This window comes from Oryctolagus cuniculus, chromosome 16, assembly GCF_051225735.1.
Source record: "Oryctolagus cuniculus isolate XC-2025 breed Fujian yellow rabbit chromosome 16, ASM5122573v1, whole genome shotgun sequence".
NCBI lineage: Eukaryota > Metazoa > Chordata > Mammalia > Lagomorpha > Leporidae > Oryctolagus > Oryctolagus cuniculus.
Genome location: NC_142882.1, coordinates 4,433,529 through 4,505,617, shown reverse-complemented (window position 1 = coordinate 4,505,617; position 72,089 = coordinate 4,433,529). Strand labels below are relative to the sequence as shown.

At 40.6% G+C, this 72,089-nt stretch overlaps 1 protein-coding gene and 1 pseudogene across 1 annotated transcript; both read right to left on the bottom strand.

Annotated features, from left to right (window-relative positions):
* Positions 1–34,521: 34,521 nt before the first annotated feature.
* Positions 34,522–58,285, bottom strand: LOC127489433 (vomeronasal type-2 receptor 116-like; annotated as a pseudogene).
* A 185-nt stretch (positions 58,286–58,470) lies between these two features.
* LOC100359190 (vomeronasal type-2 receptor 116-like) lies at positions 58,471–69,541 on the bottom strand. Its single transcript, XM_017340029.4, has 6 exons — positions 69,438–69,541; positions 65,692–65,977; positions 64,518–65,324; positions 63,603–63,830; positions 63,129–63,252; positions 58,471–59,405 (listed from the first exon to the last, which is right to left on the bottom strand). Exons 1-6 carry the CDS (start codon positions 69,539–69,541, stop codon positions 58,471–58,473), a joined length of 2,484 nt encoding a protein of 827 aa, XP_017195518.4.
* Between the last annotated feature and the right edge of the window lie 2,548 nt (positions 69,542–72,089).

The following is a 72,089-nucleotide window of genomic DNA, read 5'->3' as shown; positions in this document are numbered from 1 at the left end:
GCAATGCCAGAGACTGTGTCATGCTTATTCAACAACATGTATATTCAAGATTATTAGAAAACCGTCTATGGACCCTGTACTTTGTTATAAAACAATTGGGAATTAAAAGGAACAACAAAGTTTGAGCACAACCAGATCAAGTCAACTACAACTACTACCACCCTCCAACTCCAACACCCCCCACCAAACCAACAACAAACAAAAACCACACAGGTCCCCATCTACCTACAGTGGAATCTTCATGCCCTGTAGGTGAGTTCTCAGGGTCCGCATTTCTTTCACTGACTTTACCACAGGGCAACTCAACAGAACTTACCCTCCTGGGGAACAGAGGGGATGAATCTCCCTCAGTCTTCTCTCCATTGTGCTCCTGCAATTTGATCTGCTCTAGCCACGTTGTAAGGTAAAGGCTAATGGAAGCACATTGATCAGGTGGTAGAGGATCTAACTGACTGTTCAGGGAATAGGAAATAGTTAAAGGTACTCTAGTCTATTAAGAGGAACCAAGTGGGGTGAAGGCAAAGTACTTTAGTCACATAACCAGGATTTGATCATGGAAAAAGGGGCCTGTAATGAACCAAATAGTATTTCAAGCTGAGGGGTGATGTGCCATTGTGCCACACCCTATACCCACCATCCAGTTTCTGGGAGTCCAGTCTTCACAACTGTGAGCTTCACCAAAACCATCACAGTGGGAAGCAAACTTCCTTCCAGGATTATATTTGTGAACCAGTAGGTTTGGATAGGGTGACTGGATCACAAGTGGGTGGGGCTCTGTTGGGGTAGAGAAGACTAGTAAGTAGATTTGTTAGGAGGAGTTGGGGATAACATAGAGGCCTAAAAGGTAGGATAACACAGGGCAATTAGCAGGTTAGGTATTATAGGAACAGAGTCTTGAAGAGCTGGGCATGGAGTAAATGAGGTCAGGTACTGGGAAGGAGTATCATTTGTCAGGGAAGGAAAAGGGTGACAAAATAAGGAGATCTTGGAGGAGGGTAGATTAGAGGATTATAATTTGATGGGCCTGAGGCATGGCAAGACTGAGGTGAGAGATCATACGAAGCTAAGGACAGTGCGGAAGATCAGGCTGGTGTGGGAAGCAAGTGGGCAGACAGGATGTAGTCACAGAAGGTTGAAGTTGCTATGTAGAAATGAGAGGAAGGAGGTGGGGGAAGAGGGAGCTAGAGGAGGAGGAGGAGGAGGCTAGGGAGAAGGGCGAGAAGAACAGTGAGGAGGGAAGGAAGGATGAGAAGCAAGGCCAGGCTGGGATGGACAAGCAGAAGACAGGTGAGGCAAGCATCGAGGTACAGAGCAAAGGCGAGGATGGCCAGGAGGGTGAGAAGCAGGAGCAGCATAAGGCTGAGATGGAGGATAAGGAGGAGGGTGAGGCTGGAATGACATACCGGAAGGAAGGTCAGGCTAGGGTGCAGGGACAGAAGGAACTTGAGGCTGGAGTTGAACATAAAGAGGAGGGGGCTGATAAAGAGAAAGAAAAGGAGGGTGATGCTTGGAAGGAGGACCAGGAGGAGGGTGAGGCTGGAGCAGAGGATCAGAAAGAGGCTGCAGTGGAGAGGGAAGACCAGAACGAGGGTGAAGCTGGTGTAGAGGAAAAGGACAGTGGACAGGATGGCAGGGAGAAGGAAAAGGAGGGTGAAGAGGAGGATCAGAAGGAGGGTGGTGCTGAGTCTGGGAGAGAGGATCAGGAGGAGGGCGAGCCTTGGGGACAGGATGAGAAGACAGGCGAGGATGGCACAGAAAAGCAGGAGGACACTGAGAGCAGGGTGGGGGACCAGGAGGAGGGCAAGGTTGGTGTACAGGTGCAATGAACAGCTGGCACCATGTTGACTGCACGGAAGGATGGTTGCACTGTGGAGAAAGACTGGAGGAAAGGCCAGGCTTGTGGAGAGCAGTGACAGGAAGGTGGTGTCTTCATAAAAGGCTAGGAGACTGGTGAGGCTTTTGTTCAAAAAGTGTTAGAAAGCATTTCTGGAGATCATGGCCACAAGGAAAAGGAAGGCTGAGAGGAACATCTGGAGGAGGCTGGGACTTGTGTTTAGATGCAGAAGAGCGAGGCGTGCACTTGGGAGCAGGGGGTGTGTGGGGCTTCTGTTCAGAGACAGAAGAAGGGCAAGGTTGGTGTTTAGGATGAGAAGGGGGATGAGGTTTGAGTGAGGAATTAGTAGTAGGATGAGCCTTTTGTGGAAGCCCAGGAGTGTGAGCAGGAGGTGCAGGAACAGGTGCAGGACCTGGCTGGGGTGCAGGATGATCAGAGGGAGAGTAGGGCCAGTATGAAGGAGCAGGAGGAGGAAAAGGCTCAAATACTGAACCCAGAGGAGGGTCCAGGGGGAGAAAAGGAAAGTCAGATATGGGGGGGGGGCTCTAGGAGGAGGGTGAGTCCAAGATGCAGGATCTGGGGTTTTTGCCTGGTATGAAGGGACAGAAGGGATGTAACAATGGTATGGCTGACTTGGATAGTTGGGCTGGAGTGGAGGGCCTGGAGGAGGATGAGGCCAGTATGGAAATGCAGGATGGTAAGGCTCAAACACAGAGCTAGTAGGGTCAGGCTGGGGTGGAGGACCAGACACATGGGCTGGGCTATAGGATCAGGAGGGTCAGGCTGGAGGGAAGATAAGGAATAAGGGGGAAGATGGCATTGGGAGGCAAGAATTATTTGAGGCTTACCTGTCATGTTCTTAGGAGAGGCTCCTAGCAATCAGAACCAGTGACTGGTAAGGGTCCAGGACTACAGCTGCTTTTATAGGCCAGCCTGTGTCACAGTGCCCCTTATGACATAAGCATGCCCCTCCCACCTGGGCAGTGAGTACAACTTTGGATTGTAGCAAATGGTTTTTCCACACATACCCACACTCCCACCTCCAAAACCATTGCACCTCCACTCCCTCTCCCATCACATGCTAGATTCATTTTTAATTATTGTTATATACAGATCAACTTAGTACATACTAAGTAAAGATTTCGAAAGTTTGCACCCACACAGACATACAAAGTATAATGTATTGTTTGAAGACTAGTTCCACAGTTAATTCTCATAGTACAACTCATTGAGGACAGAGGTGCTTCATGGGGAGCAAGTGCACAGTGAATCCTGTTGCTGATTTAACAATTGACACTCTTGTTTATGAGGTCAGTGATCACCTGAGGCTCTTGGTATGAACTGCCAAGGCTATGGAAGCCTCTTGAGTCCACAAATGCTGACGTTATTTAGACCAGGCCATAATCAAAGTGGAAGTTCCCTCTTCCCTTCAGGGAAAGGTACCTCCTTCTTTGATGGTCCCTTCTTTCCATTAGGATCTCCCTCACAGAGATCTTTCATGTATCTCATTTTTTGCCACAGTGTCTTGGCTTTCCATGCCTAAAATGCTCAGAGCACAACTTTTCTGCAGTGTAGTTTTCAGCCCTTGTGACTCTGTATTTCCTCTTCCTGGGGCCCAGAAACCTAGGGCCATAACTGGTAGGAAGGCACACATTACTTACTATGCATACTAGGTACACACATCTGAGTGTGTGCACTATTGAGTCCACTACCTGAGATGGGTAACCCCATGTTGGTTGACCTTTGGTGTGTTTTTTTTTGTCAGTGGCTTCCTTACTCTTTGAAGTCCCCTCTTCCACGCAGAATATTTACAAACTAGGATGGGTGCAGCAACTTTGCCACTAAACTAGAGGCCAGGGAGTGCAATGCTGCTTAGATGAAGATCAGCACAGGGAGGGGTTCCTGGGGAAGGCCCAGGGCTGGTGGGGCCTAGGCAGGTCCATGGCTGCTTGGTGTCCAGGAGCAGGAGGATGTCTGCGCTCTCTGATTAAGCCTGCAGCCTCTGATGGTTGTGCCTCTGTCTCTGCACCTTCTCCTCCAGGGCATCCCTGTCAGTTTCTTCTGTATGTTCTCCTGTAGCTTCCTGAGCATTGTCTCCAGGTGCAACATCTTCTCTTACAGGCTCCCAGGCTCTTGCTCAGCAAGGTTCCCTCAAGGTCTCTGCTCTCTGGGATGGACTGTCCCTCTGAGACAGTGAGTCCACAATGGAGTAGCAAGTAGAGGTGATCTTGTGAGACACACTTACACTCATCCCCTATGGTCTTGCTGCCTGTTTCCAACATGATCTTGCTGATGGAGTTCCTCAGGGACAAGGTTTGTGGTATGAAGGAGGACCTCACCTCAGGGGCTGGATCACCCTTGTCCTCCTCGCCACCAAAGCCAAGCTGTCAGGTGCCAACAAGGAGACATCCCCTATCCAAGATGAGCCAGGCAGCTTTGGTGGCCAGGAAGACAAAGGTATACACAGGTATACACACTTCATGCATTTCATATAAATATAAATTCCTACCTCCAAAACCATTGCACCTCCACTCCCTCTCCCATCACATGCTAGATTCATTTTTAACAAATTTAGAAACATAGTGATTCTTCCCCACTGTACTCTCACCCTTCTTCCTCCAACCTCTGCTATTCCCATTCTTATTGTGTTTTTGTTATAATCATTCCAAGTGGAACAGCATGATCTCTCATTGTGGTTTTCTAAAAAAGTATTTAAATATTTGAGATTCTTATGATGGTGGAATAGGGAAAGGACATACCGCTTTGTGCTAGGAAGAAACAGTAGCAAAAAGTGGAGGAAGGGCATTTACACAATAAGAGTTAGAGAGAAACCTGCAGGGGAAATTCTATAGCAGGAAGAAAGATGTCATGGATCCACATGGAAGGTGCAGATGCATCAAGGACATGACCCCTGCAGCTAAGAGCTGGAGGAAGCAATAGCTTTAGAGAGCAAGGTGAGAACACACTGTGGGTACCCATGCCATAGGTGATACAGCTGGAGTGACAGCTTTGTGTGAATGCGGCTTGGAGTTCAAACAAGGGCAGTGTACCCCCCCTTAACACAGCAAAAATGGGCACATTTATCTCTCCCCATTCCCCCAACAATGGCACCTGGCAACCAGCTGGGAGAAAGCACCATATTGACCGAAGTAGTGGCTGTATAAGCTTGGGTACACTCATGTGGCAATGGATGGGGAAAAGCCACTATTCTGAAATCAGTAGCAGCTATGGTAGCTATTGTGTGTGCTAAGCAACACGCAGGGAAAGTTGCTATTTTCAAATGAGTAATGGCTGTATTGTCTCTTGTGCATACGTGTGATCCAGGGATTTTAGTAGAGGGAAAAATCCACATTTCCCATTGATTTTCAGTCTAGCTGGGAGGACTAGGAGGGGTTGGGTACTCAGGTGGGACTGTGAGGTGTTCCCAGACTCTACCTACCAGAGGTTCAGGGCTCAAAGTGCCAAGGTGCAGCACTCACAGGCAGCTGGCTCTGGGAACATCTCTTCCACTCCTTGGATGGGACAGGCTAAAAGCGTGCAGCAGATCCTTTGCACCCATGACCATGGGAGCCTTGTGTGCAGAGACTGTGGGAATCCTGTGACTACATGTTAGGGCACAGACTGTAACTGGATATCTAAGCAATCACTGAGTGTGGTTTCAAAGGCTCAGAACTCCATGACTGCTGGGGTGGGTCATGATAGTGGGGATCATGTTCACATGAGGACTGCACAGATCCTTTATGCAGTTCCTGTGGCAGTGCAGGTGAGTGCTGCACCCACTGTGGGCTAACCCAGGGCATTTTCCACCTTGGAAGAGAGGAAGTGAGGTTTTGATTATGCCAACAGGGGTGATCAAACCCTCCTTCCTGCTTAAAAGAGATCCACTGCACTCCACTGAGCTCTTGCCACATTTTTTGCACTGACAGAGCTCTGTGACACCACCCAATATATGCCAGTGGGTATTGACTGAAGGAACAGACACTCAACTAAAACACAGAAGCATAGTTCAAACACAAAATCCGTCAGAGGAGAAAACTGAATAATTTTGACCATCGGCGGTTCCAAGCTGGCAGAATAGGGAGGGAACTTACTGATCTAGTCCAGGAGAAGATAGTTTAATAAAAGTGGAGATAATGTAGTCTCAGGGAAGAATTAGGGGGAAAACAGCAGAGGAAGCTCTTCTGAAATTAGAGAGACATGGTAGACCTATGTGGAGGGCATGTGTGCACATAGCTCAGGACACCAGCAGCTGAGAGCCTCCACACTGGCACTGCAAAGTGAGGTGAGATGAGTCCACAGTAGCCTGAGACACTGCCAGAAATGTGGTAGGAAGAGACTAGAGGGAACGATGCTGGAAGCCCTGTGAGAAAAAGAACACCAGCCTTACTAGAGGAGAGAAAAAATAAAAGGGCACAGACATGTTTCTCTCTCCAATCACATAAGGTATATGAGCCAATAGAATGGGAACCATTTTGGACATACATAACAGCTGCACCAGTTAGTATCTGCACCCAGAAATCAGCTGAGCAGAAATATGGGGAGTAATAACAGGAGACTAAGACCTACTGAATGTGTGGAGCTTCTGAGCAGAGACTGCGAAAAACAAACAAACAAAAAACTGTGATTATGTGGGAGAACTCATGCTGTGGTTGAGACTTGGAGCAGTCTCAGTGGGAGGCACCACAAGCTTGAGTGGCCCTGGCTACCTGGTGAGAGACATTGCAGAGGAATCTGAACTTACACTGAGGACTGCACAGATCATTTGTATGGTCCTTAGGACAGAGCAGAAAAATATTATACCAACTGTGGATAGTGCTCAGGCACTGATCGCCATCAAGGATAACAATTCAGCTGAGGAGAATTACTTCCCTTCTGATTAAAAAAAAAGATTAACCATGCAACATTAGAGTGTGTCATCTTAGGCACACCATAACCATGAAGAACTGAACAAAGCTCTCTGGCAACACTCACCACAAGCCTCTAGAGATTCAGTGAAAGCAGATAGTCCATTTCTCTCCAGAGTCATAGTACAATGAGAAAAGCCACCACAGTGAAAATCACAAAAGAAGAAAAAACCAATGAATATCTCCACAAATGCTGAACAAAAGCAATGATCCAAAAAAAAAAAAGAAAAAAGAAGACAACATGATTCTCCCGAAACACATGACACTTAAGAACAAGATTATGAAGATGATGAGAGAGAAGAAATAATACAAAATATGGATTTCAAAAAATTTATGATAAGAATACTTAGAAGTAATCAAATGCCAACACACAAACTACTGAAATCCATGTAGGACATGAAAGAAAATCTCTCTCATTAAAACAAAATGTTAAGGAATAAATAAAAAGAAGTGAAGAATTCAACAGAACATGAAATTGAGAACATGAAGAGAGATCAAAATGAAATAACGAGTTCAATAGGACAAATAAAAAACATAGTTGAGAGCCTTAAAAATAGAATAAGTAAGGTGGAAAAGAGAATATTGGACTTAGAAGACAGAGCACAGGAAAGTATACAGTCAAACCAAACACAAGAAGAGGAAATTAGAAATATAAAAAATATTGTTAGGAATATACAGGATACTATTAAAAAACCCAACATTTAAGTTCTTGGAGTTCCTGAAGGCATGGAGATAAAGAATTAGAAGGCCTTTTTAGTGAGATACTAGCAGAAAATTTCCCATGTTTGGAGAAGGACAGAGACATCCTAGTATAGGAAGCTCATAGAACCCTCAATAAACATGACCAAAAGAGATCCTCACCACAACACATTGTAATCAAACTCACCACAGTGAAACATAGAGAAAAGATTCTAAAACGTGCATGAGAGAAACACCAGATTACTGTCAGAGGATCTCCAATTAGACTCACAGCAGACTTCCTATCAGAAACCCTACAGGCTAGGAGGGAATGGTGAGATATAGTCCAAGTACTAAGAGAAAAAACCTGCCATCCCAGAATATTATATCCTGCAAAGCTCTCATGTGTGAATGAAGGTGAAATACAGACCTTTCATAGCAAACAGAAATTGAAAGAATTTCTCACCACTCATTCAGCCTGCAAAATATGCTTACAGATATGTTACACACAGAAACACGGTCATCAGTATGAAGAAGAAAAAGGAAGAAAAACTCTAATAAAATATGACAGGAAGTTCAAAGTATATATTAGAAGTATCTTTGCAAAATGGCAAGGCAAAGTCACTATTTATCAATAAGCACACTGAATGAAAATGGCCTCAACTCTCCAGTTAAAAGACACAGACTGGCTGAATGGATTAAAAAAAAAAAAACAAAATCTATCTATTTGCTGCTTAGAAGAAACACATCTTTCCAACTTAGGAGGATGCAGACTGAACGGGAAAGGTCGGAAAAAGATATTCCATTCCAACAGAAACCAAAAATACCTCATGTAGCCATCTTAATATCAGACAAAATCGACCTTAACAGAAAAACTGTTACAAGAGACAAAGAGGAGCACTATATAATTATATATAATGATTAGGGGGTCAATTCAACAAGAAGATGTAACTATTATAAATGTATATGCACCTAATTACAGGGAACTGGGCTATTTCAAAGATATATTAGGGATTTGGCCGGCGCCGCGGCTCACTAGGCTAATCCTCCGCCTAGCGGCGCCGGCACACCGGGTTCTAGTCCCGGTCAGGGCGCCGGATTCTGTCCCGGTTGCCCCTCTTCCAGGCCAGCTCTCTGCTGTGGCCAGGGAGTGCAGGTGAGGATGGCCCAGGTGCTTGGGCCCTGCACCCCATGGGAGACCAGGAAATGCACCTGGCTCCTGGCTCCTGCCATCGGATCAGCACAGTGTGCCGGCCGCAGCGCGCCGGCCACGGCGGCCATTGGAGGGTGAACCAACGGCAAAGGAAGACCTTTCTCTCTGTCTCTCTCTCTCACTGTCCACTCTGCCTGTCAAAAAAAAAAAAAAGAAAAAAAGATATATTAAGGGATTTAAAGGGAGACTTATACTCCAATACAATAGTATTGGCAGACTTCAATACTCCACTTTCAGCAATTGACAGATCAACCAGACAGAAAATCAACAAGAAAGCAGCATACTTAATCGACACGTTACACCAAATGGATCCAATAGATATCTACATAACTTGTCATCCTACACTTGAAGAATACACATTCTTCGGCAGTGCATGGAAGTTTTTCTAGGATTGAGCACATACTAGGCCATAAAGCAAGTCTCAGCAAATTCAAAAGAATTGAAATCATACCATGCACCTTATCAGAGCACAATGGAATTAAGCTGGAAATTCACAACTCAGGAATTACTAGAGCATATGCAAACACATGGAGACTAAACAAAATGCTCAAGAATCAATGAACAGTGGGTCATAGAAGAAATCAAAAGAGAAATAAAAAACTTTCTGGAAGCAAACACAACATTTCAGAAGTTATGGGATACAGCTAAAGCAGTTTTAAGAGGAAAGTTTATAGCAATAGGTGCCTACACCAAGAAATTGGAAAGGCACCCAATAAAAGAGCTATTAATGTAAATCAAGGACTAGAAAAACTACAGCAAACCAAACCCCAAACTAGTAGGAAAACAGAAATAATTGAAAGTATAGAGAAATCAACAGAATTGAATAAAAAAAATTACAAAAGATTAGCTAAATGAAGAGCTGGTTTTTTGAAAAAAATAAACAAAATTGACACACCATTGGCTCAACTAAGCAAAAAAAGGAGAGAGAAGAGCCAAATCAATACAATCAGAGATGAAAAAGGGAATATAACAACAGACTCCACAGAAATAAAAAGAGTCATCAGAAAATCTACAAAGAGTTGTATGCCAGCACACTGGGAAATCTATAAAAAATGGATAGCTTTCTGGACACATCCAACCTACCTAAATTGAACCATTAAGTCACAGAAAACCTAAAAAGACCCACAACCAAGTCAGAAATTGAATTAATAGTAAAGTCCCTCCCAACAAGGAAAAGCCTAGGAACAGATGTATTCACTGTTGAATTCTACCAGACATTTAAAGAACTATCTCCAAATCTTCCAAAACTATTCAAAACATTAAAGAGAGGAATCCTCCTAATTGTTTCTATAAATCAAGCATCACCTTAATTTCTAAACCTGAAAACTATGCAGCAGAGAAAGAGAATTACAGACCAATTTCCTTGACGAACATACACACAAAATTCCTCAATAAAATTCTGGCCAATAGAATGCAACAACGGATCAGAAAGATCATCCAACCAGACCAAGTGGGTTTTATCCTTGGTATGCAGGGGTGGTTCAATGTGTGCAAAACAATAAATGTGATACACCACATTAACGGACTGCAGAAGAAAAAAACATGATTATCTCAATAGATGCAGAGAAAGCATTTGATAAAATACAACACCCTTTCATGAAAAAAACTCTAAGCAAACTGGGTATGGAAGAAACATTCCTGAATACAGTCAAACCAATGGATGAAAAACCCATGACCAGCATCCTATTGAATGGAGAAAAGTTGGAAGCATTTCCACTGAGATCTGGTAGCAGACAGGGATGTCCACTCTCACCACTGCTATTCAATATACTTCTGGAACATTTAGCCAGAGCTAGCAGGCAAGAAAAAGTAATTAAAGGGATACAAATTGGGAAGGAAGAACTCAAACTATCCCTCTTTGCAGATGATATGATTCTTTATTTAGGGGATCCAAAGAACTCTACTAAGAAACTATTGAAACTCACAGAAGAGTTTGTCAAAGTAGCAGGTTATAAAATCAATGCAGAAAAATCAACAGCCTTTGTATATACAGGCAATGCCATGGCTGAGAAAGAACTTCTTTTTTTTTTTTTTTTTGACAGGCAGAGTGGACAGTGAGAGAGAGAGACAGAGAGAGAAAGGTCTTCCTTTGCCGTTGGTTCACCCTCCAATGGCCGCCGCTGCAGCCGGCGCAGCGCGCTGATCCGATGGCAGGAGCCAGGATCCAGGTGCTTTTCCTGGTCTCCCATGGGGTACAGGGCCCAAGCACCTGGGTCATCCTCCACTGCACTCCCTGGCCATAGCAGAGAGCTGGCCTGGAAGAGGGGCAACCGGGACAGAATCCGGCGCCCCAACCGGGACTAGAACCCGGTGTGCCGGCGCCGCAAGGTGGAGGATTAGCCTATTGAGCCACGGCGCCGGCCTGAGAAAGAACTTCTAAGATCAATCCCATTCACAATAGCTACAAAAACAACCAAATACCTTGGAATAAACTTAACCAAGAATGTCAAAGACCTCTATGATGAAAATTACAATATCTTAAAGAAAGAAATAGAAGAAGATACCAAAAATGGAAAAACCTTCCATGCTCATGGATTGGAAGAATCAATATCATCAAAATCTCCATTCTCCCAAAAGCAATTTATAGATTCAATGTGATACCAATCGAAATACCAAAGACATTCTTCTCAGATCTGGAAAATATGATGCTGAAATTCCTATGGGGCACAGGAGACCTCGAATAGCTAAAGCAATCTTGCACAACCAAAACAAAGCTGGAGGCATCACAATAGCAGATTTCAGGACATACTACAGGGCAGTTGTTATCAAAAAGGCATGGTATTGGTACAGAAACAGATGGATGGAACAATGGAACCGAATTGAAACACCAGAAATCAACCCAAACATCTACAGCCAACTTATATTTGATCAAAGATCCAAAACCAATCCCTGGAGTAAGGAGAGTCTATTCAATAAATGGTGCTGGGAAAATTGGATTTCCATGTGCAGAAGCATGAAGCAAGAACCCTACCTTGCACCTTACGCAAAAATGTACTCAACATGGATCAAAGACTTAAGTCTATGACCGAACACCATCAAATTATTAGAGAACATTGGAGAAACCCTGCACGATATAGGTACTGACAAAGTATTCTTGGAAAAGACCCCAGAAGCACAGGGAGTCAAAGCAAAAATTACCATTTGAAATTGCATCAAATTGAGAAGTTTCTGTACTGCAAAAGAAATATTCAGGAAAGTGAAGAAGCAACCGACAGAATGGGAAAAAATATTTGCAAACTATTCCACAGATAAAGGGTTAATAACCAGAATCTACAAAAGAGATAAAAAAAAACCTCCATAACATCAAAACAAACAACCCACTTAAGAGATGGGTCAAGGAACTCAATAGACATTTTTCAAAACAGGAAATCCAAATGGCCAACAGACACATGAAAAAATATTCAAGATCACTAGCAATCAGGGAAATGCAAATCAAAACCAAATGAGGTAGGCCGGCGCCGTGGCTCAATAGGCTAATCCTCCACCTTGCGGCGCCGGCACACCGGGTTCTAGTCCCGGTCGGGGCGCCGGATTCTGTCCCGGTTGCCCCTCTTCCAGGCCAGCTCTCTGCTATGGCCAGGGAGTGCAGTGGAGGATGGCCCAGGTGCTTGGGCCCTGCACCCCATGGGAGACCAGGAAAAGCACCTGGATCCTGGCTCCTGCCATCGGATCAGCACGGTGCGCCGGCTGCAGCGGCGGCCATTGGAGGGTGAACCAACGGCAAAGGAAGACCTTTCTCTCTGTCTCTCTTCTCTCACTGTCCACTCTGCCTGTCCAAAAAAAAAAAAAAAATAAAACCAAATGAGGTTCCACCTCACCCCAGTTAGAATGGCTCACATACAGAAATCTACCAACAACAGATGCTGGTAGGGATGTGGGGAAATAGGTGACACTAACCCACTGTTGGTGGGAAAGCAAACTGGTCAAGCCACTATGGAATTCAGTCTGGAGATTCCTCACAAACCTGAATTTAACTCTACCATACATCCCAGCCATCCCACTCCTTGGAATTTATCCAAAGGAAATTAAAATGGCAAACAAACAAGCTGTCTGCACCTTAATGTTTATTGCAGCTCAATTCACAATAGCTAAGACCTGGAATCAAACTAATTGCCCACCAACAGTAGATTGGATAAAGAAATTATGGGACATATACTCTATAGAATACTATATAGCAGTAAAAAACAAACAAACAATGGAATTCCTTCATTTGCAACAAAATGAAGGAATCTGGAAAACATCATGCTGAGAGAAATAAGCCAGTCCCAAAGGGACAAATATCATATGTTCTCCCTGATCTGTGATAACAAACCAAGCACCAAAAAGGAAACCTGTTGAAGTAAAATGGACACTATGAGAAACAGTGACTTGATCAGCCCTTGTCCTGACTGTTGATGTAAATGTAATACTTTATTCCTTTTAGTATATTTTTTGTCCTAGTACTATTGGTTGAACTCTGTAATTAGCACACAATTATTGTTAGGTGTTTAAATTTTAACTGAAAAGTGACCCCTGTTAAATTTAAGAGTGGGAATAAAAGAGGGAAGAGATGTACAATTCGGGACATGCTCAATTGGACTTGCCTCAAATGGTGGATTTAGAAACGTGCCAGGGGATTCCAATACAATCCCATCAAGGTGGCATGTACCAATGCCATTACCCTAGTCCACATAATCAATTTCAATTCACAATTGATCACACTGATAGGTCTAAGAGTCAAAGGGATCACGCAAACAAGACTAGTGTCTGCGAATAGTAACTAATATTATACAAAAGGGAGAGAACGATCCAACATGGGAAGCAGGATACACAGCAGACTCATAGAATGGCAGATGTCCTAAACCGCACTCTGGCCTCAGAATCAGCCCTTAAGGCATTCGGATATGGCTGAAGAGCCCATGAGAGTATTTTAGGCATGGAAAACCAAGACACTCCAGGAAAAAAAGAAGATGACCTAAATGAAAGATCTCTGTGAGTGAGATCCCAGTGGAAAGAATGAGGCCATCAAAGGAGGAGGTACCTTTCTCTGAAGGGAGGAGAGAATTTCCACTTTGACTATGACCCTGTTGGAATAAGATTGAAGTCAGTGAATTCAGAAGGCTTCCATAGCCTTGGCAACTTATGACTAGAGCCTAGGGAGATTACTGACGCCATAAACAAGAGTGTCAAATTGTTAAGTCAACAACAGGTGTCACTGTGTACTTACTTCTCATGTGGGATCTGCCCTTAATGTGTTGTCCAATGTGAAGTAATGCTATAACTAGCACTGAAACAGTATTTTACACTTTGTGTTTCTGTGTGGGTTAAAAGTGTTGAAATCTTTACTTAATATATACTAAATCAATCTTCTGTATATAAAGATAGTTGAAAATGAATCTTGATGTGAATGGAATGGGAGAGGAAGTGGGAGATGGGAGGGGTGCGAGTGGGAGCGAAATTATGGGTGGGGAAGCTATTGTAATCCATAAACTGTACTTTGAAAGTTTATATTTACTAAATAACAGTTAAAAAAAAAGAAGTGGAGAGAGAAAACCCACATTCATTTGGATGACATTCTCAATGCACAGAGATGAAAAATGGAGATTTTCTTAGTCTAAAAATACAATCTAAAGAGGAAGTACTCAGAGATTTAGTGGCCATATTTTCATTGTTCTAAGTAGAGAGGAGGAAATGGAAAAGGAAAAAGGGAGCTTCCTGGACATCTGTGTCAGAAGAATTATGATCTACAAGCTCTCAAACTGTGGCAGATTATTAGGAAAATGGAATATTCTAGTCTTCCACCACTTTCAAGCCTGGTTAATAACTTTCAAGTTTGAGATTATACATTATGGCTGTTGTCTTATGTTGCATGCCATTTTCTCTCCCCTTGTAGCTGACCTTTGGGCATTTTGTGTCTGTCCTCTGTGACCATTCAGTTTTCATTCTCTCATTCAGATGACATTGAAGAACACACCTCTGACACTTGCAAGGTATCTTAGATGCTTCATTTCAGCCCAGTTGATCACCTGAGAGGTATTTGATTTATTTCAGATTTCAAAGTTAGAGATATACAAGAATGGCATTCGTATAGCCATTGTGGAATTGATCCCAGTGACCAAGAAGACAAATTATGCAACAGACTGGCCATGTCCTGTACTGATCAGGACATCATCATCAAATGTGGTTAATCTTTGCTTTGAAAGCAAATGTCTGACAGTCATGAGCTTTCTTTTTTATTTTTTATTTTTTTTTAAACTTTTATTTAATGAATATAAATATCCAAAGTACAGAATATTGATTACAATGACTTCCCCCCAATAACGTCCCCCACCCACAACCCTCCCCTTTCCCACTCCCTCTCCCCTTCCATTCACATCAAGATTCATTTTCATTTCTCTTTATATACAGAAGATAGTTTAGCATACATTAAGTAAAAGTTTCAACAGTTTGCTCCCACACAGAAACATACAGTGAAAAATACTGTTTGAGTACTAGTTATAGCATTAAATCTCAGTGTACAGCACACTAAGGACAAAGATCCTACATGAGGAGTAAGTGCACAGTGAATCCTGTTGTTGACTGAACAAATTGACACTCTTGTTTATGGCATCATAATCACCCTAGGCTCTTGTCATGAGCTGCCAAGGCTATGGAAGCCCCCTGAGTTCACTGACTCTGATAATTTTTAGACAAGGCCATGGTCAAAGTGGAAGTTCTTTCCTCCCTTCAGAGAAAAGTACTTCCTTCTTTGATGACCCATTCTTTCCACTGGGATCTCACTTGCGGAGATCTTTCATTTAGTTTTTTTTGTTTGTTTGTTTGTTTGTTTTTTTGTTTTTTTTTTTTAGAGTGTCTTGGCTTTCCATGCCTGAAATACTCTCATGGGCTTTTCAGCTGGATCTGCATGTCTTAAGGGCTTATTCTGAGGCCAGAGTGCTGTTTGGGACATCTGCCATTCTATGGGTCTGCTGTGTAACCCACTTCCCATGTTGGATCATTCTCTCCCTTTTTGATTCTATCAGCTAGTATTTGCAGACACTATTCTTGTTTATGTGATCCCTTTGGTTCTTAGTCCTATCATTATGATCAATTGTGAACGGAAATTGATCACTGGGACTAGTGAGATGGCATTGGTACATGCCACCTTGATGGGATTGAATTGGAATCCCCTGGTATGTTTCTAACTCTACTGTTTGAGGTAAGTCAGCTTGAGCATGTCCCGAATTGCACATCTCTTCCCTCTCTTATTCCCACTCATATTTGACAGTGATCACTTTTCAGTTAAGTTTCAGCACTTAAGAAGAATTGTGTATTGATTACAGTATTCAACCAAAAGTATTAAGTAGAACACTCTGTAATTAACACACAATTATTCTTAGGTGTTTAAATTTTAACTGAAAAGTGATCCCTGTTAGGAATTTGGTAAACATTATGCTGTGTGTAATAAGACAATCCCAAAGGGACAAATACCACTTGTTCTCCTTGATAGGTGACAACCAAATGAGCAGCAAAAAGGAAACCTGTTAAAGTGAAATGAACACTATGAGAAATGGTGACTTGATCAGCCCTCATCCTGACTGTTGGTGAGCATCTTGATATGTTATCCCTCTTAGTATTTTTTTGTTTGTTCTACTTAATACTTTTGGTTGAATACAGTCATGAGTTTTCAAACATAAGAACATTTAATGGCATGGAAAATCTGGGTCCCCATCTCCCAGTGGGATTTTGACAACAGTGAAACACATTTCCTGCTCCACTCATTCCATTTCCTGCCCATGCCATTCCATTTCCTGTTCCACTCATTTGCTGGTTTTGAAACTTTATAGAAAGCTAACCCCTCCACATATCCAGAATACATTTACCTCATTAGATTCTGGTTGACGTTTCTCATTGCTCAGTTTCTGGGGGTATCCTGCAACACCTTAAATTTTTTTTTACTTTTTTCACTTTCTGTTATTTATCTTTTTGCTTAAGGTATACAGACTTCATGTAAAAACTATTATTGGGCTGGTGTTGTGGCTTAACAGGTAAAGCCTCTGCCTCTAGTGCCAGCCTCCCATATGGACACTGGTTCCAGTTCTGGCTGTTCCATTTCCAATCCAGGTCTGCTATTGTCTTGGTAAGCAGTAGAAGATGGCCCAAAAACTTGGGAACCTGCACCTCATTGGAGAGCTGGAAGAATCTCCTGGCTCCTGCATTTGATTGGCTCAACTCTGGCCATTGTGGCCATTTGGAGAGTGATCCAGGGGATGGAAGACACTTTCTCTCTCTCTCTCTCTCTCTCTCTCTCTCTCTCTCTCTCTCTCTCTCTTTCTCTCACTCACTCTGTTACCCTGCCTTTCAAATGTGATCTTTCAAACAAAAACCATTGTAGCCAATGAAGCAGATTGAGGTGCTATCTCTGTGTGGCTTTGAATACTATTGTAAGTTCATTGATGACTAGCATCCTTGGTAAGGCCTTTTCATCATCTATTTGTATAGGAATGTCTGTTTAATTCCTCAACCCATTCTTGATGATATTTTTATTGTTCCTTGTGCTTTTTAAAATGTAAGTTGTAAAATGTTTCTGGAAGGATATGTAGCCATATTTTCCCATTTTTATCAGGTGTTTGATTCTTGAGAGCTCTCCTTCCAGTTATGCATGTAGTAGCTCAGGGCACTGTACTCTAATCTCCCCTCCCTTCCTAAGCTGATGCTTTCTCCGGCTCTTGGCTTCTGGGATTCTGTGTTGTGTCCTTGATCATAATGCACATCTGCACCTTCCACACTGATTCACAGCATTCTTCTTCCTTCCATAGAATTTCCACTGCAATTTTCACTCTAACTCTCCCCTGAGAATGTATTCCTTCCACTTTTACTTTTACTGTTTACACCTAGCCTAGAACAGTAAGCCCTTCTGTATTCAACCATCTTGGACTCTTCCCAGTAATCAGCAATATTAGTCCTAGGTTAGATGGATAATGGTAGAAACAGATTCTTGGTAGATTTCCATACGTGGCAAAACTAGCAAAGTTCATGTTCTGTTATATTCAGACAAGCTACATAAGATTCTGTATGGCTGGAAGATGGATGATGTGGAGCTTCTTGGTTGGGACAAAATACAGAAAGGATAACAAAAATGCACTATTGTAGGCTTTTCATACCAGCGTATTTAATTTGGAGCTACTGAGAATTGATATGGTCAGTGCTGACATGCTAGATCACCTCTGTGCTGTGGATTTCCTTAACTTTTTTCTACTTGCTATGACATTAATCCTACAACATGATTATATTTATTTCTACATTTGATTTGAAGTGTGTTAAGCCTGAGAAGACAGTGTAGGACAGAATCCATTGGGGGCAATGTTCGTGATGCAGACTGAGTGTAAGCTTTGTGTGTGTTCCCTGTACACACAGAGAACTCTGTACCTACCAATTCAAATATCCACATTTTTATTTTTCAAAATTGCTTTACAGTAAGCTAGATGTTTTTGGACTTTAATAGCAATTATAAAAAGTCTCAAATAGAAAAATATCCACTTCTAAGGGTGTGTTGGTAAAATTCAATTAAGACAGAAATGTATAATCTCAGATTCTATATACTTTTTTGCAAATATAATATATACTTTCCTATAAAAAACTGAAGTTCTACATTTGGAGAATTCACAACAAACTATAAAAAACCCATCAAATTGAGCATTAAGAATGTAGAAGATCAAGTGGTAAATATGAGAGAAATATTTAAGCAAAAAAATGATGAATCTGTGTGGGTGCTATTTTTTTAACTTTTATTTAACAATTTTATTTAATGAATAAAAATTCCAAAGTACAGAATATTGATTACAATGACTTCTCCCCCATAACGTCCCTCCAACCCGCAATCCTCCCCTTATCCACTCCCTCTCCCCTTCCATTCATGTCAAGATTCATTTTCGATTCTCTTTATATACAGAAGATCAGTTTAGCATACATTAAGTAAAGATTTCAACAGTTTGCTCCCACACAGAAACATAAAGTGAAAAATACTGTTTGAGTACTAGCTATAGCATTAAATCTCAATATACAGCACACTAAGGACAGAAATCCTACATGAGGAGTAAGAGCACAGTGACTCCTGTTGTTGACTTAACAAATTGACATTCTTGTTTATGGCATCAGTAATCACCCTAGGCTCTTGTCATGAGCTGCAAAGGCTATGGAAGCCCCCTGGGCTCACTGACTCTGATCATTTTTAGACAAGGCCATGGTCAAAGTCGAAGTTCTCTCCTCCCTTCAGAGAAAGGTACCTCCTTCTTTCATGACCCATTCTTTCCACTGGGATCTCCCTCCCATAATTTCTTTATCCAATCTACCGTTGATGGGCAATTAGTTTGATTCCAGGTCTTAGCTATTGTGAATTGAGCTGCAATAAACATTGAGGTGCAGACAGCTCTTTTATTTGCCAATTTAATTTCCTTTGGGTAAATTCCAAGGAGTGGGATGGCGGGGTTGTATGGTAGGGTTATATTCAGGTTTGTGAGGAATCTCCAGACTGACTTCCATAGTGGCTTGACCAGTTTACATTCCCACCAACAGTGGGTTAATGTCCCTTTTTCTCCACATCCTCGCCAGCATTTGTTGTTGGTAGATTTCTGAATGTGAGCCATTTTACCTGGGGTGAGGTGAAACCTCATTGTGGTTTTGATTTGCAATTCCCTGATGGCTAATGATCCTGAACATTTTTTTCATGTGTCTGTTGGCCATTTGGATTTCCTGTTTTGAAAAATGTCTATTGAGGTCCTTGGCCCATCTTGCAGGGTTTCTCCAATGTTCTCTAATAATTTGATGGTGTTCGGTCATAGACTTAAGTCTTTGATCCATGTTGAGTACATTTTTGCGTAAGGTGCAAGGTAGGGTTCTTGCTTCATGCTTCTGCACATGGAAATCCAATTTTCCCAGCACCATTTATTGAATAGACTCTCCTTACTCCAGGGATTGGTTTTGGATCTTTGATCAAATATAAGTTGGATGTAGATGTTTGGGTTGATTTCTGGTGTTTCAATTCGGTTCCATTGTTCCATCCATCTGTTTCTGTACCAATACCATGCCTTTTTGATAACAACTGCCCTGTAGTATGTCCTGAAATCTGCTATTGTGATGCCTCCAGCTTTGTTTTGGTTGTGCAAGATTGCTTTAGCTATTCGAGGTCTCCTGTGCCCCATAGGAATTTCAGCATCATATTTTCCAGATCTGAGAAGAATGTCTTTGGTATTTCGATTGGTATCACATTGAATCTATAAATTGCTTTTGGGAGAATGGAGATTTTGATGATATTGATTCTTCCAATCCATGAGCATGGAAGGTTTTTCCATTTTTGGTATCTTCTTCTATTTCTTTCTTTAAGATATTGTAATTTTCATCATAGAGGTCTTTGACATTCTTGGTTAAGTTTATTCCAAGGTATTTGGTTGTTTTTGTAGCTATTGTGAATGGGATTGATCTTAGAAGTTCTTTCTCAGCCATGGCATTGCCTGTATATACAAAGGCTGTTGATTTTTCTGTATTGATTTTATAACCTGCTACTTTGACAAACTCTTCTGTGAGTTCCAATAGTCTCTCAGCAGAGTTCTTTGGATCCCCTAAAGAATCATATCATCTGCAAAGAGGGATAGTTTGAGTACTTCCTTCCCGATTTGAATCCCTTTAATTGCTTTTTCTTGCCTAATGGCTCTTGCTAAAACTTCCAGAACTATATTGAATAGCAGTGGTGAGAGTGGACATCCCTGTCTGCTGCCAGATCTCAGTGGAAATGCTTCCAGCTTTTCCCCATTTAATAGGATGATGCTCACGGGTTTTTCATAAATCACTTTGATTATATTGAGGAATGTTCCTTCTATACCCAGTTTGCTTAGAGTTTTCTTCATGAAAGGGTGTTGTATTTTATCAAATGCTTTCTCTGCATCAATTGAGATAATCATATGGTTTTTCTTCTGCAGTCTGTTAATGTGATGTATCACATTGATTGTTTTGCGCACATTAAACCATCCCTGCATACCAGGGATAAATCCCACTTGGTCTGGGTGGATGATCTTTCTGATCTGTTGTTGCATTCTATTGGCCATAATTTTATTGAGGATTTTTGTGTCTATGTTCATCAAGGAAATTAGTCTGTAATTTTCTTCAATGCTGCATCTTTTTCCGGCTTAGGAATTAAGGTCATGCTGGCTTCATAGAAAGAATTTGGGAGTATTCCCTCTTTTTCAATTTTCTGAATAGTTTCAGAAGAATTGGAGTTAGTTCTTCTTTAAATGTCTGGTAGAATTCAGCAGTGAATCCATCTGGTCCTGGGCTTTTCTTTGTTGGGAGGGCCTTTATTACTGTTTCAATTTCTGTCTCAGTTATGGGTCTGTTTACGTTTTCTATGTCTTCCTGTTCAATTTAGGTAGGTTGGATGTGTCCAGGAATCTTTCCATTTCTAATAGTTTTCCCTGTTTGCTGGCATACAAGTCCTTGTAGTAATTTCTGATGATTCTTTTTATTTCTGTGATGTCTGTTGTAACGTTTCCTTTTTCATCTCTGATTTTATTGATTTGGGTCTGTTCTTCTCTTTAGTTAGTTGGGCCAATGGGGTGTCAATTTTGTTTATTTTTTCAAAAAATAGCTCCTCATTAGGCTAATTTTTTGTAATTTTTTTGGATTCAATCCTATTGATTTCTTCTCTGATTTTCATTATTTCTCTTCTCCTACTAGATTTGGTTCTGGTTTGCTGCAGTTTTTCTAGATCCTTGAGATGCATTGAAAGCTCATTTATTTGGTGCCTTTCCAATTTCTTGATGTAGGCACCTATTGCTATAAATTTTCCTCTTAGCACTGCTTTTGCTGTATCCTATAAGATTTGGTATGTTGTGTTGTTATCCTCATTTACTTCCAGAAAGTTTTTGATTTCTCTTTTGATTACTTTAATGACTCAGTGTTCATTCAGGAGCATGTTGTTCAGTCTTCATGTGTTTGCATATGCTCTAGGGATTCCTGAGTTGATAATTTCTGACTTCATTCCCCTATGGTCTGAGAAGCTGCATCATATGATTCTAATTCTATTGAATTTGCTGCATCTTGCTTTATGGCCTAGTGTGTGGTCAGTCCTAGAGTAGGTTCCATGATCTGCTGAGAAGAATGTACATTCTTTATGTGTAGGATGAAAAGTTCTGTAGATATCTGTTAGATCCATTTAGGCTATAGTGTCATTTAAATCTACAGTCTCCTTGTTGATCTTCTGTCCTGTTGATCTGTCTATTTCTGCGAGTGGAGTATTGAAGTCCCCCAGTACTATTGTATTGGAGTCTAAGTCTCCCTTTAAGTCCCTTAACGAATCCTTTAAATAAACCAGTGCCCTGTAATTAGGTGCATATACATTGATAATCATTATATCTTCCTGTTGAATTGATCTCTTAGTCATTATATAGTGCCCCTCTTTGTCTCTCTTAACAGTTTTTGTGTTAAAGTTTATTTTGTCTGATATTAAGATGGATACACCCTCTCTTTTTCATTTCTGTTGGCATGGTATATCTTTTTCCAGCCTTTCACTTTCACTCTGTATACATCTTTGTTGGAAAGATGTGTTTTTTGTAAGCAGCGAATAGATGGGTATTGTTCCTTAACCATATCAGCCAATCTGTGTCTTTTAACTGGACAGTTCAGGCCATTAACGTTCAATGTGACTATTAATAAGTAGTCACTTTGCCCTGCCATTTTCCCAAAGATATTCACCATAAAACATTCAGAAGTCCTATTATTTCCATTCAGGAAATCTTGCAGTTTATTGTTTTATTTAACAGTATTAAGTGACTTTGTATATTTGATTTTAATGTTATTTGTGAATATTGAATGTTTTGGGTGTTATTTTAATTTTTCATGATACTGAAGTTTCAACAAAAAATGTTCTGGAAGAAAGAGATTCATGCTGTAATGATGAATAGGCCCATTATAGCTTTTCATATGTGTAAGTCGGTTTTATGTTAAAACTGGTAGCCTAACAAACTGCTGCTATTTCCTACCAATATGCATGTATTAATATTGTAGTTTGAAGGTTATAAATATTATGCAAAATTTAAAAAAAACTCTTTATTCTTGATCAATCTTCTAGGGTTTAAGCAATTTTGCTTCTTTACTAGAATCAATATTAGCTTTGATATTTACCATTTTTATCTTCTAGTTTCTTTGTATTTAATGTACTATTATTTGTACCTTGTAATGATTCAAATGTAGAATTTCAGTTTTTTCTCAGTGAAATCTATAGACAAAATTGTATATGGGTTTATAGAATCTGGGATTGTACATCTGTCTGAGGGAATTTTAGCAACATCTCCACAAAATTTGATGATGTTTTTCTATTTGAGACATCAAAAATTCCTATTGAAGACCAGTTTTTTTTAACATTTGGGTTATTGTAAAGAACATTTCTTTACAATGTGATACCAATCGAAATACCAAAGACTGAAGTTGGTAAGTGCAGCATTGTCTATCTGTCCACATGGAAGGCACACATGAACTTAACTTATACCCAGTGTGCATGGACAGCACTGACTCCAACTGTCTCTACACTGGACAATCTTGTTGAGCTCAATACATTTCAAGACAAAAGAATACAGCACTGTAAGTACATTGTAAAATTAATGTCTTCTCAAATATAAAAAGAAAAAAAAAAAGAAAATCCACAACACAAAGGTGGCTCTAGCATGTCACCATTTACCATTACCAATCTCAGAATTTCCAATGGGTTATGCTGGTATGCAAAGTCTACAATACTGGTTTTCTGTTAACTGTCTGCATCATGTCTCACCCCAACAGCAGTACATTTTCCATGTTCCAGTCACGCTGAATCTTATTTACTCTGAATAAAATACAACTTGGTAGTTTGCTACTTTTGCCATTTATAAATATTCTAACAAGAATTTGTTCTATGATTCTGCATCTAACCTAAGGATATTACAGAAAAAATACATTAACACCCTCTAAAAATGTAGACCTGGCTCATTTAATATGAACTCTAAAAATGTAGAGCTGGTTTATTTGACACAAACACTTTTTTTTTGACAGGCAGAGGTAGACAGTGAGAGAGACAGAGAGAAAGGTCTTCCTTCCATTGGTTCACCCTCCAAATGGCCACTATGGCCGGAGCACTGCACTGATCCAAAGCCAGGAGCCAGGGGCTTCCTCCTGGTCTCTCATGTGGGTGCAGGGCCCAAGGACTTGGGCCATCCTCCACTGCCTTCCCAGGCCACAGCAGAGAGCTGGACTGGAATAGGAGCAACCAGGACACAATCTGGTGCCCCAACTGGGAGTAGAACCAAGGGTACCAGTGCTGCAGACAGAGGATTAGCCTAGTGAGCCATGGCAACAGCCCTTGACACAAACTCTCAAAACAATGAGATTTACCCTACCTCATGCCTTACCCAAAATTTAACTCATGTTGATTCAACAGCCTGAATGAAAATTCAAACATTTTTAATAATTCTTAGAAGAAAAAAAGTGTAGTTCCTCATGGCTCTGGATAAAATAATCTATCCTTGATACAATAGGAAAAGCACAAGAAACCACAGAAGAAAAGGTGAATAGGGTTTGACCAAAATTAAAAAGATTTATACAAGAAAGGACAGAATCAAGAAAGAGCAAAGACTCGATAGAAAATGGAAGAATACGGCTGAAATCCTCCAGGTAAGTGTCTAGTATCAAACATATTCTTAAAAGCAGAAAGGAACAACAAAAATACAAACATAATCAACATAATGGGGATACAAATTGAATAGACATTTTTGCACAAATAAAAATGAGACCAAAAAGCATTACAAAGAATGCTCATCAGAGCCTGTGCTGTATCGCAGTGGGTTAAAGCCCTGGTCAACAGCATCAGCAGCCCATATGGGCAGTAGTTCAAATCCTGGCTGCTCTACTTATGATCCAGCTGTCTTCTGTGGCCTGGGAAAGTAGTGCAAGATGGCCCAAGTCCTTGGTCCCCTAGACAAGCATGGAAGACCAGGAGAAGACTCCTGGATCCTGGTTTTGCATCAGCCCAGCTCCAGCTGTTGCAGCCATGTGGGGAGTGAACCAGCAGATGGAAGAACTCTCCCTCCCCCTCCCCCTCCCCCTCCCTCTCCTTCTTCTCTCTGTAACTCTTTCAAATAAATAAAGCTTTTTTACAAAAGAATTCATACATAATCAAACCATTCCACTCCTAGGAGTAAAATCAACATAACTGAAAATACACAAACAACTCCTTGTACATCAGTGTTTACAGTTGTCTATTCCAAACAGTCAAAGTTCATAACAAATCATGTTCTATCTCTGAAATAAAATTCAGTGAATTAGGGGCCAGTGCTGTGGTGTAGCAGGTAAAGCTGCCACTTGCAGCACCAGCATTTCATATGGGTACCAGTTCAGTTCCCAGATGCTCCACTTCCAATGTAGCTCCCTGCAAAGGTGCTTGGGGAAGCATCACAGGACTGACGAAGTCCTTGGGCCCCTGAACCCACTTGAGAGACCTGGAAGAGGCTCCTGGCTTCAGATTGGGCCAACTCCAGCCACTGTAGCCATTTGGAGTGAACCAATGAATATAAGCTCTCTCTCTGTATTGCTCCAACTCTGCCTTTCAAATAAAAAACTAAATCTTTTAAAAATTCAATGAATCAATTCAAAGAAATAATAGTTTGTCATGAACAGAATGAATACCTACTATAATTTGGATGATGCTTGGAAACACTATGCTAAGTGAAAAAAGGCCACCAAACCAGTCTGCACAGTGCAGGATTTCATTTGTATGGAATGCTCAGCATTGTCAAATCCAGAAACACGAAGCAGAGGGTGGTTGTCTGATTGTGAGGAGCAGGAATTGAGTGACCACTGAATAAAGAAGTTGATTTTGCGTGATGACAGTATTTTAGAACTTGACAAAAATGATGGTTGCACAAAACAGTGAATGCCACGCATGCCATTAGTTCACTCTAAAATGGTTACTCTTTTGTTGTATTAATTTCACCTCAAAAGTAAAAACCAATTTTTAAAGTCTGGAATTCGGCCAGCGCCGTGGCTCAATAGGCTAATCCTCCACCTTGCGGCGCCGGCACACCGGGTTCTAGTCCCGGTTGGGGCGCCGGATTCTGTCCCGGTTGCCCCTCTTCCAGGCCAGCTTTCTGCGCTCTCTGCTGTGGCCAGGGAGTGCAGTGGACGATGGCCCAGGTGCTTGGGCCCTGCACCCCATGGGTGACCAGGAAAAGCACCTGGATCCTGGCTCCTGCCATCGGATCAGCGCGGTGCACCGGCTGCAGCAGCGGCCATTGGAGGGTGAACCAACGGCAAAGGAAGACCTTTCTCTCTCTGTCTCTCTCTCTCACTGTCCACTCTGCCTGTCAAAAAATAAATAAGAATTCCTGGATAGGCGGAGCCAAGATGGCGGAATAGTGAGGGTGCGCACCGATAGTCCGGGAAAATTTAGTTTAATAAAAGGGGAGTTACGGTAGCCGCAGAAAATAGAACCAAACAAAAATTGCAGGGGAAACCCTTCTGAATGGAGCAGGCGTGAATCGGACGACCTACTGGGAGAACAAGGTCGCCCACCACACGGAAGCAAAGTCCCGGGACCCAGCCGCAGAAGCCCCAGGGTCTGCGCGACAGTGCTCCAAGGAGAGTGCACGCCACACAGAAAACAGCGGGGAGACTTGAGACGCTCAGGGCTCCGAGTCCACACATCGGCGCTGGAAGGGGAGGTGAGCTCAATAACCCGAGACATTGGTGGGGAAACGGGGGTCAGAATCTAGAGGGGGGCCGGAAAGTGCAGCAAACTCACTACCGGAAAGAAGGAAAAAAAAAAGCTTCGGGGTCTCTCTTCCCCCTAAGCTTGCAAAGGTTACAAGCCTGCAAGACTTGAAGAATTCCCAAGAGACAAAGAGCAGGCCTCCTCTTTGGATTTACATATCAGTGGGGGAGAGTTAAGGAACTGAGTCACTACAATTCAGTAGCCTAGGCAACCCAGTGGGAGTCCAGAGGAGCCAAAGACTGGAAGCTAAATACCATCAATTCTGCACAGCCCTGCCCTGCAGTGTTACTTACCCCCTGAATAAATAAAATAAATAAATAAATAAAAAGAGAGAGATTTACCACCCATAACCTGAGGGTGTCACCTTTGCACACCCTTAACCTGGAAGAACCAGGCAGAGCTCTCAGGCCCCACCCATCTCAAGCCTCCAAGGCTCCTCCAACAGCAGGCAGTCCACTTAACACGGACACAGTATAAAAAAAAAAAAAAAGAAAAAAAAAAGCGCACAGTGACGCAAGAAGAATTAACTATGCCGAGTAACAAACACAGAAATAGAGGGAGCAAGATCAACGATGACACTATGATGCCTCCAAATAAGCAAAACACCCCAAGCCAAGAGTATGAAGATGATGAGATAGAAGAAATGCAAGATACGGATTTCAAAAAATTTATGATAAGAACATTTAGAAGTTTTCAAAAGCAAATCCTTGAACTACAGAAATCCTTAATGGACAAGATTGAAAATCTTTCTCGTGAAAATGAAATTTTAAGGAAGAGTCAAAATGAAACTCAGAAACTAGTAGAACAGGAAAGTGTAATAGTCAAGAGAAATCAAAATGAAATGAAGAGCTCAATAGATCAAATGACAAACACATTAGAAAGCCTTAAAAACAGAATGGGTGAAGCAGAAGAGAGAATATCGGACTTAGAAGATAGAGCACAGGAAAACATACAGTCAAACCAAAGAAAAGAAGAGGAAATTAGAAACCTGAAAAATATTGTTGGGAATCTACAGGATACTATTAAAAAAACCAACATTCGAGTTCTAGGAGTTCCTGAAGGCATGGAGAGAGAGAAAGGATTGGAAGGCCTTTTTAGTGAGATACTAGCAGAGAACTTTCCAGGTTTGGAGAAGGACAGAGACATCCTAGTACAGGAAGCTCATAGAACCCCCAATAAACATGACCAAAAGAGATCCTCACCACGACACGTGGTAATTAAACTTACCACAGTGAAACATAAAGAAAAGATCCTAAAATGTGCAAGAGAGAAACGTCAGATTACTCTCAGAGGATCTCCAATCAGACTCACAGCTGACTTCTCATCAGAAACCCTACAAGCTAGGAGGGAATGGCGAGACATAGCACAGGTGCTAAGAGAGAAAAATTGCCAGCCCAGAATATTATATCCTGCCAAGCTCTCATTTGTGAATGAAGGTGAAATAAAGACCTTTCATAGCAAACAGAAATTGAAAGACTTTGTGGCCACTCGTCCGGCCCTGCAAAAGATACTTAAAGATGTGCTACACTCAGAAACACAGAAACACGGCCATCAATATGAAAGAAGGGAAAGGAAGAACACCTACCAGTAAAAGAGCATGGGAAGCTCAAAGCATATACTAGAAAATATTTCCGGGAAAATGGCAGGGCAAAGTCACGACGTATCAATAGTCACATTGAACATTAATGGTCTGAATTCTTCAGTTAAAAGACACCGTTTAGCTGACTGGCTCACAGAACACAACCCAACTATTTGTTGCCTACAAGAAACACATCTCTCTAACAAAGAGGCATGCAGACTGAAAGTGAAAGGTTGGAAAAAGATATTCCATGCCAACAGAAACCAAAAAAAAGCAGGTGTAGCCATATTAATATCAGACAAAATAAACTTTAATACAAAAACTGTTAAGAGAGACAAAGAGGGACACTATATAATGATTAAGGGTTCAATTCAACAGGAAGATGTAACTATTATAAATGTATATGCACCTAATTACAGGGCACCGGTCTATTTAAAAGATATGTTAAGGGACTTAAAGGGAGATTTAGATTCCAATACAATAGTACTGGGGGACTTCAATACTCCACTCTCAGAAATAGACAGATCATCCGGACAGAAGATCAACAAGGAAACAGCAGATTTAAATGACACTATAGCCCAAATGGATCTAACAGATATATACAGAACTTTCAACCCTACATCCACAGACTTCACATTCTTCTCAGCAGCGCATGGAACCTTCTCTAGGATTGACCACATACTAGGCCATAAAGCAAGTCTCAGCAAATTTAAAAGAATTAGAATCATACCATGCAGCTTCTCAGACCACAGCGGGATGAAGCTGGAAATTAGCAACTCAGGAAACCCCAGAAAGTATGCAAACACATGGAGACTGAACAACATGCTCCTGAATGAACACTGGGTCATTCAAGAAATCAAAAGAGAAATCAAAAACTTTCTGGAAGTAAATGAAGACAACAACACAACATATCAAAACTTATGGGATACAGCAAAAGCAGTATTGAGAGGCAAATTTATAGCAATAGGTGCCTATACCAAGAAATTGGAAAGGTACCAAATAAATGAGCTTTCAGCGCATCTCAAGGACCTAGAAAAACTGCAGCAAACCAAACCCAAATCTAGTAGGAGAAGAGAAATAATTAAAACCAGAGAAGAAATTAACAGGATTGAATCCAAAAAAAATTACAAAAAATCAGCCAAGCGAGAAGCTGGTTTTTTGAAAAAATAAACAAAATTGACACCCCATTGGCCCAACTAACTAAAAAAAGAAGAGAAAAGACCCAAATCAATAAAATCAGAGATGAAAAAGGAAACGTAACAACAGACACCACAGAAATAAAAAGAATCATGAGAAATTACTACAAGGACCTGTATGCCAGCAAACAGGAAAACCTATCAGAAATGGATAGATTCCTGGACACATGCAATCTACCAAAATTGAACCATGAAGACATCGAAAACCTAAATAGACCCATAACTGAAACAGAAATTGAAACAGTAATAAAGGCCCTCCCAACAAAGAAAAGCCCAGGACCAGATGGATTCACTGCTGAATTCTACCAGACATTTAAAGAAGAACTGACTCCAATTCTTCTGAAACTATTCAGAAAATTGAAAAAGAGGGAATACTCCCAAATTCTTTCTATGAAGCCAGCATCACCTTAATCCCTAAGCCAGAGAAAGATGCAGCACTGAAAGAAAATTACAGACCAATATCCCTGATGAACATAGATGCAAAAATCCTCAATAAAATTCTGGCCAACAGAATACAACAACACATCAGGAAAATCATCCACCCAGACCAAGTGGGATTCATCCCTGGTATGCACGGATGGTTCAACATTCGCAAATCAATCAATATGATTCACCACATTAACAGACTGCAGAAGAAAAACCATATGATTATCTCAATTGATGCAGAGAAAGCATTTGATAAAATTCAACACCCTTTCATGATGAAAACTCTAAGCAAATTGGGTATAGAAGGAACATTCCTCAATATAATCAAAGCAATTTATAAAAAACCCACAGCCAGCATCCTATTGAATGGGGAAAAGTTGGAAGCATTTCCACTGAGATCTGGCACCAGGCAGGGATGCCCACTCTCACCACTGCTATTTAACATAGTTCTGGAAGTTTTAGCCAGAGCCATCAGACAAGAAAAAGAAATCAAAGGAATACAAATCAAGAAGGAAGAAGTCAAACTATCCCTCTTTGCAGACGATATGATTCTGTACTTAGAGGATCCAAAGAACTCTACTAAGAGACTATTGGGACTCATAGAGGAGTTTGGCAAAGTGGCAGGATATAAAATCAATGCACAAAAATCAACAGCCTTTGTATACACAAGTAATGCCATGACTGAGAAAGAACTGCTAAGATCAATCCCATTCACAATAGCTACAAAAACAATCAAATACCTTGGAATAAACTTAACCAAGGACGTTAAAGATCTCTACGATGAAAATTACAAACCCTTAAAGAAAGAAATAGAAGAGGATACCAAAAAATGGAAAAATCTTCCATGCTCATGGATTGGAAGAATCAACATCATCAAAATGTCCATTCTCCCAAAAGCAATTTATAGATTCAATGCAATCCCAATCAAGATACCAAAGACATTCTTCGCAGATCTAGAAAAAATGATGCTGAAATTCATATGGAGGCACAAGAGACCTCGAATAGCTAAAGCAATCTTGTACAACAAAAACAAAGCCGGAGGCATCACAATACCAGACTTCAGGACATACTACAGGGCAGTTGTAATCAAAACAGCATGGTACTGGTACAGAAACAGATGGATAGACCAATGGAACAGAATGGAAACACCAGAAATCAACCCAAACATCTACAGCCAACTTATATTTGATCAAGGATCTAAAACTAATTCCTGGAGCAAGGACAGTCTATTCAATAAATGGTGCTGGGAAAACTGGATTTCCACGTGCAGAAGCATGAAGCAAGACCCCTACCTTACACCTTACACAAAAATCCACTCAACGTGAATTAAAGACCTAAATCTACGTCCTGACACCATTAAGTTATTAGAGAACATTGGAGAAACCCTTCAAGATATTGGCACAGGCAAAGAATTTCTGGAAAAAACCCGGGAGGCACAGACAGTCAAAGCCAAAATCAACTATTGGGATTGCATCAAATTGAGAAGTTTCTTTACTGCAAAAGAAACAGTCAGGAGAGTGAAGAGACAACCGACAGAATGGGAAAAAATATTTGCAAACTATGCAACAGATAAAGGGTTAATAACCAGAATCTACAAAGAGATCAAGAAACTCCACAAAAACAAAACCAACAACCCACTTAAGAGATGGGCCAAGGACTTCAATAGACATTTTTCAAAAGAGGAAATCCAAATGGCCAACAGGGACATGAAAAAATGTTCAAGGTCACTAGCAATCAGGGAAATGCAAATCAAAAGCACAATGAGGTTTCACCTCACCCCGGTTAGAATAGCTCACATTCAGAAATCTACCAACAACAGATGCTGGCGAGGATGTGGGGAAAAAGGGACACTAACCCACTGTTGGTGGGAATGCAAACTGGTTAAGCCACTATGGAAATCAGTCTGGAGATTCCTCAGAAACCTGAATATAACCCTACCGTCAACCCAGCCATCCCACTCCTTGGAATTTACCCAAAGGAGTTTAAATTGATAAAGAAAAAAGCGGTCTGCACCCTAATGTTTATTGCAGCACAATTCACAATAGCCAAGACCTGGAACCAACCTAAATGCCCATCAATGGTAGACTGGATAAAGAAATTATGGGATATGTATTCTTTAGAATACTATACCGCAGTAAGAAACAACGAAATCCAGTCATTTGCAACAAAATGGAGGAATCTGGAACACATCATGCTGAGTGAAGTAAGCCAGTCCCAAAGGGACAAATACCATATGTTCTCCCTGATCGGTGACAACTGACTGAACACCAAAAAGGAAACCTCCTGAAGTGAAATGGACACTATGAGAAATGGTGACTTGATCAGCATAGCCCTGACTGCTAATGGACAACTTAATACATTATCCCTCATAGTATTTTTTTTTTGTCTGTTCTACTTAATATGACTGGTTTAATTCTGTAATTATCACACAGTTATTCTTAAGTGTTGAAAATTAACTGAAATGTGATCCCTGTTAAACATAAAAGTGGGAATAAGAGAGGGAAGAGATGTATAATTTGGGGCATGCTCGGGCTGACTTGCCCCAATTGGTAGAGTTGGAAACATACTAGGGGATTCCAATTCAATCCCATCAAGGTGGCATGTGCCAATGCCATCTCACTATTCCAAGTGATCAATTTCAGTTCACAATTGATCATAATGAAAGGACTAAGAGTCAAAGGGAGCACATAAACAAGTCTAGTATCTGCTAACACTAACCGATAGAATAAATAAAGGGGAGAGTGATCCAACATGGGAAGGGAGATACTCAGCAGACTCATAGAATGGCAGATGTCCTAAATAGCACTCTGGCCTCAGAATCAGCCCTAAAGCCACTCGGATCTGGCTGAAAAGCCCATGAGAGTATTTCAGGCATGGAAAGCCAAGACACTCTGGCAAAAAGATCTCTGTGAGTGAGATCCCAGTGGAAAGAACAGGTCTTCAAAGAGGGAGGTGCCTTTCTCTGAAGGGAGGCGAGAACCTCCACTTTGACTATGACCTTGTCTAAACAAGATAAGAGTCGGAGAACTCAAGGGGCTTCCATAGCCTTGGAAACTCATGACTGGTGCATAGGGAGATTACTGATGCCATAAACAGGAGTGTCAATTTGTAAAGTCAACAACAGGAGTCACTGTGCACTTACTCCTCATGTAGGATCTCTGTCCTTAATGTGCTGTACATTGAGATTTAATGCTATAACGAGTACTCAAACAGTATATTTCACTTTGTGTTTCTATGGGGGTGCAAACTGTTGAAATCTTTACTTAATGTACACTAAACTGATCTTCTGTTAAAAAAAAAAAAAAAGAAAAGAAACTATCAATTCCCAACTTGACTCTCACTGGGATTAAACATGACAATAGGTCTGATCTGATTTCATCATCATTTAAAAAAAATCATCTATTATTTTTCACTTTATGTTTCTGTGTGGGAACAAACTGTTGAAATCCTTACTTAAGGTATACTAAGCTGATCTTCTGTATACTAAGATAATCGAAAATGAATCTTGATGTGAATGGAAGGGGAGAGGGAGTGGGAAAGGGGAGGGTGGTGGGTGGGAGGGACGGTATGGGGGGGAAAGCCATTGTAACCCATGAGACGTACTTTGGAAATTTATATTCATTAAATAAAAGATAAAAAAAATAAATAAATAAAATTAAAAAAATTAAAATAAAGTCTGGAATTGACAACAGAAAACCTAAAGCCAAAATACATAAAAAACAATAAACAAATGGAATACAATTTTGTATATTCTGCTACATCTAAAAAATTGATGTGCAATTATTACAGCATTTCAAATCTGAAAGTGATACATAATTAAGGGGTTTGTGACAATGTTGTAAACACATGAAACATGATTTAACATGACCAATTACAGTACTGAAAAAATTCCAACTTTTTTTTTGACAGGCAGAGTGGACAGTGAGAGAGAGAGAAAGAGAGAAAAGTCTTCCTTTTCCATTGGTTCACCCCCCAATGGACACTATGGCCAGTGCACTGCGGCCGGTACACCACACTGATCTGAAGCCAGGAGCCAGGTGCTTCTCCTGGTCTCCCATGTGGGTGCAGGGCCCAACCACTTGTGCCATTCTTCACTGTACTCCTGGGCCACAGCAGAGAGCTGGACTGAAAGAAGAGTGACTGGGACAGAATCTGGTGCCCCAACTGGGACTAGAACCCAGTGTGCCAGCACTGCAGGTGGAGGATTATCCTATTGAGCTGCGGTGCTGGCCAGTCCCAACTAGATTATAAATCTTTTTATTATAAACTCTAAAGGAGGAAAAATAAAACAGGAAACAATCTTGTAAATTCATTTTATTAAAATATGAATATTTAAGTGTCTACCAGTTGACAAGGAAAATATAGAAACTAGTAAAAATGAAGTTTCAAGAGTCTTTACCTGAGATGGAGTTTGTGTTTGTGAGCATAAAGTCTGACTGAGAACATTATACACAGCATTATTTTTAAAAAAGAGAGATAAATTGGGGTAAGTGTTCTGGAATGGTGGGAAAATGCCACCTACAATGCCAGCATCCCAAATAGGCACCAGTTAATGGCCCTGTTGCTTCACTTCTGATCCAACTCCCAGCCAAAGACATGGGGAAAGCAGCAATAGTTGGCTTAAGATGTTTGGGCCCCTGAAACCCATAGGGCAGACTCAGATGAAGCTCCTGGCTTTGGCCTGAGTCACTGCAGTCATATGGGGAGTGAAGCACTGGAGGGAAGGTCTCTCTATCTCTCTGCCTTCTCTAACTCTGCCTTTCAGTATGTGTGTCTGTGTGTGTGTGTGTGTGTGTGTGTGTATAAAATAAGCAAACCTTCTTTAACAGAGAAGTGGATGCTGTCCATAAGGAGGTTAAGCCAAATCAATTACTTTATAACATAGAATGCAAATTCAGAGTTTTATCAATTTTGGTCTGAAATCCTAAATATGTGAACTAATGAACTAATGAACTAATGAACTAATCTTTAAACAGCTATTTCCCTTGGAATCTACTGTATCCTTTAATCCTTTTAAAGAGTTCTTCTCAGGTCTGAAGAGAATAATGTAGCACTTGGGGACAAAGATGCAGCCCAGGAGCCCTGCACTGGAGGCCAAGATGGAGAAGACTTCCATGGCCACCATGATCTTCCCTTTAGGGCTGTGGTAGACAGGCAGGAAGGTCACTCAGACACTGATGAACACCAGCATGCTGAACGTCAGGAACTTGGCTTCATTGAACATGTCAGGTAGATTCCTAGCTAGGAAAGCCACAGTGAAGCTCGCCAGGGCCAAGGAACCCAGGTAACCCAGGACACAGTAGAAGGCAATGACTGAGCCCTTGTTGCACACCAGGATGATGTGGCCATGCTCAGAGTGTGCATCTGTGTCAATAAATGGAGGAGAGGTCCCCAACCAGATTGCACAGAGTGCCAGTTGGATCAGGGAGCAGATGGGAATAATGGAGTTAGGTACTCCTGATAGCAGCCACTGTCTCATCCTTCTCCCAGGGGCAGTGACCTTGAAGGCCAGAACCACAGTGATAGTTTTGACCAGGATGGTGGAAACAGCCACGGTGAACACCACTCCAAATGTGATCTGCTGGAGGACACAGGTGGCTGTACTGGGACGACCAATGAACAATAAGGAACAGAGGAAGCAAAAGATGAGGCCAATGAGCAGGATGTAGCTGAGACAACGATTGTTGGCCTTGACTATGGGAGTGTCTCGGTGCTTCACAAAGACCCCAAGAACCACAGCGGTGAGGACAGAGAAGCACAGAGCTGTGCAGACCAGGGTCATTCCTAAGGGGTCATCATAAGCCAGGAAGGCCACAGCTTTGTGCAGGCAGCGGTCTCGCTCTGTGTTGGCATACTGCTGCTCTGGACACTTCACGCACTGATCCATATCTGCTAAGACAGGAAAAATGCACCAGCCCAGCTTCAGCAGTGCTTAGTGTTATGTTCCCCAACTTCCACAAAACCACACCGAATAAGCTGTGGGAAGCATGTATCAGAATAATGTATAGGGAATGATTCCTGATTAATATCACTGATCTAAATTATGGCTAAGACACAACACTATTATTTCTTCTTTATATTCATGAGATCTTATTTTTTCCCACAACAACAACAAAAGACCTACTGTCTCAGGACACTTTGTTGTAATCATCAAATGCCCTCTATTTTTATTTATATTTTGGACAGAATTTGTGAAAGAGAGACAGAGACAGAGAGAAAGTCATCCTTCTGTTGGTTCACTCCCCAAATGGCCACTATGGCCAGCACACTGCACCGATCCAAAGACAGGGGCCAGGGGCTTCCTCCTGGTTTCCCATGCAGGTGCAGGGCCCAAGCACTTGGGCCATCCTCCACTTGCTTCCCAGGCCACAGCAGAGAGCTGGACTGGAAGAGGAGCAACCACGACAGAATCCGGCACCACAACTGGGACTAGAACCCAGGGTACTGGAGCCACAGGTGGAGGATTAGCCTAGTGAGCTATGGCACTGGCCCCAAATGCCCTATCTTATGCTGGTTTATTTATGACAGCATAAATCACTTCTCATGTTTCTGGAGACTCAATCATTCAAGACCAAGGATCCTGCTGCAGTGTCCAGTGTAGGGTATCTTACAGATGGCACCTTCTTGCTGTGTCCTCACAGCATACCACATCCTTGCATATAAATGCACTAAATCCTTCAATGAGGCTGGAACCTGTGACTTAGGACACCACTGAAGAAGACCCTGCAATGTACCATCTACTTCAAGGCAAAGTTTCAAAACTTGAAACACCTACCTATCTCATTTACTTATGTCTCTAAAAGCAATCTCTTGGATTCATTTTTGCAATACTGAAGCCCCTGATTGAGAAACCATCAGGAATATGACAATTTACAGAATATCAAGGACAGCCAGTGCTGTGGTGCAGCGGGTTAATGCCCTGGCCTGAAGTGCTGACATTCCATAGGGGCACCAGTTCAAAACCCAGCTGCTCCACTTCCAATCCAGCTCTCTGCTATAGCCTGAGTAAGCAGAAGATGGCCCAAGTCCTTGGGCCCTTGCCCCCATGTGGGAGACCCAGAAGAAGCTCCTGGCTCTTGGCTTTGGATCAGCACAGCTCTAGCCATTGTGGCCAATTGGGGAGTGAACCATCAGATGGCAGACCTCTCTCTCTCTCTCTGCCTCTCCTCTCTCTGTGTAACTCTGACTTGCAAATAAATAAATCTTTAAAAAGTAAATAAAAACAGAGTATCAAGGACAGAGATGACTTATAGTAGCTGATACCAGGTGGAGTATGTCCTTGCATCCTGGAATGAGTTATAATGAGAATATCTTGCAATGTAGATTGCAAATCATTGAATCAGGAGCTCATCTTTGGTAGTTCCAAGTATTGAGCCTCTCTAACTATGAGCATACTGTGTCCGCCTGTGTTAGTCTTTTATTTTTCTCAATTATGTTCTGTAAATTTATGGTCAAGACTCTTTACTTCTAGCTATTTTTACTTGTAAGATGTTATAAATGCCCAAATTTTTCAATTTCAAATGCTTTATGGCTGGTATATAAAAATAAAGTAAGTTTTGGGATGTTATCCTTATATCCAGTCACTAAATTAGTCAATTACTAAGCTTATTTATGTAGATTTTGTATTCGTACAAAATATAATCTGAACATGATTTTTATTTCTTCTTTTCCAATTTTTTTCTCTTTTGAAAATATTCACTAGACAGGATATGCAGCATAATACGTAATCAGATGTGGTTAGGTTGAATGTTCTTATTTTATTGTTTCAACACTGCCTCAAAACTATGGTGTGATTATGCAAATACTCTTTATGAAGAAAATTCTGGCCTACTCAAAATTGGGAAGAATTGCTTTCTGTTATTTCTATAACATGCATGGATGTTGATTTTATTATTTTTTGCCATCATTGGGATTTTTATTTCTTCCTTTGAGGTACTAGTGTATTGTTTTACATTGTGCAAAGCAACCAGCACTGTGATGCAGCAGGTAAAGCCACTACCTGCATTGCTCGCATCCCATTTTGGTGCCAGTTCTAGTCCTGGTTTATCCACTTCCAGTGCAGCTCTCTGCTGTGGCCTGGGAAAGCAGTATAAGATGGCCAAGTCATTGGGCCCCTGTATCCATGTGGGAGACCCAGAAGAAGCTCCTGGCTCTTGCCTTTGGATCAGCAGAGCTCCAGCCATTGTGGCCAACTGGGGAGTGAACTGCAGATGGAATACCTCTCACTTTCCTTCTCCCCTCCCCCCTCCCCCCTCTACCTCCCCTCCTCTCCCCTCCTCTTACCCTCTCTCCTCTCTTCCCTCTCCCTCTCCCCTCTTCCATCCCCCCTCTCCCTCTCCTTCTCTCTCTGTGTAACTCTGACTTCCAAATAAATAAATAAATCTTTATAAAAAAAAAGAAGCAAAATGGCTATAAATTTCCTCTTTTGGGGGTGGCACCATGGTGCAGTAGGTTAATCGTCCACCTGTGGTGCCTGCATCCCATATGGGTGCCAGTTCTAGTCTCAGCTGTTCCTCTTCCAATCCAGCTCTCTGCTATGGCCTGGGAAAGCAGTAGAAGATGGCCCGACTCCTTGGTTCCCCCTGCACCCATGTGAGAGATTAGGAAGAAGCACCTGGCTCCTGGCTCAAGATCAGTGCAGCTTCGGCTGTTGCAGCCATTTGGGGAGTGAATTAATGGAAGGAAGACCTTTCTCTCTGTCTCTCTCTTGCACTGTCTCTAACTCTACCTCTCAAATAAGTAAATAAAATCTTTAAAAAAAACTCCTCTCTTGAAATGACTTTATAATACTGGGGAGCCAAAGTTAGGCCATTTTCAAAGAATTCACTAAATTTTCCTTTTCTCTAAACAGAGCTTAGTAAATAATTGTGCCTTCTTTTATGAAGGTTTGATAAATCCCCCTCAAAAGAAGCTTTTGGAGATAATAAAAATGTATGGGGACTTTTTAAAAATTTTTCACTTAATGTTATTTATGCTTTGAGGATGGCTCTGACAAATCCTACTGACATGAGAATTTGTGAACTACACCTGAGGTTTCCAAAGTATTAACAAGAATCATTTATAATATATTTTCACTATGTTAACTTTTTTGGGAGATCGATATAGATGACCTACTTTCAGTCTTAGTATCTCTTATTTCCTGCATTGTTTCTTCTTCTTCTTCTTCTTCTTCTTCTTCTTCTTCTTCTTCTTCTTCTTCCACTTCTTCTTTTTCTTTTTTTTGACAGGCAGACTGGACAGTGAGAGAGAGAGAGAGAGAGAGACAGAGAGAAAGGTCTTCCTTTGCCGTTGGTTCACCCTCCAATGGCCACCGCGGCCGCCGCACTGCAGACAGTTCACCGTGCTGATCCAAAGGCAGGAGCCAGGTACTTATCCTGGTCTCCCATGGGGTGCAGGACCCAAGGACTTGGGCCATCCTCCACTGCACTCCTGGGCCACAACAGAGAGCTGGCCTGGAAGAGGGGCAACCGGGGCAGAAACAGGCGCCCCGACCGGGACTAGAACCAGGTTCCCCAGCACAGCAAAGTGGAGGATTAGCCTATTGAGTTACGGCACTGGCCCCTGCTTCTTCTTAATCAACTTTATTTGTTTTATACAAGAATCAATTTGCTTATCCTGTTTATGTTTGGATTTTATTTTTCTATATTTATCATTTCTTATGTTCTCTTTTGTGTTTAATTTAGTGTTCTTTTTCTGGCACTCGATAAGTTCTTAGAAATGATAAGTTCAGCTTTTAATATACATTATACATAAATATATAAAATCTAGAATTATAAATTTCTTTGGAATTATAAATTTCACTCTAACTGGACACCAGATTTAATAAACAGTGTTTCTAAATGGAAATATACAGCTATCTTGTTCATTCTATAACCCATGAGTAGTTTAGTGGTGTATTTATAATTTCCAAGGCTATCGGAATTCAAGCTGGTGGATGATGCACTCTCCATCATTGCACATGGAACACATATGAACTTATGCCCAATGTGTACACATAAAGTGCCTTTACCCAAGTCAGTGATATGCAGACCATAACAGCAATCTCCTACATTTCTAATAAGCTGAGTTAATGCTACATCATTGTAATATTAAACAACACACAATCACAAAATCAATCTTAGAAAATCCCCACTCTATATAAGTGACTTCATGTTCCAAGCATGTGTAAGGAAGGGTAGGCTAAGCTATGATGTTTTGGTTGGGTGTAACAGATGGATTTTCAACTTTAAAAAAGAAATGATTTCAGTATAACACCATTAAATACCATAAGTCTGAAGCATTCCAAAGTGATAATTATGGAAAATCCAATATATAAATATTCAGTCCATTTCCCGTATCATCTCCCAACCTCATCCACATATTCTCTGTGTTTTACCAATTAAGCCTTTTTCTTAGGTTCTCTGCATGTTGTGTGAACTGGCAACTCTCCAAATTCAGCCACTTCTAATATTTCTACCAAGAATTTACTCCCCATTTAATTCATAATATTAATACTAACATCTATGGGATGAGATCCACAACATCACCTCAAAAAATGCAGATACCACCACGTAATACACCCTATAGACAAATCTGTTGTGCATACTTTCATTGCAGTCAATACTACTACTATGAATGCATATCTCTATTTTTTTTCTTACCTGTGAACTAAAGAAGAGCATGAAATACAATCTCCTCACTTGGAATATGGTATATCATAAGCATGTTTTACAGAGAAGTAATACATACCAGTAAATCAAGCACAACCTTTATAAGTACCTGCTCGCTCCACTGAAAAACAGTGCCAGGTCCTGGGAAAATAAGGACTTGTAGTATCTATGTCTTCAATGTGATCTAAACGTCGTTTCACAGAAAATGAAAAGTAAATACATATGATACCTGTGTTCACTCCATGATGAAGATGGAATTAGGAGACTGAGCGGTGGTCAAGAGGAGTTTTATAAAGACACTAATGTCTGCTGTGAGTGTAAAATAATGCCTGAAAACACGTATGTCACTGAGTGAATGTTTAGACTACTGGTGAAGGCACACATGTCCCACATTTAAGTAATCTGGTTTGATTACCAGATATGGCTCCTGTTCCAGTTTCTATCATTGAGGACCCTAGAAGGCAGGGGTGAAGACTGAAGTGGCAGGGTTCCTAACATACACATGAGAGCTCTGGATTCAGTTCTCAGCTCCTGATTCCAGGAATGGTCCAGCCCTGGCTTCTGTAGACATTTTGGAACTGGACCAGAAGATAGGAGATTTGTTTATATCTGCCTGTCTTGTTCAAGGCCGATGCAGACTAACATAATAGGGTAAATATTTATAATAATAATTTCATTATTAACTTAAAAGTAGAGATCCTTGTCTCTGCAGTTCTCCTCTAGGCCCTTTCCACTTCCTTGGATGAATGGGGGAGAATAAAGGAGAAATGAGGAATTTCTCCAAATAGGTACACTTACCTGTCTGATTGGAAATCTCATTCTCTTGGCATGAGTACAATCAAAACAACAGGCAGCCTTTCCCTCCCGATGGGTCTTCCTGAATCCAGGGCTACAACTCGCACTGCATATGGACTGGGGAGGCTGAGGACAATCAGATATGTGTTGGTCACTACTGAGAGTACCACCCATTCTTCTACCAACTAGGGTTTTTACAATACTGAAATCAAAATAAACTTAACTTGCACACACATCTACATCCAATTTTATGGACTGAATGCCATGTTTATTGTATGCTGTGAAATGTATGAGAACTGAGAAATATTATTGAACAGCTGTGTTCCCTTCATATCCAACAGAAATACAGCACGAAAAATCTCTTAGTTGGGAAGGTGAGTTGTTAAATGGCATAATAGCCATTTACTGTGCTATGAGTAAACAGAAACCTCCACAACATGATTAATCATTTGGGGCTAGTGATGTAGCATAGTAGGTTAAGCCTCCACCTGCAACATCAGCATCCAATATGGGTGCCAGTTCACATCCCTGCTACTCCTCTTCCAATCCAGCTCCTTGATAATGGCCTGGGAAAGCAGTGGAAGTTGGCCCAAGTCCTTGGGCCCCTGAACCTATGTGGGAAACCTGGAAGAAGCTCCTGGTTCTTGCCTTCAAATAGACCCAGCTCTGGCCATTGTGGCCATTTGGGGAGTGAACCAGTGGATGGAAGACCTCCCTCTGTCTCTCCCTCTTTCTGTCTCTAACTCTGCTTCTCAAATAAATAAATCTTTTTAAAAGATATTTAAAAATATCTTATTATTTTATTTACTAATCTTATTTATTTATTTGAAAGGCAGAGTTAGAGAGAGGCAGAGGCAGAGACAGGTCTTCCATCCACTGGTTCACTCCCCAGATGGCTGCAATGGCCAGAGCTATGCCGATCCAAAGCAAGGAGCTAGGAGCATCTTCCCAGTCTCGCACATGGGTGCAGGGGTCCAAGGACTTGGGACATCTTCTACTGCTTTCCCAGGCCATAACAGAGAGCTGGATCAGAAGTGGAGCAGCTGGGACTCGAACCAGCACCCATATGGAATGCTGGCACTACAGATGGCAGCTTTACCCACTATGCCACAACACTGGCCCCAATAAGTCATTTTTTAAAGATTGGCTATTTATTAGTAGTACAAAGAATTGTTATTAGTTACAACACACCTGTTCAATTTTTGTGGCACACTCTATCAAATCTTCGTATAAAGACAGGTGTTGACCATGTGGAGCATATGGAGAAAACTTCCCTACTTTCACCTTAATTCCTACACCATCTGGGAAATTCCAATAGTTGAGACTGTCATACTCTCTATTCAATTTGTGTTCCTGATTGAAATTCACTGTGTCACCAGCAGGATTGTTAAGCTGGAGGTTCTTCAGAAAAGGGTGCAGCTAAAAGAGATGCATCATTTGATGATAAAGGGCATCCCAGTGTTCAGACACAAAGCCTAAATTACTGAAAGTCTCTTATCATCTGAAATGCCTTGCTGAAGGTTTCAACGTATTGCAGGCACACAAGGGAGACATAGAAATGAAAGGCCACAGAAAACTAATCATAATGTTTCTAAAATATCAGTAAGAATCAACAGAAAACTCCCAAACATGCACACCTACACAGTAAGGAGGCTGACTGCTCAGACAAATCTCAGCTGTTGAGTCAAACCCACACCCTTTTCCTACTGAAGTATCCAGAACATCAGTCTGCAAAGGAGGTTATCAGTGACTGAAGTTACTGCTTAGTTACATTATATGATAAGACTCAACATCTTTTATGAACTTAAAGAACTAATCCTCTTCCTGTTGGGAGGGAAGTACAGTTATCTTTTTAGAACTCTATGAAATATCTGAAATCTGTTCTCAGAAAAATTTTAAAAAGAACTTCACAGGAAACCTCTAGATTTCTCCTATGGAAAGCAGTAGAAGGGCAGGCTGTTGAGGCCTTACATAAAACAAAGCATCAGCCTAGATTCACAATGCCTTTCTGCTTGCCCACTTGGCTCCATGCTCTTGACAATCACTTATACCAAGTCTACATTTATGTCCTGGGCAATACATACAAGTCATATTCCCCAGTGCTTTTGGAGAAGGATTATAAATGATCTGGTTTGCTTAAAACATCTTGGCAACAAGTGACAGTATGTACCATCCAATGGCAGAGCCATTACCTGCCAAGGAGAAAACACCAGTGCTTTTCCATTTCCTCCTGGTGACATTTCTACTCGTTGAAGAATCATCTCATGTATGGCATGAGCCACAGCATACACAGCATTGTATATATTGTAACTCTCTTCTGTCATGGTCATGTCAAAATGGTGCCAAGGCAACCATTCCAAGGATGCATTGGGTGGACAGTTCTCCAAAGCTTTACAGTCAAGTTTAGAAATTGAGCAATTAAAATATGTCAACCACAGGTCAGCAAGGAAAGGGTCCTCTGGGTATCTGGATGGATTGGATGTTCGGATAAAATCTGTGAAACCAGAAATTTCACCATGGTGATGTGAGAAAATGAGTGCCCATGGAATGAGTCAAGTAGGAAATGGTGATATCCCATTGTGAGGTGGTGACCCACACTTTCCACATCATTATATGTTCCCTCTTTCCAAAGACAGGCCTAAAAAAGATTCACTGTCACCAAAAATAACATTTGCTGATGATTTCATGATCTGCCAGTGATACAATGAGGTTCTTGAGTAATACAGCAACACAGTAACAGGGATCATTTTCAAAAAGGCTACAGAAACTCCATTCCTACACTTGATCTTAGCCAACTCCACTCTCAATTCTGAGAGAAGTTGCATACCTTTCTCATCATCTAAGATGGCCAGCCCCACCCATGTCCAACCGAAATGAAGCATCAGAGACACCATGCCATGCACCAGAGTCATCTCCTTGGGAGCCATCTGATAGAGGGAAGGAAACTTGCCATTTTCACGCAGAATAGGATCAAAACGGCTGAAAGTTAGCTAAAGCGAAAATAAAATATGAAGCAACATGAGGGACAGGGTTTCCAAAAATCATAATCTCCGTTCTGACAGGCATTAATCAAAAGATGGTCAGAGGGGGCTAGCGCTGTGGTGCAGCGGGTTAATGCGCTGGCCTGAAGTGCCAACACATATGGGCACTGGTTCAAGACTTGGCTGCTCCACTTCCAATCCAGCTTTATGCTATGGCCCAGGATAGCAGCAGAAGATGGCCCATGTCCTTGGCCCCCTGCACTCACCTGGGAGATCAGAAGAAGCTCCTGGCTCCTCGCTTCAGATCAGTGCAGCTCTAGCCATTGCAGCCAATTGGGGAGTGAAACATTGGATGAAAGATTTTCTCTATCTCTCTCTCTCTCTCTCTCTCTCTCTCTCATTCCCTGTCTCTCCCCTCTCTGTTTAACTCTGACTTGCAAATAAATAAATAAGTCTTTTTAAAAAGTTGGTCATAACTCTTTAATTAACAATTATTCTTAGGTATTTAAATTTAACTGAAACGTGATCCCTGTTAAATATAAGAGTGGGAATAAGAGAGGGAGGAAATGTACAATTTGGGGCATGCTCAATCAGACTTGCCCCAAATGGTAGAGTTAGAAATGTGCCAGGGGATTCCAATACAATCCCATCAAGGTGGCATGTACCAATGCCATCTCACTAGTTCAAGTGATCAGTTTCAGTTCACAAATCATCATAATGATAGGATTAAGAGTCAAAGGAATCACATAAACAGGACTAGTGTCTGCTAATACTAACTGATAGATTTAAAAAGGAGAGAACCATGCAACACGGGAAGCAGGATACACAGCTGACTCAGAATGGTAGATGTCCTAAACAGCACTCTGGCCTCAGAATCAGCCCTTAAGGCATTCGGATATAGCTGAAGAGCCCATGAGAGTATTTCAGGCATGGAAAGCCAAGACACTTTGGCAAAAAAAAAAAAAAATCTCTGCGAGTGAGATCCCAGTAGAAAGAACGGGCCATCAAAGAAGAAGGTACCTTTCTCTGAAGGGAGGAGAGAACTTCCACATTGACTACGATCTTGTCTAAATAATATCAGAGTCAGCAAACTCAAAAGGCTTCCATAGCCTTGGCAACTCATGACAAGAGCCTAGGGTGAATACTGATGCCATAAACAAGAGTGTCAATTTGTTAAGTCAAAAACAGGATTCACTGTGCACTTACTCCCCATGTAGGATTCTGTCCTTAATGTGTTGTACAATGTGAATTAATGGTGTTAATAGTACTCAAACAGTACTTTATAATTTGTGTTTCTGTGTGGGTGCAAACTGTTGAAATCTTTACTTAATATATACTAAATTGATCTGTATATCAATACAATTGATAATGAGTCTTGATGTGAATGGAATGGGAGAGGAAGTGGGAGATGGGAGGGTTGCAGGTGGGAGGGAAGTTATGAGGGGGGGAAGCCACTGTAATCCATAAGCTGTACTTTGGAAATTCATGTTTGTTAAATAAATGTAAGAAAAAAAAACTGGTCATAGGAAAAAAAAAGCAATCAATCATTTCTTTTTATATTTCTTTTTTTTGGGGGGGGACATATTGGTTTTTATTAACATTTATATCTGAACTAAAGTTACATGATCAAAATGCAATAGAATTCTTTCATTGGCAATAACTGGTTATATTGTATGATTTTTTAAAATTTAAAGATTAACCGTCATGTGCACAAATATTTTCTTTTTTTCAGATTACATTGATACATTTATTTTTTCAACTTTCTTTTTTTTTTTGACAGGCAGAGTGGACAGTGAGAGAGAGACAGAGAGAGAAAGGTCTTTCTTTGCCGTTGGTTCACTCTCCAATGGCCGCCGCTGCAGCCGGCACACCGCGCTGATCCGATGGCAGGAGCCAGGATCCAGGTGCTTTTCCTGGTCTCCCATGGGGTGCAGGGCCCAAGCACCTGGGCCATCCTCCACTGCACTCCCTGGCCATAGCAGAGAGCTGGCCTGGAAGAGGGGCAACCGGGACAGAATCCGGTGCCCTGACCGGGAGTAGAACCCGGTGTGCCGGCGCCGCAAGGTGGAGGATTAGCCTATTGAGCCACGGCGCCGGCCATATTTTTTCAACTTTCATTTAGCTAACAATTTCTTTTTCTAGTCATCCTCACTCCTTTAGAATATTCTAAGGAAAAATTAACAATGTAATAGTTCCAGGAAAAAACTCTGTCTTCTCTCTCTCTCTCTCTCACTCTCTCTCTCTCTCTCTCTCTTCCTGTATTTCAAAAAGAAAATATGGCTTTTCCACCACTTTCCTGAGTATTTGCCCTTTGAGATTATGTACTTTAACAGATGCTTAAATCCAGTCTCCTCCTCTCACCCTTCGAAGCACCAGAGATTGGCATCAGCCAAAAACAGCTCTCTCTCCTCATGACACCCCGCTCACCTGTGGAAACTTCTAGAGTCCCAACAGTGTCCCAATTTGGGCAGAAGTTGCCCACGTTGTCCCTGTCAGCACCGCTGCGGAACTGCTCTCTCTTCCCTAAGTGTAATTCGGGATGCTCTCAACCATCCTTGAGAGCCAAAGGAAGGGAGTCTGTAACATCCTTCGATTACTGTGTAGGACACTGAAGACATCATATCCCAGAGACACGTTGGGTAGAAGATGTGGGCTCCTGTTGATCTCTTCAGTGGTGAAGACCAAAGCCAGAACATGCTGATAGTTCTTAGACTCCAACCTGCATACAGGGCACAGGAGTCCTTAGGGAAAAGACTCCAATTATGACTGGCCTCAAATCCAATTCAGTGACTTGTGTGGCCTGAAAGTTTGTAAGATTCTTTTCCAAATACATCATTTCTGAAGTTTTCAGTTTGGTGTTTGCCTTTAACTGCATCTTTGCTTTTATGTGGTCTATTTCTATATTTCTTTATATTCTGAGGTGAGTACATTAAATGCCTGCAGGTTTAGGGGTATAATTCCATTTCTTTTTACTTTAATACCATTTATTTTACTGACTCTCAAATTTTAAAGAGCTCAGAAAATTAGTGACTATTATTCAGAATAATCATAAGGGGAGAATACAACTTTCCAAGGGGAAGAAAACAACAGCAACTACTTCTTATGTGCAACATTTTAAACAGATTGGCAATGGTTCCAGAAAACACAGACAAATCAGAACAGAACAGCAAATAGAGCTCGATCTCTGTGTTTATACAAAAGTTTCATACATCATTAAGGTAGAATTGAAAAATAAGTAGAAAAATAAGAAATTATTCTAATAATAGTGAAAGTGAACTATCAGGAATGAAAAACTGAAGGAATAAACTTGTATTTGATGAGAAAATAAATTCTAGAGGCTCCAAACAGTTTATAATAAAGTTAAGTCCAGGAAAAAAAAAAAAAACTGGCAAAAAGGCAGAAAGTAGAGGACACAAGATTTTTGCATTTTACTCTTCTTTCAAGTTTGTGCTTGTTTCTACTGTAAAGATCCCACACTCAACAATATTTAAGATATGCAGCAACTTCATAAGAACATTGCACAAAGTTCTTTAAAAGGGAAATAACACGTTAAAATTAAAATAAAAATTCAAGAAATCAAATAATATATGAAGACATGAGGTATACATATGATCAACCTATCTACACCTATCTATCCATAAAAATACTAACATTAACAATGAGAAACCATTTGTACATGGACAACCAGGAATAAATCCCTCTTTTAAAAGTAAACATGAGTGCTGGCACCACAGCTCAATAAGCTAATCCTCCAACTGCGGTGCTAGCACACTAGGTTCTAGTCCCAGTTGGGGCGGTGGATTCTGTCCCGGTTGCTCCTCTTCCAGCCCATTTCTCTGCTGTGGCCAGGAGTGCAGTGGAGGATGGCCCAAGTCCTTGAGCACTGCACCCATGTGTGAGACCAAGAGAAGCACCTGGCTCCTGGCTTCGGATCAGCGCAATGCGCCAGCCACAGCGCACCAGCCGCAGCAGCCACTGGGGGGTGAACCAATGGAAAAGGAAGACCTTTCTCTCTGTCTCCCTCTCTCATTGTCCACTCTGCTTGTCAAAAAAAAAAAAAAAGTAAACATGAGGGGCTGAAACTATGACATAACAGGTAAAGCAGCCATCTGCAGTGGCAGCATCACATACCGTGCCGGTTCAAGTCCTGGCGGGTCCACTTCTGATCCAGCTTTCTGCTATGGCATGGGATAACAGTGGAGGATGGCCCAAGTCCTTCAGCCCCTGCACACATGTGGGAGACCTGGAGGAAGCTCCAGGATCTTGGCTTCAGATCAGACCAGCTTTGACCATTGTAGCCATTTAGGGAGTGAGGCAGCAGATGGAAGATCTCTTTCTCTCTCTGCCTCTGCCTCTTTGTAACTCTGCCTTTCTGATAAATAAAATCTTTTAAAAAAGTAAACATGAAGTGGTAATTCTCTTCTGTATAGTTTTTGAAACAGGATATTTCCCTGGGTCAGGGCCAGGGCCAGGGCTAGGGGGTTCTTAGACTATATTCCTCTAACTGCTTTACAATATAGATAACTCTGACTCCAAACAGTGAAAATTGTTGCAGATTAATTAACTTGACTTAATCATTCTCCACAGTGTGTGTCAATTTTACTCTCTAAAAATATAAAATTCTAATTTGTCCATGTAAAATAAAGTAAAACTGAATATAAATAGCAATGTACTCAGCTAGTTTCCATCTCATCAATTCATTACTTTTCAAAATATACTGTAGATCTCTTTGTTATAATCGATCTTCAATCAAAGATCTTTCTACTGGAGCAGGTGTTTATCAAAGCAATTAGGACAATATTGAGATACCCACATCCCAAATTGGAGAGCCTCGGTTTCAGCTTGCTCTACTTCAGTATCTAGTTTCCTTCTAAGGCACAAGCTGGGTGGCAGTAGGTGTTGGCTCAAACATTTCGTTGCCTGCCACCCATGCCCATGGGAGACCTGGATGGAATTTCTGGTTCCTTCATTTGGCCTGGCCCAGATCTCACTGTGTTGGCAATTTGGGGAGTGAAGCAGCAGATGGGTGATCTTCTTCTTTGTCTCTCTGCTTCTCATATAAAATACCCAATTACAGTGCTCTTTATTGTAGTACCACAAACTAGGAATCCAATTAGAAAACTTAGAAACACCCCAAAATTGGTAAGAAACTAAACTTATGCTAACTCTACAAAGTAAAATAATAATAGGTATAATATTCAAATATGAACATGTTTATATAAAATATTTACGGTATTTTGTAACACAAGGAAAATGAGCTAGGAGGAGTCAAGATCAAATGATCCCACTTGTCATGTCTTCATATTTACATGAAGAAATAGAAAGCATAAGATCAGGGTGATGTGATGATTTTGTGGAACTGAGGCATTTACACTTAGGTAGGCCTCTTTCTCCAATAAAGACAAATTGAAAATTTCATTTCGCAAAAGTATTGAACTAAAAAGACAAATATATTAATTCTGCACATGGAAACATCCTCCCTGTCAATAAATCCTTCTGTTTCCCTATCTGAATTATAAAGTAAGGCATTCTCATGGGCCCATAAAGGCTTCTAGCTATTAGATAACTTGGTGTGAACAGGAGGACCTTGTGTAGCTTCAAATATATGCACTTCTGGCATGGATAGGGCATCCAGCACATGGGTCTGGAGAGAAACACTGGCCCAGGCACCTCGGGCCCCTAAGCTGGGGACAGAGAAAATCAGGACAAGAAGAGCAGGAGGTTCACCGTGGCTATGATGAGAGACAACTGCCCTCTCCAGCACCCTAGGAAACCCTGCCTTCTGCCCTGGCCAAGATTCATTTCATCAACTTTGACTCAGCCTCCCCTGAATTGTTTTCATTTTACTGTTTATTTTTATCAATATAAAGAGAACAGATTTAATATAGTTTATCGATAAAATTCTAATATGATACTTCTCACTTCCTCCCTCCCTCCCTCGCTTCCTCTCCATCCCTGTTGCTTTTCTTTTTAATTTTGGTCATAACATTTTTAATTTATTGTACAGTATATGAGGTATACATAACAGTTTCTATAGGGACATTAGGAATTGTACACTTGATGGAAACAGTCTCAAGATGCTGTGGAAAGAACACTTCTCTGTTCCTCTTAGAAATGAACTCATGCAAATAGACTGCATTGTCATCCTAAGGGGATTGGTTTGACCTCTGGCAGTGGTGGAGGGTCTAGATGATAGGGTAAGGTGTAGAGTGATTGCTCACTCAGACCCAAGCCCTACAAATGGGGAAAAACAAAGTATTCTGCCACCTCCTTTTAAAGGTGGAAACACAGTCTGCAGAGGGAGAGAGAGAATACATTATGGACAGGTGCTAAAGAGAAGGGCACCAAGAGCACTATTCTATCTAGGATTGAAACATGCAAGAAGGGCATAGGGATTCTTAGGGAAATATCTCCAACCATGATTGTTATCAACTCCAATGTGATAACCTCTATAGAATGAATGTTCTGTGCAAATATGCATTGGCTGAGATACTGCTCTTTAGTATGATCATATTTGATGTGGTTTCTGGGAGGTAAGTACAATTTTTTATGACTTACCTAACTATTTCTTAGAAATTTTCAATATGAGATTGTGCAGAGAGATTGTTACGTCTCTCTAACTGGTGAAGATAGTGAGAATAGGAAAGGAAAAATATCTCTCCTTGAGGCAGGAAATGTGTCTTTCACAGATGCCAACCTCGCGTATCTTAATCCTGGACTTCCCAGCCTCAGCAATTCTAAAAAATAAATTCCTGTTGTTAAGTCACAAAGTCATGGTATGTTGTTATATGGAAACTCTAGGTGACTAACACAACAATGAAATGGGGTAGAATGCAGGTTAATTTCATTTGTGTCAACAGCTGGCTCTCCCAAGTCCTTGCATTTTGTGTCTGTAGCAAATGGCAGAAAGGCTCTGGAATACTTTTTCTAAATCCCATGAACCATGAGGAAAAGAAACTGATTTTCAAGGGAAAAGAAAAACGAATTAAATAGAAATCAGTCTTTGTTTTTGCACATGTTCTACCCATGGCCAAAAATGGTTATTTATATTGGCACATCATCAAATGATTCCCCAAACAGCATACACATGAGCATGGCTCAGCACAAGGTCGTGGGATTGATGAACTCACCTGAAGGCTAAGGGGCCAGCAGAGGCAGGATATCTAAATGTGGAGATTGGTGGAGTGCAAGACTTGGCATTTATAACTCAAGCTTCCTCCTTATCAAAGCTGAGCATCAGCTTCCCTCCTAAATCAGGAAACTAACTCAAGTTCAAAGCCTAAAGGAAGGAGAATCATGAAAATGCAGAACATATAGAAGATGTTGGAATCATTTATTGGGGGGATGTCAAGTACTATAGATCAAAAGCATGGCACCTAGTGAAGTTTAATGGCTGCTATCTATTTTTTTTAACTTTTATTTAATAGATATAAATTTCAAAGTACAACTTTTGCATCACAGTGCCCCCTCTTCAACTTCCCTCCCATCTCCCATTCCCTCTCCCATCCCATTCACATCAAGATTCATTATCAATTATCTTTATATACAGATCAATTTAGTACATATTGAGTAGTTTTTAACAGTTTGCACCAACACAGAAACACAAAGTGTAAAGTACTGTTTGAGTACTAGTTATACCATTAATTCACATAGTAAAACACACTAAGGACAGAGATCCTACATGGGGAGTAAGTGCACAGTGATTCCTGTTTTTGACTTAACAATTGACACTCTTATTTATGATCAGTAATCACCCTAGGCTCTTGTCATGAGTTGCCAAGGCTATGGAAGCCTCTTGTGTTCACCAACTCCAATCTTATTTAGACAAGGTCATAGTCAAAGTGGAAGTTCTCTCCTCCCTTCAGAAAAGGGTACCTCCTTCTTTGAAGACCTGTCCTTTCCACTGGGATCTCACTCACAGAGATCTTTCATTTAGGTCTTTTTTGTTTTGCCAGAGTGTCTTGGCTTTCCATATCCATCAACAGCAGACTGGATAAAGAAATTACGGGACATGTACTCTATAGAATACTATACAGCAGTCAAAAACAACGAAATACGGTCATTTGCAACCAGATGGAGGAATCTGGAAAACATTATACTGAGTGAATTAAGCCAGTCACAAAGGGACACATATAATATGTTCTCCCTGATGGGGTATAACTAATCTAGCACCAAAAAGGAAACCTGTTGAAGTGAAATGGACACTGTGAGAAACAGTGGCTTGATCAGCCCTTGTCCTAACTTTTGAGGAACAGCATACTGTTTTATTGCTATTATTATTTTGGTTCTACTTAATACCATTGGTTGAACTATTTAATTAACACAAATTTATTCTTAGGTATTTAAATTTAACTGAAAAGTGATCTCTGTTAAATATGAGTGGGAATAAGAGAGGGATGACATGTACAGTTTTGCACATGTACAATCAGACCTGTCCCAAACAGTAGAGTTAGAATTGTGCCAGGGGATTCCATTTCAATCCCATCAAGGTGGCTGCTATTTATTTTTCTATGGAAATCTGAAAAGTATGTTCATATAAATAATTACTATTGGTAATAGTCTAACTCCAAATAGGTCTTATTCTCTGAATCTTTCCTGGAGACCTGCATGCAGATAGACTTGCAGGCCAAGAAAAAACACCACACATTTCTACAGGCACTGACAGAAAACTTCCTCAAGGAGGGAACGCAGATGCCCCTTGTATTTCAAGTGTCCTGCATATTCAGTCATGATGAACTGTCTACTGTATGTTGATGACCTGTTCATGCCCACTGTGTGCCAGACAGAAAGAGGCATCTTTCAATTATTGGGTACAGGATTTTATGTGTTTCCAACAAATCCAATTGTGCACTTGATTTTTCAAGCATCTTTGTATTACCTATGTTGTTTTCTGGGTGAGATAAGTTGAAAATCCTCCTTCTAAGAAAAATATATTTTCTGGGGCTGGCGCTGTGGTGCAGTGGGCTAACACCCTGGCCTGAAGTGCTGGCATCCCATAAGGGCAGTGGTTCGGGATCCAGCTCCTCCACTTCTGATCTAGCTCTCAGCTATGGCCTGGGAAAGCAGAAGAACATGGCCCAAGTCCTTGGTTCCCTGCAACCACATGGGAGACTTGGAAGAAGCTCTTGGATCCTGGCTTCAGATTGGTGCAGGTCCAGACATTACAACCAATTGGGGAGTGAACCATTGGAGGGAAGAACACTCTCTCTCTCTCTCTCTGCCTCTGCTCTCTCTGTGAAACTCTTTCACAAATAAATACATTAATATTTTAAAAAAGTAGAAATTATTTTCTCATCTGTATCTATACTTCCTCTTCTCTTCTTTGTCATTTTCTGGTGTTTCTCTAATCCCTCTGCCCTCTTCATCTCCTCATCCTCATCCTCCACCTCCTCTTCTTTATAAAGCTATATATGATCTCTGCCAAACAGGCTTTTTCTGACAGTTTGCATGTGGATACATTATATAATTCCATCCTTTATCTCTTTGAACAGGTAATCAGTAGTAAGAGATATTCTGATGCTGGGAAATGTAACAGTTGGGAGTTTAGAGTCTAAAGCAGTTATTTTATATTCAATGTTGTTTTATTCTACTGTCATCAACAATGGCCTATTTTTCTTCCATGTGTCTAATAAGGCTGCTTTATAAGGTCCTTATTGAATGATTTTTCACCTGTGAATTACCTGTGTTCTTATCACGGTCTTTTCCTCCACTTAAGAACCATGTTGGTTTCTCCGGATCATGGGATGATCCCATGTTGAATGATTTCATGTTCTTCTTCAGACTCCGTGTTTATCTGGGATTCCACATTAATTTGCCCCAGCTTGATGGTGACCTACACACAAATCTTTTCCTATTTGGATGGCTCTTGGCCTTTGTCTGTTGCTGGTTCATGCAAAAATGGACAAGTGTTAACAATCCATTGCCTTTCTTTCTGGGATTTTCTTCTCAAGCAAATTCAGCAAACTAATCAGAATGATATTGTTTGAAAGACCTTGATGTTTTGTTGTAGAAACTCTCATGCTTTATTTGAGAAGAAAGAGAATGGAATTTCAGATCAATAAACTTGCATTTTTATTTAATGAGAAATAAGGGAAGTCCAAAACACAAGGAAGCAGAATTGGGAGAGGCTCCTAGTCACCACATGTGGAGCTGAATGCCACAGCACCCCCAGGTCTACCAGATAAGGCATCACAGAGTGCATCCCAACAGTCTCCCTGTTTCAGTAAGTGTTCAAGGTGATTCTGAGGGTTGCCGAAACAAGGAAACAAACAAAATTACCCTCCTCTTAAAAAGTTGGCATCTCAGTGAGGTAAGACTTCCTATTCCAGAATTTAAAACTTCCATAATATACTGTTCAAGTAAGATGTAAATTCCTGGCCCAAGGGATACAAGGTGCATTAGAATTATTTTACATTACAGGATTACTAGGTTTCACCAAAACAGTGGGGAAGAAACCAGAAGGACTCGCCCTTCTCACAATTCCCCAGGAGAACCCTCAGAGTCACCAACCCAGCTCCTCTCCAGGTCTCACAACCTGGCACAGAGCCTGGAAGGGTCTGTTGAGCTGCAGAGCAGTGAGGAGCCAACAGGGGGTAGTGGCGGGAACACACTTTGCTCCTCTGCAGCTCGGCCCTAGGGGGTCGCACACGTAAAGACCCATATCCTCATATTCTGCACCAAAACAGCCAGGTGGGTTGTGGCCTTTTCTCATTCCTCGTGACACATGACCCATATTCCTGTACAGGACATGGTTCCTGCCTCTGTCCTCTCATGAGAAACTTGTGCTCACAGTGCTGAGCCTCCTGACTTTGGCTGCAGATCGATGTGGGGGTATTCATTATGGCTGATGTGTGGCTCTCTGCGAATTTCAGGTGTTACTCTGGAGGAGCTGACTTGAGAGCTTCTACAAGAAAGAGCCCTATACCCACCCCAAATCACCTCAGTTGCATCACTGCATTCTTGCAGGAATGTTCAAATCCATCCTCGGCCTCAGGCTCCCTCTAGTGTTGTGGTCGGTATTGACCTGGCTGAAAGGAAGGGAGACCTGGGCATAATAGCAGTAGACAGCTCCAAGTCAAGACTGGGTGAACTGAAACATCCATGTAATGGAAGCGATCTCCATGCGAACACCAGATGGCCCTGCAGAAATAAACATGTGTGTGTACAGGAAGTCTGAAAGACTATTTAGATAGGAGCTGCCTCTGAGCAATGGGGTTGCAGTTGGTTTTCCTTTCTCCTTTATAAGTGCTTAGATTTATTTGCCTTAAGGACACTATGGAACAATAACTGAAAACAGGCCAATTTCACATTGAATTTAAAACTGAATACCAACGTGTTTCATTTTAATGAAATAAACAAGCCTATCATACAACAGACAACTCATGAAAGGTAAGTCAGCATGGAATATGCTACTCAGAAAATACATAAACATATGATCTAGCTATGGATGATAGAATTATAATCAGATATCATTGGTACCTTAACTTGGGAATTAGTTTTTACACGCAAAAAATATAGAATTTCAGTTCCAGTGATCTTGCCTTTACACACACACACACATACACACACAATTGTAAAATGCAAAGACTCAGAGACCAATTGACTTGGATATTAGAAAACACACATGCTAATGGCTATTCATACACAATTGAGTATGACTCAGGAAGTGTTGCTATGTTGAGACAGCCACATAAAGTTATGATAACTCCTACTAAAGTGTTTCTCAGACTATAATTGCTGAAGACACTGATGGAGGTTTTGGGGAGAAAGAAGTAATTCTATGAAAAACTGAATACTGTACTAGAGAGGATGGGGACATTTAATTTAAGAAACCTCTATTGGGGTAAAGGCTATCAAAAGATGATTAGAATCTGCGTGATCTGGTGCTTTTCCACTTATCTTTAAGAATAATGCAGGCCAGCACTGTGGCTCAATAGGCTAATCCTCCGCCTTGCAGCACCGGCACACCGGGTTCTAGTCCCAGTCAGGGCACCAGATTCTCTCCCGGTTGCCCCTCTTCCAGGCCAGCTCTCTGCTATGGCCCGGGAGTGCAGTGGAGGATGGCCCAAGGGCTTGGGCCCTGCACCCCATGGGAGACCAGGATAAGCACCTGGCTCCTGGCTTTGGATCAGTGCGGTGAACTGGCCACAGCACGCCAGCCACAGTGGCCATTGGAGGGTGAACCAATGGCAAAAGGAAGACCTTTCTCTCTGTCTCTCTCACTGTCCACTCTGCCTGTTAAAAAAATAAATAAATAAAAGCAATTAAAAAAAAGAATAATGGAAACTGGAGCTGGGCTGTGGTGTAGTATGTTAAGTTTCCATCTTGAGTGCTAGCATCCCACATTTTGTAGGCTCAAGTCCCAGCTGTTCCATAGCAAGAACCCTGTAAGAGAAAGGAATTCAACAACAAAAAAACTAAACATCCAGTTAAGTAATGGGAAACACCTTCATCATGCATTTTTCAAAAAGAAGAAACTGAAAAGGCCAAAGTCACTTAAAAAAATTCTCAGGACTACTAGCCATCAGGGAAATGAAATCAAAACCACCATCAGGTTTCACCTTACCCATCATAATGGCTATCATACAGAAATCAACTAACAACCTATTCTGGAGAGGACTCAGGAAAATGGTAGCCTACTCCAGAGTTGGTTAGAATGTAAACTGATGCAGTCATTGTGGAATACATTATGGAAATTTCTGAGAAAGAAAATAGATCTGCCATGAGACCAAGACAACTGACTCTAGAAATTTACCCAAACAAAATGAAATCAGCATGAAAAGGGGTCATCTGTACCCCCAAGTTCATTGCAGCTCAATTCAAAATAGCTAAGATATGGAATCAACCCAGATATCCATCAACTGATGACAGGATAAAGAAATCCTGGCATACATACTCTAAGAATGTTGATCAGTAGTAGAAAAAAAAAGAATCCTCTCTTTTGCAACAACATTGATGCAACTGGCATCCATGATACTTAAAGAAATGAGCCAGTATCTGAAAAGACATATGCCATGTGTGTCTAGACAGAATCTAGAAGCAACTTAAAATGCAAGGTCAATGGTTCTAAGAAAATGGACAACAGACTCGTTATTGTAAAAAGAAAGAATCATTATTTGACTTACGATACAAAAATGGGATGGTTCAACTTTCGCAAATCAATCAATGTGATACACCACATTAACAAACTGCAGAAGAAAAAACATATGATTATCTCAATAGATGTAGAGAAAGCATTTGATAAAATACAACACCATTTCATGATGAAAACTTACCTAAAGTTTTCATGATGAAAACTCTAAGCAAATTGGGTGTGGAACAAACATTCCTCAACACAATCAAAGCAATTTATGAAAAACCCATGGCCAGAACCTTATTGAATGGGGAAAAGTTGGAAGCATTTCCACTGAGATCTGGTACCAGACAGGGATGCCCACACTCACCACTGCTATTCAATATAGTTCTGGAAGTTCTAGCCAGAGATATTAGGCAAGAAAAAGAAATTAAAGGGATACAAATTGCAAAGGAAGAAGTACAATTATCCCTCTTTGCAGATGATATGACTCTTTATTTAGGGGATCCAAAGAACTCTGTTAAGAGACTATTGGAGCTCATAGAAGAGTTTGGCAAAGTAGCAGGATATAAAGTCAATGCACAAAAGGCAACAGCCTTTGTATACACAGGCAATGCCATGGCTGAGAAATAAATTATATCCCATTCACAAGAGCTACAAAAAAAATCAAGTACACATTACACATTATAATGAATTAACATGTCTAAAGATTGCGCTGCAATATTCCAACTATATTAATAAGCTTATTTTAATATAGACTCTAGTGAATTAATAAAAACTGCAAAGAAATGTGTAACTCATTTTATTAAAATATGAATATGACAATGTCAATGAGTTGACATTGAAAATACAGGATTGAAAAGAAATGAAAAGTTTCAAGGGGAGCCTTTATCTGAGATTGGTTTTGTGGTTATGAACATAAAACCCAGACTAAGAAATTAGTTCACAGTATTATTTTGAAGAGAGAAGGAATGGGTCCAGCATGGTGGTATAGTGGCTATTAGTAGCACCTATAACCCCGACATCCCATATTGGTGCCAGTTCAAGTTTTGTCCACTACACTTGCAATCCAGCTTTTTGTTAAGATCTAGAAAATGCGTTGGAAGATGGCCTAAGCCTTTCTGTCCTTGACACTCACATGAAAACCTGAATTAATCTCCTTGCTTTGGCATGAACTAGCACTGGGCCACTACAGATATCTTCAGATTCCATTACCAGATGGAAGGTTTTTCCCACACTCTATCTTCATTTTCTGTAAATTGGTACTACAGAAAAAAACATATTAAGATAAGTATAAATTGTTCATAAGGAGGGTACATTATACAAGTTATTTTTAACATCAGAATGCAAAATCAGTTTTATAATTTTAGATTCTAACCAATAAAAACTGAGAGAGCCTAAGAGCTACACCTGAGAACATCTGTTTCCTTAGAAATTCTTCTATCCCTTAATCCTTTCAAAGCATTCTTCTCAGGTCTTAGGAGAATAATGTAGCACTTGGGGACAAAGATGCAGCCCAGGAGCCCCGCACTGGAGCACAAGATGGAGAAGACCTCCACAGCCACCATGACCTTCCCCTTGGTGCTGTGGTAGACAGGCAGGAAGGTCACCCAGACACTGCAGAACACCAGCATGCTGAATGTCAGGAACTTGGCTTCATTGAATGTGCCAGGCAGACTCCTGGCTAGGAAAGCCACACTGAAGCTCACCAGGGCCAAGGAGCCCAGGTAGCCGAGGACACTGTAGAAGGCAATGACTGAGCCCTTGTTACACACCAGGATGATGTGGCCATGCTCTGAGTGTGCATCTGTGTCAATAAAGGGAGGAGAAGTCCCAAGCCAGATGCCGCAGAGAGCCAGTTGGATCAGGGAGCAGATGGGAATAATGGAATTAGGTACCCCTGATATCAGCCAGTGTCTCATCCTTCTCCCTGGGGCAGTGACCTTGAAGGCCAGAACCACAGTGATAGTTTTGGCCAGGACAGTGGAAACAGCCACGGTGAACACTACTCCAAATGTGGTCTGCTGGAGGACACAGGTGGTTGTGTTGGGACGACCAATAAACAATAAGGAGCAGAGGAAGCAGAAGATGAGGGCGATGAGCAGGATGTAGCTGAGACAACGATTATTGGCCTTGACTATGGGAGTGTCTCGGTGCTTTACAAAGACCCCAAGAACCAGAGCAGTGAGGACAGAGAAGCACAGAGCTGTGCAGACCAGGGTCATCCCCAGGGGCTCTTCAAAAGATAGAAAGGTCAGTTTTTTGTAGAAGCACTGGTTTCGCTCTCTGTTGGCATACTGATGATCCAGACACTTCATACACTGGTCCATATCTGGCAAGAAACGTACAAGAACATCATCCTGAGTTCAGTTATTTCTGATTCACAAGGACCTTGTGGAATAACAGACATAGCTAGTTTAGGCAAATAGCCCTTATTTGATGTTGAAATAGCATATAAAATAACATCTAGGAAATTATTAGCCATTATTCATGCCCATCTTCCTCATGTTAGCCAGAGTTATTACTTCATCTCTCTAACTACCTTACATACTGATGAGTACATGTTCTTTTTCTCCTAACAAAGCCCTACAGGCTACTCTCTGTAACTACTCCTGGTGCTTTAAATCCTACCTTTTTTGCCTGTATCATTTTAACACCACAAATTCATTCTTCATGGTTTCTCCACACTTGGAAGTGGTGATCAAGATTCCAGAGGTTTCCATGTATTATAAAGATTACTCTGACCTTTATATATGGCACATGCTTGCTGCATCCTCACTTTCAACAAGAGCAAGCAGCAGTCCTTGTTTTCTTAAGTTTTTATGTAGTGATTACATTTTTTCATAATTTTTTTTATTTTAAAGTTTTTATTCAACAAATGCATTTTTTCATAGATAGAACTTTAGAAATATTGTTTCTTTCCCCTAAACCCACCCTCCCATTCCAACTCTCATCCCACCTCCCTCACCCTCTCCTATCTCCTTCATTATGTTACATTTTTGTTTGATTTTATATACAGAGGACCAACTCCATATAACATATAGATTTCAATAGTTTGCATCCACACAGACACACTACATATAGAGTACAGTTTGAGAAAAAATTGCAGTTGATTCTCACAGTTCAACTCATTATAGATGGAGTTCCTAAATGGGGATTAAATGCGCAGTGACTTCGTTGTTCCGTTAACAATTAACACTTGTACGTATGATATCAGTGATCACCCAAGGCTCTTGCCATGGGCTGCCAAGGCTATGGAAGTCCCTTGTAACCATAGACTCCATCAGCATTTGGACACTGCCATAAGCAAAGTGGATGTTCTCTCCTCCCTTCTGAGAAGAGTATATCCTTCTTTGACGATCATTTCTTTCCACTGGGGTCTCAAGGAGATCCTCCATGTAGGCTATTTTTTGTCCAGAGTCTTGGCTTTCCATGTCTGCAGTGAGCCCTTGTTTTATTGGTGTTATTCCCTCTGTACTCTCATTGCCTAATCAATGACCAAAGGGCCCCAGTCTTTATTTCTAATGAGTGTTTTTATTTATTTATAATTTAATGGAAATGCAGAGTTTCAGAAGGAGGCAGAGAAGTATGAGGGAGAGAGAGGGAGAGGGAGAGAGAGAAGGACAGGAGGGCAGGGAGAAAAAGAGAGGGAGAAAGGAAAAGAGTGGAAAAGAGAAAGAAAGACATCTTCCACCAGTGATTCACACCCCAAATGATGGCAATAAATGGAACTAGGCTGTCTTAAGGCAATAAATGGGAGCTTCTTCTGGGTCTCCTACATGGTATGGACTCAGAAACTTGGGCTGTCTTCTATTGCTTTCCTAATCATCAGCAGAGAGCTGCATTGGAAGTGAAGCAGCTGAGACTGGAACTGCTGCCCAACTGGGATGCTGGCATGCCAGTCAGAGGCTTCAACTACTATGATGTAGCACTGGCCCCAGGTTCCCACTCTTAGTGTCATGCACTGGGAGATTTACTTTGTGAATTTTGGGTGCACAGAAAGCACACAACGATTTCACTAAACCACATCTCTCTAAGGTAGCATCTGGATAGTCATTCTATGGGCAAGCACTGATTGAGAGATCACCATTAGAAAACAGATGATCAAGCTCTAGAGAAACACAGAAGAGTTGTGCACTTGATACCTTCTGGATAAGATGCCACCCTTGAGCAGATTTCCACCAAGGAACACACTGGGATGCTGCCTGTAATCAAAGTCAGTCTGGAGATCACCTTGAACCCTACTGGCATATTTCCACTTTGCTGCCTTTTGATTCTTGAACATGAATTTTATCTCTATCTCTGCCAGTATCCCCTTCTTTTTCCATACATTTCTCCATCAATGTCAGTTGTCACAACTTGCAGATGTCTTCCAAAGTTTAGGTGGTCTTATTTTTGGATAGTTCATACTTTTGAGACATTACATGTGCTCATCTTTCAGAGCTTTGTTTTCCAGAATTGATAAGCAAAAATATCTCTTTTTGTATTTAATCTAGTATTCCAGCACTACTTAACTCAATTACTGATTTTTGATTGTATTACATCATCCCAATATCAGTTGAAAATGATGCCATTTTAAATCTTCCTCTATAATAAGTTGAATGGCTTTCATTTTTATTGTATGCACAAACAGACCAATGGGTAATTTCTTGCAGAAGTTGCATTCTTTATTCAACTTTGTATCCAATCTTCAGCCATAACTTCCATGTTTTTTAGCATTCTAAAATACACTTTAGGATTGAAAACTGATCCTCCTTTTTGGCATTTTGTGTTGTTTTGTTCTTTTTTTATAATTCTTAGATCACTTAAATTTATTAAATGTTTTTCTTCAGAAATGCTAATTCTTATTACTATTTTTCAAGGATTATAAACTGAATTACACTTTATGCAAGACATTGGGCATGATGTAACCTATTTAAAAATACTGTTGGGTTTACATTGTTTAAAATTTCTATGTGTGAATTCATTTCAACAACAGTGTCTTACAATTTCATTTTGCTGAAATATCTGGCAGTATTTGATCAAACAAGTTAAGATGTTCCTGTAGAAGAAACAGAATTTTTCCTATTCTGTACAGTAGTTGAGAAAGAGTTCCTTTCCTATGTGAACATTTGATAAAGGTGTTTATCACAATAAAAGTATTGGGAATTATTTTAATAACTATGAGGTTACTTGGATTTTTCAAATATTTCTCAAAGTTTTTATAATGTTTCTATCTGGAAATTTCTGAATTTCTTCTATATTCTTCAATCTATCACCATTAAATGATTCACATGTTCTAGTATTAGTATCTTTTATATCTGTGCAGAGATCTCTTCAGCTCTCTTTGTGTAACACACACAGACATTGTAATCTTGTTTTTAGTACTGTTCCAACTGGTTGAGGTTCATAAATTTTACTTGTTCTATGATCACCAACTGTAAGCTCTTCCAATTTTTATTTACTTCAGTTTCCTTATAATGTCCACATCCTATCTTCAAGGGCTTGTGTTGAATTTGCTGTCATTGACGTACCTTGATATGCATACTTTTTACCATGGAAGTCAGCCTGTATTCTTTCAAAATAAATTTTACTCATGAGTGTGTATGAGTGTAAGCATAGGAATGTTCCTGAAGATTTATATTGTGATACGCAATGATTTTGCTCAAAGGCTAAGGTTAGCTCGTTTATGATATCTGATGAGTATTATCCTCAGCATGATATACTGTATAATTTCTAATACAGTTTTTCAAATTACACACAGTTTGATGAGAGTTGTGCTTTCTTACTCCAAGCATGCTATACTTGAATTAGGTGAAAGCATTTTATCTATTCATGTACAAGGAACACAGACGTGAATTTACCTAAATGATTTTGCAAATACTACATGCAGTAAAGTATAGTGTGCAAACTTTTATCATTTTAAGGGTTATTACTGAATATAAGGTTTAACTTCTACCAGAAGGTGAAAAGAATCTTCTGAGCAGTCATACTCCACATCCTTTTCTTTCCATGGAGAAGAGGACTATTTTAAGAAACAGGTGTTAACTTCTCCATGAGGCTGGCACTGACTTACCTGTCTGATTGGAAATCTCATTCTCAGGACAAGGTGTGCAATCAAAAAAACAGGTAGGCTTTCCCTCCAGAGGGGTTTTCCTGAATCCAGGGCTACAACTCTCACTGCATACTGAGTGTGGAGTCTGAGAAAAATCAGATGTGTGTTGGTCAGAGATGGGACTATTGCTTATGTTCCATGTAGTGTTTTCAAGTCCTGCACAACCTGTTCACTTAAACTGTAAATACCTATTTCTGACACAATGATGGCATGCAAGTTTATTTTCTAAATAAATAAATAGATTCAAAACATGTGGAGGAACAAGTGCGTGTACTGTCCAACCTCAGACACTAAAAACATAAGAAAGTATTTAGATTGGAAGGGGTGTAGTTTAATGTCTCTAAGTGTGTTTTTAATAAGCCAAGTGGTACAAATCCCCATATGAATTGTGGGTAACAATGTGCATTGTGAACCTTATGATCAGGTGCAACTTACCTCTGTAATTCCTGTGGCCCACTCTATTGAATTCTCAGAGAGAGACAACTTCTGGCTCTGTGAGGCATAAGGGGAAAACTGTCCTACTTTAACCTTATGAACAACACCATATGGAAAATTCAGAAAGTTGAGAATGTCATATTCAGCTTCCAAATTCCTCAAGTGATTCAAATTCACTAGGTCACCCGCAGGATTGGTAAATTGGAGGTTCTTGAGAAACGGGTGCAACTGAAAAAATACATTATATTCACATGAAGACTGCCCAAGCAATAACACATCAAACCCAGTTTAAAGAAAGCCTTTTGTTTGTAATCACAAATAAACAAAGGGAACTTTTTATAGCCACCCAATGAATTAAAACTAAAACATGATGAGAACTACATCAAAGTAAGTATGATTTCACTCATTTTCATCTAAAAACTAGGGCAATCAAAAAGATCTAACTGTGAGATTCTGATCATTTCCAACTGTGGAGTCCATGCTACTAACACTCACTTATTTTCTCAGTGTACCTAGGAAAACCATCTGTAGTACAGTTACCAGGATAAAAAAAATGCAATTTAATGAGATGTCTTATGTACATTGTGGCTGAACATACTCAACAACATTTGACACTAAAAAGCAATATTTTTTTACTGTTGAGACAGAAAATGGAATGACACAGTCTAGGTATTCACAAGTCATAATTAAATTGACAGGATGGGAGAGTACTTTTTAAGACACAACACTGAAGCTTATCCAAGTTACCTTCCCACTTGTCAATGGAACCCTGTGTCTTATGACAAATTACAAGAAGAGGCTCATATATATCTCATGATTGGAGAAAGGATCCCAAGCTACTTGGTTTGAACACCGGCAGAAGCTGTTAAAGGGATCACTTCAGGAGTACATGTCATGCAATGGAAACCAAATTACCTGCCAGGGAGAAAATGCCACCTTTTCCCCCTTGTTCCCTGGTTGCATTTCTAACAATTGTAGAAGCATCTCATGTATGCTGTGGGCCACAGCATACACAGCATTATATATGTTGTAACTCCCATCACTCATGCTCATATCAAAATTATGCCATGTCAATGATTCCAAGGAGGTATTCAGTGGACAGTTTTTCAAGGTTTTGCAGGATGCCCCAGTAACTGAGCAATCAAAAACCGATGACCAGAATCTTAAGAGGTAAATGTCTTCTGGGTATTTGGAAGGGTTAGCTGTCCGAAGAAAGTTTTTGAAACCAGAGATCTCACTATGGTGGTGTGAAAAAATGAGAGTCCCATGGAATGAGTGGAGCAGAATATGACGCTCATCGCTGGCAAAATCCCATTGTGAGGTGGTGACCCAGACTTTCCATGTCATTACATGTTCCCATGTTGGAAAGCTGATTCCTATGAGTGAATCAGTGTCACAGAAAAGAATCACGACATTTGCTGATGATTTTAGGATCTGGATATGAAACCTATTCTGGAGTGACATACGAGACTCCTCAGTAACTGGAATCAATTCCACAAAGTCCACACAGATGCCATTCTTCTGCAGCTCTACTTTCAAATTGGACATAAACTGAATACCTTTTGGGAGGTCTGAGATGGCCAAACCCACCCAGGTCCAGCTGAAATGAAGCATCAAGGAGACTATGCCACGGGCCAGAGAAGTGTCTTTGGGGGCCATCTGATAGAGGGAAGAAAACTGACCACTGTCACTCAGAAGTGGTTCAAAAGACCCAATTGTCAGCTAAGGGAAAATGCAAGAAATATGTGTAAGTATATTGCCATAGTGTACTATCTTATTCCTGAAGAAATTAAGCAGATGATGGAAGCATCAGAAGATTTTAGAATATTTCATTTTTCTCATCTGCCTTGCATGAAAACATCCTAGTTCCTGAGACATTACATTCACAGATTAAGGAAAACATTTCTCATTTTCACTCGCCAACACTCAGCTTCTGATAATATGTGGCTAATCCACCTAATCTCTATACGCCTTCCCTTTTGATCACAAGCTGTGGCAAGTGTATTTGGTTCTGTCACTTAAATTTTTGGGTCTAAGTCAGGCACCTCAGGTGATGTGTTTTATCCCTCTCTTTCACTTACACACTCACCTGTGGAATTTTGTAGAGTTCCAGCAGTGTCCCTACTTGGACAGCAATGCTTGTTCCTGATATTACAGCTACAGACTTGCTCTGTTTCCTACACGTGTAATTAGGAACATCCTCTTCCAGTCCTGCAAGCCAGATGAAGGGATTCTGCATCACCATCATGTCACTGTGCATGACATTATAGAGATCAAATCCCAAGGTCACGTTGGGTAAAAGCTGGGGGTTCTTGTTGATCTCCTCAATAGCAAAAACCAAGGCCAGAGCATACTGGTAGTTTTTGGACTGAAATCTGCATGAAATGCACAAGGATCTTTAAGGGAGAAGCCTCAAATCCAGATTATCATCAATTCTACTGTAATAACTGTAACAGATGGATTGGTCTTGGCCAAAGATTCATATGTTCTAATGATTATCTGCACATTTGCTGAGGACAGCATGTGAAGAGTGTTGCATTTGCAGGACACATGTCCTCACCAGACCCATAGCTGCTACTCCCTTGATCTCAGTCTCCCAGCCTAAATGATTCTGAAAATAAGATCTGCTTTTACATTATAATGTCTTGGGCATGTTATCACATGGCTGTCCATGCAGCCAAAGAAAATGATCTTATTTTTAATATAAACCTATCAATTTAAATCATCTCTGGCAACAACTACATCTTCTAAGTTTTTATATTTGATATCGAAATACTATAATATGCTCTGGAATGCCCTTTCGAATGTTTATGCACACCTAGAAAGAACATTAAAGTTTCAAAGAAAACTTGACAAGGAAAGGTGCATCTTTAGCACTGCCTCTACAAATATTCCTATATTCGGAAACTACAATGATGCTTCATCTTATCACATCATTATATGCTTCTTGAAATAGGAGTCCTATGATCATAAGGCTGCAGGTTGTAATGGGAAAAGAGAGTAACTCAACTGAAGGCTATGTGATCACATAGAAGGATGACGTCAAAGCACTGAGAATGGTAGATGTAAGTCTGGATATATCCTGGAAAATCTCTTCCCCAACAAACTCACCCATCAACCACCATCACAAGCCAGGAAAATGAAATCAGATTCAGAGCTTGAAAGAAGGAAATCAGTGAAAAGGGAGGAACACTTTAGAAAAGCCTGAAACACTCCCCGGTTGGATTTGTAATGCTTTACAATTAAGACATTCATGCATTTATTTTGAACACTAGGTATATATTAAAGTAAATCATTATCAGTGGTATAAGTATATACTCCAAACTGGCCTTATTCACCCAATTTTCCCTACAGAACCAAACATAAATATCCTTCCATGCAAAGAACATGATGCATTTCTACTTTCCAGGTTCTGACATTTCACAAAGTGTGTAAATGAGGAGCCCCTTGTATGTATTTCAGATTTACTGTGTGTTGAGTCATTATGAATAGACTAGGTCATGTACACTGATATTAAGGGTCACTGTGTGCTCCAGAGGAAGTGACAGTCTTTCTTTTCTTGGTTCATGTTGCAACATAATATGTATGTATGCATGCATATTATATACATATTCTGCCTATATATTTATATATAGGTATCCATTACCATGTAAAGAGTTGCTCAATATCTATTGCTTTATATAAATCTCATTTCTATAAATATTTGTTATCCAAATATTTCACTCATACTTTGTATATAATGAAGAACTTTAAAAATCCTTGCTAAGAGTATCAAATAATATTCCATTTTTAGTTCATATTTCTCTGTTCCCCTCCTCATTGTTTACATTTCCATCAATTCCTTAACCTCTCATTTCTTATTCCCACTGCCATTGGTATAAAAGGTCTAAAAGATTTTTGGACACACTGGGCATTTTTGAGAGTTGCCTTTTCAATCTGTTTTATGTTGTGTTTCTTATCTCTAAGAACAGTTTATATATAATTATTGGGTGTTCTAAAGTTGTTGAATCTTATATTATATTCCCAAATATCATTAACACAGGCATTTTCTCCTGGGTTTTCTAAGATTTGGTTATGATCTCCAGTTGGCAAGGTATACATCTTGGAGGAACCTGGGCTCTATTCATAAACTCTATTCCTACTACAGGAAATTTACACTCTTCTGGTCTCCATCATTTAGGGTACACGTAAATGATGTACTGCATGCATAACCATGGGGAATACCACTACTACTAATAAATAAATATTTCATAATTGGGATGTCATGTGCACTATCAAAATAGGCAAATTCATAAAAATCATGTGACGTGAATAATATCATTATACCAAGCTGGTATCCATTAGATTTTTTCTGGATAGAACTTAGGACAAATGCCTAAAATACTTGATCAGTTGTCTCACCTTTGTGGCACCAACTATAGTTCTAAATTCCATTGGCTTTAATGATACTGCAATGATATATGTCCTAATATCTACCTTCTATCAAAGATCTATGTATCATCAACCTACTTTTATAGCTTACAGTAGAAACCAATTAGAAATTAGCACCAAAATAAACAGATGTGAGGAAAACAATTTCACTGTCCTACAAGATACTATATTCTGGAGGCATGAAATATTCCTATATAAATATATATGAAACATTTATATTTAGCTACAGGTAGACAGTATCTTAAAGATGGGCAGAGCAGAATAATCCCTCTTCTGAAATGTATTTTTCCATAATAAGATCAGGGCTGCATCCTGAATGTGTAGATTCCAACCATTACAGTTCTCATGGGTATATTCATCATTAACATACAATTATTATTATACTTGTGGCCTGAGGTTACTTTTACCTAGTAAAATCTTACTTTCTTGAATATCTTTTCTTCTTTTTGACTGTAGAAGAAATGAAGTGAGCTCATGGCTCCAAATCTAATATGTAGCAGAAAAGTTTGTGAGCACATGTGGAAGAGCTCATGTAACTCAGGGTTGTTCATTTCAGTGCATGGGTTCTGTAAGAACCTGCTACTGAGGCACAATAGGCCCCTGAGCTGATGAACAGGGACAGGGAAGGACAAGAAGATCCCAACCAGACTCTCCTTTCTCGTATGATGAGATAACATTTTCCTGAGCAATTCAATGTGCGAGGCAGAAAGAAATATCTTCCACATGCTCCAAGTTAATTATCAGAACTTTTTAGGTGGGACAGAAATGGAAAGGGCAGGGACACACAAAGCATGTGTCTATCCATCTGCAGACCCATTAGCAAGCATCTATTATGTAAATCAAGGAAAAATGATTATGGCAAAGAGAACTTACCCTTTGAATGTGATATATTTTTTGAAAATATTAATCATTCTGTCCACAAGGTATATGTAAATGGGGAAAAAAGCAGCGATCTCAATATCTCCATCCTTGTAATAACTCCGTTCCATCTGGAAAAAGCAGTTCGGATCATGACAAGTCACAAGGAGACACAGTTGCAAAAAGAGCAACAGAAAAATCAAAGGAAACATCTTCAAAGTCTATGAAAACCCTAGGACACAACCATAGTGGAACTTGAAGGGTCATGCATGTGCATACAAATAGCGTGTGTGTGTGTGTGTGTGTGTGTGTGTGTGTGATTCCTCGCATCAAGCCATTTTAATACTGCTCAATCTGATTTCTTTCTACCATCTGTCCATTCGTCCATGTGGGAATCTGGAAGCCTTTCTGCCCCAAGGCTCTACAGCTCAGGGCTTCTGTCCTGATGAAAAACACAAGAAGGAAAACATGTTTGTGAATCATCCTCTTCACCCCAGGTGCAAGTATTTCCTCCAAGTCCATGGGTACAAAGACTCAAGGGCATACCTCCTATTAGTTACATTTGGTCCATGGGCTTTGTCAATAAACCTCTCCATGAACTTTTGGCAATTATGTACCTGGATTGCATCAGAGGGCATGAAGAGAGGCATCAGGTGAGTTTCTCAGAAAGTTTTCAGACCAGAAAACTCCAGTGTAACAGATGTCAAAGACCCAAAGAACAATAGGGCAGCCTCCAGACCCCATGTTCTGGGGAGCCATACATTGCCTTGATGCCACACAGACCCAAAGCAGATCCTGTTTACAAAGATACCCAATAGGCCTTCTGATTCTCAAGCACTGTGGAACCAGTAATCACCCTGAATTCAGGAGTTTCATTCTATATGTCAAATCATCACATCCTTACTTGTAAAATACAAAACCCTTCCACATTGCTGTTAACCATGGTAATCTCATGGTAAACTCTTTTCACACTAAAACCTTGGTTAATACTCTCATGAGAACTAGGGACTATTTGAGGACTTCTCACTTTTAACTATAAGGCAGACAATACTAGCTGGAAGTCGTCACTTTATTCCCACCACGACAAACACCAAGGGCAGGATGATGCATACAGATACTTGTACTTCTTGAATGTAAGCGACTTTAAGGACTCATGTAGGACACCATCATGGCAGATACATACCTTTAACACTTTGCAAAACCAAGAGACTGCACAACACAACTGAACAAAATGGATAGCATGTCTTGTAAGCAAAAATGATGATCAACACTGACTAATCATTTGTGCTTGCATATCAGTGTGAGGTATCACTAATGGGGTAAATCTAATGAGGAGGGAAACAAGAGAGCATGGAAGAGAACTCTGTTATTCCACTCAGAAGTTTCCTAAACTCAAACTGCTATCAATGAGTTCCCTAATATTTTAAGCAAAACACATTCTCCATTGCCTAGTCACTGCTCTGATGCCATTAGTGAGATTTTGAATACAGGCTCATGCAAATTGAGATGAAGTATAGGAACAAAACACACAAAATTCACTGACTTGCATAAAATTGAAAATATAATGTCTTGATGAGTTAGATTTATTACCAGTACAATGACATAACTTGTTGTCTATTCAGTTAAACAAGAAAAGTAAATCTAAATCAGAGAGCAAACATCTCCCATTCTCTCTAATGTGTAGAAACTAAAAGTAGAGTCAATCTGAATGCACAAGATTCACTGAACAAAGGTTGGGACTGGAAAGGATGAATTCCATGCAATGAGAAGGCTTCGAAAATGTATTGAAAATGTGTGTTATGAAACATTATGCATGAATTTTAAAAAAATTTGGCACCCAGATCTATTCATCATTTTTGGTTAACTATTTCTTTCATATTTATCACATATCTTCTACATTATTTTTTTCATAGAAAACTTTTATTTAACAAATGTAAATTTCAAAAGAACAGCTTTTGGATTACAGTGGTTCTTCCTCCCGTAACAACCCTCTCACCGGCATACCATCCATCTCTTAATCCCTCTCCCATCCCATTCTTCACTCAGATTCATTTTATTATCTTTATATACAGAAGATCAATTCTATACTAAGTAAAATTACAACAGTTTGCACCCACACAGACACACATAGTATCAAGTCCTGTTTGAAGATTAGTTTTACCGTTAATTCTCATAGATCAACACATTAAGGATAGAGGTCCTATGTAGGAGCAAGTGTACAGTAACACCTGTTATTGATTTATCAATTGACACCCTTATTTATGATGTCAGTAATCACCTGAGGCTTTCGTCATGAGCTGTCAAGACTATGGAAGCCTATTTTTTTTTTTTACAAATAGAGTTAGACAGTGAGAGATAGAGAGAGGCAGAGAGAAATGTCTTCCTTCTGTTTGTTCATCCCCCAAATGGCTGCTGTGGCCAGAACTATGCCAATCTGAAGCCAGGAGCCAGGTGCTTCTTCCTGGTCTCCCATGGGGGTGCAGCCACCCAAGCACTTTTGGCCATCCTCCACTGCCTTCCTGGGCCAGAGCAGAGAGGTAGACTGGAAGAGGAGCAACCAGGACTAGAACCTGGTGCCCATATTTGATGCCAGTGCCACAGCGGAGGATTAACTAAGTGAGCCATGGCACCAGCCCCTGGAAGCCCCTTGAGTTCACAAACTCCAACCTTATTTAGACAAGGCCATAATTAAACTGGAAGGTCCCTCCTCCCTTTAGAAAAAGGTACTTCCCTCTTTGATGGCTCATTCTTTCCGCTGGGATCTCACTCACAGAGATCTTTCATTTAGGCTTTTTTTATTTGGCTACAGTGTCATGGCTTTCCATGCCTCCATGCCTCTCATAGGCATTTCAGCCAAATCCAAATGCCTAAAGGGCTGATTCTGAGGTCAAAGTTCTGTTTAGGGCATTTGTAATTCTATGAGTCTGCTGTGTATCCAGCATCCTATGTTGTATTGTTCTCTCCTTTTTAAGTGTATCAATTATTATTAGCAGACACTGGTCTTATTTATGTGATCCCTTTGACACTTAATCCTATCTTGATGATGAATTATGAACTTAAACTGATCGCCTTAACTAGTAAGACGGTGTTTGTATCTGAGAACTTAATGGGATTTGGAGTCCCATGGTACATTTTTTTTAATTTTTATTTAATGAATATAAATTTCCAAAGTACGATTTATGGATTACAATGGCTTCC

Coding starts and splice junctions, on each gene's coding strand:
- LOC100359190 (XM_017340029.4), bottom strand. CDS start 69,541: ATGCCTCTCTTCATGCCCTCTGATGCAATCCAGGTACATAATTGCCAA. Junction 65,978..69,437: donor CCAAATGTAACTAATAGGAG/GTATGCCCTTGA, acceptor CATTTCATGCAG/ATTTCAGTCCAAAAACTACC. Junction 63,253..63,602: donor GGGCCACAGGAATTACAGAG/GTAAGTTGCACC, acceptor GATTTTTCTCAG/ACTCCACACTCAGTATGCAG.